Source organism: Heterodontus francisci, chromosome 2 (assembly GCF_036365525.1).
Source record: "Heterodontus francisci isolate sHetFra1 chromosome 2, sHetFra1.hap1, whole genome shotgun sequence".
Lineage (NCBI taxonomy): Eukaryota > Metazoa > Chordata > Chondrichthyes > Heterodontiformes > Heterodontidae > Heterodontus > Heterodontus francisci.
The window spans coordinates 118,893,011-118,965,099 of record NC_090372.1 but is presented as its reverse complement, the minus strand read 5'-3'; the positions used below and the strand labels follow the sequence as shown (position 1 = coordinate 118,965,099).

Here is a 72,089-nt window from a genome sequence, read left to right as displayed (position 1 = left end):
AGAGGCTAGGAATCCTGTGGCGAGTAACTCACCTCCTGACTCCCCAAAGCCTATTCACCATCTACAAGGCACAAGTCAGGAGTGTGATGGAATACTCTCCACTTGCCTGGATGGGTGCAGCTCCAACAACACTCAAGAAGCTCGACACCATCCAGGACAAAGCAGCCTGCTTGATTGTCACCCCATCCACAAACATTCACTCCCTCCACCACCAATTCACAGTGGCTGCAGTGTGTACCATCTACAAGATGCACTGCAGCAATGCACCAAGGCTCCTTCGAGAGCACCTTCCAAACCCGTGACCTCTGCCAACTAGAAGGACAAGGTCAGCAAATGCATGGGAACACCACCACCTGCAAGTTCCCCTCCAAGTCACACACCATCCTGACTTGGAACTATATTGCTGTTCCTTCACTATCGTTGGGTCAAAATCCTGGAACTCCCTTCCTAACAGCACTGTGGGTGTACCTACCTCACATGGACAGCAGCGGTTCAAGAAGGCAGCTCACCACCACCTTCTCAAGGGCAATAAATGCTGGCCTAGCCAGTGATGCTCACATCCCATGAATGAATGAAAAAAATAAAAGAGCAGAAGAAAAGATAAGGAGAACAGTTTGAGGCAATATCTTGTTACTGTTTCTCGAGCTCACTGTAGTCCTTGATTGAAGATATGGTCTTGTGATTTGTTGGGGCCCACTAATCTTCTGTAAACTTTGTTCATGAGGCAAACCCTTCTCTCTTTGAGTTTCACATGTTTTCATAAGATTCAGTTCCATGGGAAGAGAAAAAGGCAGGCAAACAGGAGAGGATATAATTATTGCTTCAGTTCCAGGAGAGGTGTTTACTCCCTGAGCATGAGGCTTTGTCTCTGGCCTCAAATCCATGGTTGGGTGTTCAAATTTATAAAACGCCCAGGGTGCTCAGCAGGTTAGTCTTGGCACTAGCTCCTTATGGAACAGTCTCTTCAATGTCCTTTTTTGGAAGTTCAAATCCAAAAGCTCCAGCCAGCTAGACATGTGACTTGAACTGGTTTGACCACTTCTGTGTATTGGAGAAACAGGGACTGGCTCCCTTTGTTTCCACATTGTCTTGTATTATGCAAATATCCTTCCAGTCAAAAATTGCAATTTTTTACGTGCCTCAGTCTTGGCAGGTGGGGTTTGCCTGACATCTCCACACCCAGGGAATGAAATGCAATTTGAAGAAAATGGCACATTTTATTACAGAGTTTGAGAGAAATGTACAATACGGAAAGAAACCATGCTTTTCTCTCATTCATTTCCATTTACTCACCAGTCTTGAAGCTCATTAAGATGGTCTGTTCTGGGGGGGCCTGGGCTGCTTTAATTCTCCCTTTTTTTCTCCAGGAGAGTTAGTAGGGGGGCAGGTCTATCCTGAACTCCCTGATTCATGCAAAGACTCTTGGCTTCAGGGAATGGCTGTTTCCCTTTCCCTCTGACTTTGGGGGAGGAGTCTCTCCTTTCTCTCCTTTCTTCTCTGGAACACTCCTACTTGCAGGTATTTGTGCAGACTTAACTGCATTTTCCGGTGACCCTTTGATTAGGTGAGGCATCACCCTCATGGTTTCTCTGTCCCCTAGAGGTCTCTCTTTGTCTCTGCAGGTTCCTGTAAATGCTGTTAGCAATTCTGGTGGGGTGCTTCTATAGTCTGCATTAACATAGGAGGATGTGGGGCATAACTTTTCACATGGGCGGCACAGTGGCGCAGTGGTTAGCACCGCAGCCTCACAGCTCCAGTGACCCGGGTTCAGTTCTGGGTACTGCCTGTGCGGACTTTGCAAGTTCTCCCTGTGACCACGTGGGTTTCCGCCGGGTGCTCCGGTTTCCTCCCACAGCCAAAGACTTGCAGGTTGATAGGTAAATTGGCCAATGTAAATTGCCCCTAGTGTAGGTAGGTGGTAGGAGAATGGTGGGGATGTGGTAGGGAATATGGGATTAATGTAGGATTAGTATAAGTGGGTGGTTGTTGGTCAGCACAGACTCGGTGGGCTGAAGGGCCTGTTTCAGTGCTGTATCTCTAAATAAAATAAAATTTGTCTAGATTGGTTGACTGGGTGGTAAGGGTTTTCATCCAGGATTATTCCTGGACTTCCTTTAACCTTCCCTCTTGGTCACTTTTTCCCCTTCTCTTTCTAAACTTTTGCCACCCTTGTGCCTGCCTGTCCCCTTTTGTTCCAGGGGACAGTTACTTACAGTTCATCAACCCTCTGCTGGAGGGTCCTCCTAACACCGATACAGGACTTAGGGGTGCAGGTTTCACTGTAGGTTGGGGTTTCCCCTCAAGCTGGCACATGTGGCAACTCCTGCAGTACTCCACCACATCTTTGTGGACTTTTGGCCAGTCAAACTGCTGTCTTATGTGGGCTTTGGTCTTTAGTATACCGGCATGTATAGTTACTGTAATCTCCTGGACCCTTCTTAATATTTCTCCCCAGTACTTCTGTGGCACCACTAACTGGTGAACTGTTATCCACTCCTTGCTCTCAGGTCTGTGAGGATAACTCCATTTCCTCATCAGTACTTCATTCTTTAAATTGTAGCTATCAGGGACTCCCTCTGCTTCACTTTCAGACTAGGCAACCTGTGCTAACTTTCGCAATACTGGGTTGGCTCACAGAGCTTCACCTAGGGAAAATCCATTTAATTCATTCCACGGGTTTCCTCACTTTCCAAAGAAACTCTTGGCCAGGCAGACCTCATGGTCATTTGCCTGCAGTGCCAATGCAGTCTCCTCTGGGGAGTTGGTTTGATCATGGCCTGATCCACTACACATTCAGGAACTCTACAGGAGACCCACGCCTGCCACCGCTCTGTCTCTCTGACCTCCTGCGATCTTTCTTTCACTACTGGGGGAGCTACCACCTTCACCCCTGCCAGATCATTACCTAGGAGCAAGTCAACCCCATCTACAGGCAAACTAGGGACAATCCGTACAGTCACTGGTCTCGAAACTAGGTCGTATTTCAGGTGCACCCGGTGTACAGGTACAGACATACACTGCCTTCCATACCATTCACCACCATTTTGACATTTTGCCAGTAAAAGGGATCTAGTGGCCCCTGTGTCCCTGAGAATCACTATAGGCTTGCTTGCCCCACTCGAGGGATATGGGGTTACTTTCCCTTCAGATATAAAACCCTGGTAACCTTCAGGAATTCTATTAACTTTTCCTGCACTTGCTGTAGTAAGCTTCCTGGGATGCACCCTTACTGCAGTCAAAGCCACAGCCCGTTCCATATTTTCCATCAGGCCCTCGTCTTGACTGAGCAGGTGTGCCCTGATTAACCCTACCAGTTTTTCATTTAGTCTCCAGCAGTCAGCTTTTAAATACCCTGCCTTGTTACTGTGGAAGCATACAGGCCTCTGGGTCTCACTGTTGCTCACAGCACCTTCTTTTTGGCTGGAGGAGGCTCCCCTGTGTCTCCTGCTCTCCATTCTCTCCCGGGACTGCTTGGGCTTCTATCACCTTCCCACACTTTGTCCTTTTCGGATTTGTGGGGGTGATCAGAAAAGATTCTCCCCTGGGAAACTGACTTATAAATGAAAGAAAATTCATCAGCCAGGCCGGCTGCTTGCCCGGGCTCCCTGAACCCGCTGCTCCTCCACGTGAGTTTTTATTGAGAATGGGAGAGAGTTTTTAAATTCCTCCAACAGGATTACTTCTCTGAGAGTCGCATAGCTGAGTTGTATTTTTAAAACCCTCAGTCACTGGTCAAAAGCCAGCTGCTTGTTTCTTTTAAACTCCAGATAAGTTTGATTGGCTTGTTCTTTGAGGATTATAAACTTTTGGCGGTAGGCTTCGGGTACTAATTCATATGCCCCAAGGATAACATTTTTAGTCGGTTCATAGTTTGATGAACTCTCATCTGGCAACGAGGAATAGAACTCATGAGCTTTTCCAGTTAGTTTGCTTTACAATAAAAGAGACCAGGTCTCAGCTTGCCATTTTAGCTGCCTTGCCAGTTTCTCGAAGGAGACGAAAAATGCTTCCACATCTTCCTCATTGAATTTTGGAATCAATTGGGTGAGTTTTAGCAATGTTGTACCCAAACCTGAATTCTGATCCTCCATATTGGCTTTCACTGGGATTACACAGTTGCCCCCAAGCTATCTCAAGCCGCCATAACTCTCTATCTTCGCATTCTTTCTGGAATTTTCTTTCTCTCTCTCTCTCTCTCTCCTCTCTCTCTCGTTCCTTCTCCTGTCTTTCTTTTTCTTCACGTTCCATTTGAAAGGCTGTTTCTTTATCCCTCTCTCTTTTCCCTCTAACTGAAGTTTCCTTTGTTCCAATTGAATCTTTGTTGCAGTACCCTGTCTGGGTCTGCTTCTAACACTGCTTCTGCTTCGTCAGATTCAAGGGAAAAATGGCTGGCTATGAGCCTTAGGAGTTCAGACTTCCTCGTCTTGCCACGTACAGTGATCCTACACTGATCAGCCATTTTTCTTAACTCCTCCATAGACAGTGCTTTAACTTATCCCAAGTTACTTCATCCTGGCTTGGAGATACTCACTTCAGTTGCAGACATGTTAGTATTCAAGCACACACCACCGCAAGAAAACCTGTATTGATTTGCTCTTTTTTTGATTGGGAACAATTTGGCTTCCCACTTCAAATTTCACTTGTTTGTCTGTGGGTAACAATCCAGACACTAGCACCCAATTTCTGTTATGACTAGGTGAGCAATGTGTCTAGGGGTCTTTGGCTGTCTTCACCTGGTCTTATTATAACAGGGTTTAATTTTAAACACATTGTGTTTTGAGCTCCCCCTTTGTGTGAATCCTTGTTCACAGTTTCCAATCATAAGGCAAAGAACTGAGCACAAAAAGGCATTCTTTGGTTTAAAGAAGAAAGAGGAAATTTACTAAAACCTTAAACTTAATCTCCAATACGGTTCATGCCTACGGATATACGATGCGCTCACGCTAGCATGCACATGCAATATAAATATGCAGATTGGAATATAAAAGCAGAAGAAAAGTTAAGTAGAACAGTTTGAGGCAATATCTTGTTACTGTTTCTCAAACTTGCTGTAGTTCTTGATTGAAGATAGTGTCTTGTGCTTCGTTGGGGCCCAGTAATCTTCTTAAAACTTTGTTCACGTGGCAAACCCTTCTCTCTTTGAGTTTCACATGTTTTCACAAGATTCAGTTCCATGGGAAGAGATGAAGGAAGGCAGACAGGAGAGGATTTCATTCTTGCTTCAGTTCCAGAACAGGTGTTTATTCCATGAGTACACAGCTTTGTCTCTGACCTCAAATACCTTGGTTGAGAGTTCAAATTCAAGAAGTTCCCAGGTCCTCAGCAGATTATATGGAACAGTCTCTTCAACATCCTTTTTTGGAAGTTCAAATCCAAAAGCTCCAGCCAGCTAGACATGTGACTAAACCTGGTTTGACCACTTCTGTGTATTGGAGAAACAGGGATTGGCTCCCTTTGTTTCCACATTGTCTTATATTATGCAAATGTCCTTCCAGTCAGAGATTGCAATGTTTTACATTTTAATGTTCATGTGGCGGAATACTGTGTGCCTCAATCTTGGCAGGTGGGGTTTGCCTGACAATGGACAGAATTCAGGTGGTCTCACTGGCTGCAAGAAATCCCATTGTGGACTCCTGGAAACTTGGGACACTAGTTTAAAATCCTGTAAATCCATTTATTTACATATAAAAGCTAAATACTGCAGATTCTGGAAATCTGAAATAAAAACAGGAAATGCTTCAAATACTCAGCAGGTCAGGCAACGTCTGTGGAGTGAGAAAAACAGAGTTAAAGTTTCAGGTCAATGTAATCATGACGAATGGTCATGAACCTGAAACAGTAACTCTGTTTCTCTCTCTACAGATGCCGCCTGACCTGCTGAGTATTTTCAGTATTTTCTGTTTTTATTTCATTTATTTATATTTTTGTGCATGTTACAGTGTATTTATGAGTGTAAGTATAATTGAGGGCTGATTCTGCAATTGGACACTCTGTAGTTTGTCCAATTTCAAGTCAGGCTGCTGGAAGCCTCACTTTGAATTCCCTACTTGAACGATAAGCTGATTTCAATAATGGTATGAGAAGACAAAACTACTCAACGCTGTTTCATATTTCTTCTGAAGTGTTCATCAAAAGCAAATTACCTATCATATTTGTACTTAGTTATAAGTAAACACATCAGTTGTCTTAGCCAGAAAATTGGGACTGTGATTAATGTACACTGTCCTTAATTGACTCATTTTAATATCAAAGTATTGTAACGACCAGGTGAGCATCTCTACCTGCTTTTATTGTAACAGGGTTTAATTTTAAACACATTGTGTTTTGAGCTCCCCTTTTTTGTGAATCCTTGTTCACAGTTTCCAATTATCAGGGAAATAACTGAGCACAAACAGGCTTTCTTTGGTTTAAAGCAGAAAAAGGAAATTTATTAAAACCTGAAAACTTAAACTCTCAAACGGTTCATGCCTACTGATATACAACGCGCTCACGCTAGCATGCACACGCGATATAAACATGTAGACAGGAATAGAAAAGAACAGAAGAAAAGATAAATAGAACAGTTTGAGGCAATATATTGTTACTGTTTCTTGAGCTTGCTGTAGTCCTTGATTGAAGATATGGTCTTGCAGTTCATTGGGGCCCAGTATTAGTCTTAAACCTTGTTCACGTAGGAAATCTTTCTCTTATTAGTTTCACGTGTTTTCACAAGATTCAGTTCCGTGGGAAGAGATGAGGCAGGTAGACAGGAGAGGAGATCTTCTCAGATCCAGGAGAGGTGTTTATTCCATGTGCACGCGGCCATAGGATCGGAATTCCTCCCGCCCCCCCCCCCCCCCCCACCCTCCGCCAACTGGACTTTACAACTGGACTTTGTGGAGTATGGGGAAGGAACCCCAACTCCCACAGACAATAGTACTGTGAATGAGAGCCAAATCTCAACGCAAAACACACAGAGGCAGGCTGCATTCAATGAGTCAATTTTCAAACATTCCAACATAATAACAGAACTGATACTGTTAAAGGACTGGAATTTGGGACATTATCATAACAGTGACACAGCATAGCTGCATCATGTTTATTAATTGGGGAGGCCGTTGTTACAACTAACTGGCCCCAGATCACAGCATTCACTCCAGTCAAGATAGGAGAGAAACTTTGTTGTGTACATCAGCTCCGGAGCCTGGGCTACCTCACCTTGGTGGAGTTCATTGTTCTCAGTCATGAAAATAACGTCAGCACTAAATGGATCTGCCTGGACCAGGTAACAGAGGAAAGAGATTAAAAGGTGCTAAGTGCTGACCATCCAGCAGGATGGCTTCAGGAGATGTGTGTATGATATTTCGATAAGCATCATCATAAAAAGGACAGGATCAATGGGTTTGGCACTGCAGTTATGTGAAGAAGGACGGGGACTAGTCATCTCAGGTTCAGGCCTACAATCAACATTGGTAATGACCAGCCATATGGATGACTGTAAGTTTTTCAGTCAAATCTGGAAGGGGTTTGTACTGTGGGAGCTGCAGTCGGAAGAAGGGTCAAAGTTGGTCATCTTGACTCAGGACCTACAATCAACACCGGGACTGACCGGCCGTGTGGGTGATTGTAAGTGTTTTCAGCCAAATCATAGTGATCTTGGTCTGAGGGATTGGGACAAAAGCATAGTGTATTGCCTGCAATTTGTAAGTTTGAGCCAAATCGTAGTGACTTGGTTTTGGGTAACTGGGAACAGTGGTCAAATTGCTGAAGGGTTCAGCTGGGAATTAGGGTGTCAATTTTAAGTTACTGCAGGAGGCTTTGTACTGAGGACAGTTTTGTTTTATTTCTGTTTCATCTAACCATAGAGGTGTCTGTATTAGGGATATTATTGGATTCAATGAAACAACAATTCATGGTTAAGCCTAACCCTGTGTCGTGTGCAATTTTGTTCTTGTAATTCCTAAAGTCCAAGAACTGTAGTAAGGGAGTACAGGAACAGAATGTCTTACAGAATTGGCGACCACGGCAGGACTTTAGTTTAAGAACATAATTAAAATTATGTACAGGATCATAGGCAAGGAACTCTCAATGGAGGATAGGGTAACACAGTATGTGTGTGGCAAGTTAAACCTTTCTCAGCCAGGGTGCTGGAAGAGATGCATTCTGACAGTCCCCAGGAGAGGGCAGCAGAGTGGACGGGTAGTTGCAAGTACAAGAAATCAAAAGGAAAAGCAATCTGGTTACCGTGTAAGCACAAACAAATTCAGGTTCTCACAGAAAGGGTTAAACAGTTAGAACAGGAGAAAAGGGAATCAGAGAACAGGTGAGTGACAGACAGGCTGTAGTGAATTGGCTAATGGAAGATCTAAGTAAGGAAAGGCAGGAGAGAAAGGCGCAGGAAGAAACATCCGGGAATACAATAGAGTACCTACAATGTCAAGTCACAGAGAGTAAAAAGGAGGGTCAGGCTCAGCGCGAGGAAAGTGCCAGGAACTTGGAAAGAACTGACAAGGCTGAGGGCAATTGAAGGATATCAAGGTGGTATATAGGGTAGCTCAGAGTCAGATACATGAAGAGGCTGATCACGGGCCAGGTAACAAGACAATTGGTAAGCTGACCCTTGCATTATCCGGCATCAGGGGCATGGCTTGTCTTATGGCACTAGAGGAAGTTGAGGTAGACTGGGATGTGAAGAAAAGGGTAGCCGATGATGGGACCCAGTATAGAGAGTGTCAGCCGGCTCCTGAGGCACCGGGACCACCGAGACCGATGTGCCCCCTGCAACAGCAAAAGTTCGGTTCCCCACCCCCGGCAAGTGGTGGTCCGGCGCTATTGCAGAGCGATTACATGCTCCCCTGTACGACCCTGCAGTTGCAGGGTATTCTGGCCGGTGTGCCGAGGCTGGGGCATGGAGGGGATGCCTCTGTCCATTTCGCTGGCATAGATCAGATAGGGGAAATTAATAACTGTGATGAGGAGGAAATGAAGAAACTGATCCTGTTCTCTCTAGATGGGAAGCTGTATCAGAGTCTGTCAACAGCTACTAAGTTGAGAGGGAGAACCAGGGACATTTTGAAGGATGAAATCTTAGTGGTGCTGGAACATAATCAGGGCAGTCTGTTCTTGCAGATTGAGCAGACCAGACAGCTAGCAGGCAAGGCACCAGAGGCGTTTGCGGATAGGTTATGGTACATATATATGAAGGCTACTGGGGGAAATCCAGCCCGAGAGCAGCTGATAGGGCCTCCTAGGAATCATTGGTTGAGGACCCTAGTAGCTAACAGCTTGCCACAGATCAGGGCAAGGGCAGAATTATGGTTTGACCCTGAGGATGAGACAATACAGAGGCAGGTGTGTTGAGGAAACTGACTCTGGCTTTTAAATCTGACCAGGGGGAGGAGAATAAACAACAGGGAAAGGTGCATGAAGTAAAGGGAAGCATAAGTGGTAGAAAGGAGTCTTCATCTTTGACCTCCTTGTCTCCAAAGACAATGGGTAAGCGCCTGGAGGTGGTTAGTGGTTTGTGAAGCAGCGCCTGGAGTGGCGATAAAGGCCAATTCTAGAGTGACAGACTCTTCCACAGGTGCTGCAGATAAAATTGGTTGTCGGGGCTGTTACACAGTTGTCTCTCCCCTTGCACTTCTGTCTTTTTTCCTGCCAACTTCTAAGTCTCTTTGACTTGCCACACTTTAGACCCGCCTTTATGGCTGCCCACCAGCTAGAAAGGAGTGGACGCAAGAAATGGGTAATGTGGACAGATCCCAGGCATGTTTTAATTGTGAGAAAACGAGACATTGGAGTAGAGAGTGTAAGTCTCCGAAAGGGGGGAAACCAGGAAGTGGGAGTCCCTCAGGGTCAAAATCACAGGCAGTCGAGGTAGACAAAGAGTGAATAGAGGACCTAGTGAAACTTCTGGTGGCCACAGTACAGCAGGTTATGGGCAAGGAACAGGGAAAGGTGCTTGGTTTGAAAGATAATGGTTAGAGGACGTTAATCGGAAGATTCACATGATATGTTTTAAAACAATGTGAACAGTAACAGAAAACCTTGTGTATGTGAGTTAGTTCAGTTTCTGTTTGCATGTTTTATTAGAGTGTCCTGTTTGATTTTGTGTGTCTGTGCTCCAGTGTTCAGTGTCTGTCACTGAGTAGATGTTAGAAGTGTTAAAATCTAATTGTGCTGTGCTCTTGTGCTGAGAGAGTGACTCATGTCTCAAATTTCTCTGAGTTTGCAAGCCACTGTCTATGTCATTTAAAAGTTGTTTAACCCCTTGTGGTCTGTTTTGTATGTGATTTTAAAACAGTTGGTTGTTTAATGTGTTTCAAGAGTTTTTTTAATGGATGTAAGTGAGAAAGAAGTTATGATAACATGGATATTGAACTGTAAAAAAAAAACTATTGTTTCACTGTTCTTGGAGATAGAGAGATATAGGGGACAAAAACAAGAAATGCTGGATTCACTCAGCAGGTCTGGCAGCATCTGTGGAAAGAGAAGCAGAGTTAACGTTTCGGGTCAGTGACCCTTCTTCGGATATAGGGGGTTCTCTCCCATGCCGTGTGAGGCTGCTGTTAGGTTTAAATTTTGTCTGAAGTGGTACTGTGAGACATCACCTTTTTCTTGAGTTTTTACTTATAGTTGCTTCAAAGGGGACCTTGAAGAAAGAAGACCTTAGAACCCAGAATTTAAGTTATTTTCTTTTGTTTCTTTGTAAAACATGAGCTATGTTAATTGATTTAAGTTGATAAAGCTTAAAATGTTTGCATGGAGAATGCAAGTGGGAAGTTTCCAGTAAGAGAATGTGTGTCTGTAATAAAGGTTTTGTGTGGAGGATGTATGTTTTAAGTTTGTTTTCTGAAACTGTGATTTTGTAGTCTTAACTTTTACTACTTTTGGGTTAAAGGGGATTTTACAATGGGAATTGTGACCTCGTTAAAGGGGGACAGTAATGGAAATAAGCATATGTTCAAAGTTATAAATTTGAGTTGGAATTTCTGATTAAAATTCCGAACAGAAATTCACACATGCGAGTTAGAGATTGGGGAAAAAAACACGCTTAAACTGTGTTTTAAGCTCAGACTGCAGGAAAAACAGGATCATTTGACAAAAGGAATTTAAAAGGTGAAATAAGACAATTTGGGGAAATGTTTTTTTTAAATAAAAGGGTTTTAATTTTGGAAAAGGGAGTTTCCTTTGTTTAAAGACAAGACCCAGTGAGCAGGGCAGTAAGAAGGAGTAATCAGACACACCGATCCAGGGTGCCCTGGACACCTCCTCACACACCGACCCTGAACTGCAAAATGCCCCAACCTGGGAAAAACAAAAAGGGGATGCAGTGATTACGGCACACCGTGTAAAGTGACATAAAAGGGAAGTGTGACCTATGGAGAGAAGGTCTCTCAGGTAGTGTAAATTTATACATAACCTAAGTCTGACCTGTGGAGGGAAGACCCCTCACAGAGCAGTGCTATTTTTCTTTCTTTTCCTTTGCTGCAGAAGCAAAGTCGAGCCAGGAACATAAGACAGGATGTACCCTGCGGCTGAGTGTGATGATAATCCTGATTGGAGCAGGACAGACGGATCGAGGGTGCATTGAGATGTCTTTCACTTACAGGTGTATGGGAGGAGCCAGGTCCACTGTAACACAGGGGGTTAAGACACAGGGCACTGACAGGATAGTTACATACTTCCATGAGGGAAGATGGCCTGGTTGGTTGGGGTCAAATTCAACCAATTATTCCAATCACACTGAGTACACATTTTTTGAAGCATCAGTGCCCTGCCCAAAATCATATATCACAACCAAAAAGGTACAGGTGACAGAGGGAAGGCGGGTGGCCTCGAATGTCAGGGAAGCATCCCTATGGGATGGTGGTGGTGGTTACATAAGGCAGACAAGGTGAACTGTGATGAACTCAGGGATTGAGAAAGATTGGGGAACAACACACACAGATGGATTACGCGGATAAAGAGGGGTGTGAAATTGTGTTGGAACAAGTGGTGGAAGGAAGAGCAAGGGGTTTTTGTGGCTAAGTGGGGGAACTCTATAATTGGCACTGATCTGAAGGGGTGTCAGGGAAGGGGCACACATGAAGTATCACCTAAATGAGTTCGATCAACTGGTATGTGGGTTTGAGTTTGAAAGTACACAGCCCATCATTTGTACTATGGAGGTGATGGCTCAGAACCATGTCCCTCCCTAGGTTGCATATGAGGGTAACGGAACCTACTGCGCCACTATACACAATGACACATGGTGCCCAGTTTACGACTCGACCTTTTGCTTTAAACCCCAGATAGAGGTACAATTTCACAGGTAAGGATTATCCCTATCTCCGTCTGTCCATACCTCAGTAAATCTAACAGTGAACGATGTTTTACCAAACCTTCACGAATACATAGCCAATTTTGGGTATGCTATCCCATCATTACCTGAGCATTTAGCAAAACTGGTAAAGGAAGTGGAGCTCTCCCAAAAGTATTATTATACTCTCGAACAGAGACACAAGAGATGATATCAGTGGAATACCTACCCCACCTTGGTATGATATTGGGGTTAATATTGATATCCCTTCCTGGATTCGAATTGCTTCACATTTTTATTTTATTTAGAGATACAGCACTGAAACAGGCCCTTCGGCCCACCAAGTCTGTGCCGACCAACAGCCACCCATTTATACTAACCCTACAGTAATCCCATATTCCCTACCACCTACCTACACTAGGGGCAATTTATAACAGCCAATTTACCCATCAACCTGCAAGTGGGAGGACACCGGAGCACCCGGTGAAAACCCACGCGGTCACAGGGAGAACTTGCAAACTCCGCACAGGCAGTACCCAGAATCGAACCTAGCTCCCTGGAGCTGTGAGGCTGCCGTGCTAACCACTGTGCCGCCCCTATGTACTAGTAATTGCACAATTGATTATGTAATAGTGGGATATTATGTAATAGTAGAAAGATTGTGTAAGAAGGGATTTGGGATGATGGATGCAAATGTATAGACTGTTTAAAAAAAAGACTGTAAAGAAATGTAAGATTTGGCTGGAACCGACAATGCACTCACCACAGCAGAAGATTCATGGGAAGTAATATCTCTAGTATAAAATAGATATTAAAGGGGGAGATGTAGGATCGGAATTCCCCCCCCACCCCAAATGGACTTTACAACTGGACTTTGTGGTGTATGGGGAAGGAACCCCAACCCCCATGGACAATAGTACTGTGAATGAGAGCCAAATCTCAACACACAGTACACAGAGGCAGGCTGCATTCAATGAGTCAATTTTCAAACATTCCAACATAAGAACAGACCTGATACTGTTAAAGGACTGGAATTTGGGACATTATCATAACAGCGACACAGCATAGCTGCATCAAGTTTATTAATTGGGGAGGCCGTTGTTACAACTAACTGGCCCCAGATCACAGCATTCACTCCAGTCAAGACAGGAGAGAAACCTTTGTCGTGTATATCAGCTCCGGAGCCTGGGCTACCTCACCTTGGTGGAGTTCATTGTTCTCAGTCATGAAAATAACATCAGCACTAAATAGATCTGTTTGGACCAGGTAACAGAGGAAAGAGATTAAAAGGTGCTAAGTGCTGATCATCCAGCAGGAAGACTTCAGGAGATGTGTGTATGATATTTCGATAAGCATCATCATAAAAAGGACAGGATCAATGGGTTTGGCACTGCAGTTATGTGAAGAAGGACGGGGACTAGTCATCTCAGGTTCAGGCCTACAATCAACATTGGTAATGACCAGCCATATGGATGACTAAGTTTTTCAGTCAGATCTGGAAGGGGTTTGTACTGTGGGAGCTGCAGTGGGAAGGGGGGTCAAAGTTGGTCATCTTGACTCAGGACCTACAATCAACACCGGGACTGACTGCCCATGTGGGTGATTGTAAGTGTTTTCAGCCATATCGTAGTGATCTTGGTCTGAGGGGTTGGGACAAAAGAAGTGTTTTTGCCCATATTTGTGTTCAACCAATTCGTAGTGATATGGGTCTGAGGGTGTGGGACAAAGCATAGCGTTTTGCCTGCACTTGTGGTTCTACCAAATCATAGTGATCTTGGTCTGAGGGTTTTGGGACAAAAGTGTAGCGTTCTTGCCTGAAATTTGTATGTTTGAGCCAAGTCTTAGTGACATGGTTTTGGGTAACTGGGAACAGTGGTCAAATTGCTGAAGGTTTCAGCTGGGAATTAGGGTGTTAATTTTAAGTTACTGTAGGAGGCTTTGTACAGAGGACTTTTTTGTTTTACTTCTGTTTCATCTAACCAGAGAGCTTTCCGTATTACGGATATTACTGGATTCTATGAAGCAACAATTCATGGTTAAGCCAAACCCTGTGTCTTGTACAAAGTTCAAGAACTGTAGTAAGGGGTTATGGGGTTCTCTGAGTTCAAATCCTTTTGATGGAAGTTCAAATTCAAAAACACCAGCCAGCTAGTCATATGACCAAAACTGGCCTGACACTTCTGTGTATTGGAAAAACAACTGCTGATCCCCATTGTTACAACATTGTCTGTTACCATGGAAATGTCTTTCCAGTCAGGGCTTGCAATTTAAGTTTTAATTTTCATGTGGTGAAATAATGTGTGCCTCAGTCTTGGCAGGTGGGGTTTGCCTGACAGTACTCAGAATCCAGAGAGCAGTTTATTCCAAGTATTGTAACTTTTAACCCTCTGATCATGCAACTCTTGGAAGGGCAGATTAAAAATGCAGATTGTAGGCAACAAGGTTTACTCATTGGAGTTACTGCGAAGCCACTGAGAACACTCTCCAAAAGCCAAAATTGTATGGGAGGCTTATAAATGTTGTGCATAAGAGGTTCATAAATGTAACCATATAACCTGTATATATAAATACATTCACACATTATATCATTTGCAATTCATTCTATTTTAATTTTTTAAGGTTTCAGGACATAAAATATTGTGTTTTATAATTAGAGTTCATAACAGGGAGTTGCAATGCAAAATTTATTCCACCAGGTGAATATCTTTGCAATGTATGCATTTTTTAAATCAGATTTCTCTTATTTTAAGAAATTCTAGTAATTCATATATCTTTATTTAATGTATTCTTTCTGTATTTAATTAATATTAGGCACATTAAAATAATTCAGTAGCGATTAAAGAATTATAGGATTTATAGAGAGTTTAACCATTTAAAGCAACAATGTAATTTTACCCAGCACAAATATCAATGGTTTTACAAAGATTTTCCTTTTGAAGCAGAGCTCGAGTTCCCCTCGGAAACTCTGCTCACCAATGGTGCTGACCGCTATGTCCTAGCTCTGTCACTGGCAGTCACAAATAGCCCAAAGCAGAGGTTAGTGCCATTCAACTACAGTAAAAGAGTTAAATTACTGGTGGTTATGAAAGGAATAAATAATTCAGGAGTTTTACATTTATATGAAATGAAATAAGTCACTCAAGGGAAGACAAGAAATAGGGCTACAGGGAATGTCTTTTCCAACTAAGTGATCATTTAAGAAAATATAGGTGCACATATCTTGCAGTATAACCTTAGCTCATGAGCTCCACATCTTAAATTCCTCCATTTTAAACATATACACATTTTACACTTATCTGGCAGCTTCAAATAGAATAATATAAAAAGGAGTGGAATGAGAAATGATCATTTGGTCCATCAAATTCTTCCTCAAACCATATAATGCAACAACTTTCTTTAATTTCCTGTCCTTTTTATAATATTTTCTTGTGAAATTAATTACACCCATATAAATGTAACAGAAGTGTATTCTGTAAAGATCTCTGCTCAAAAGAATACTTTGGGAGGCTTAGATGTAGATTGTATCTCTCTTGTCGTGTTCAAAAAATGTGGAGAAAAATTTGGTCTCTGTCAAGATTTTTAATCAAGAAACTTGAAACTACTTGCGAACAATGATAAACATTTAATTTTTCATCTTTGAATTTTTTTAAAACTACTTTCTTCGATTTTGTTTAACTATCGTATATGCTGGTGCAGCAGGAATTTCCTTGTTTTTCGCTGTTTTTCTGTCACCTGCCAAAAAGGAAAAGATATACACTGCAGTGCTGTGCGTAACTATTATATCCTGTGATATAAATAAAGTGTATTTTGTTAAACATGGTCTTGACATTTTAAAATTCTGTCATGGTATATAAGGATTTTTTAATTTTAAAAAAAGTCATTCACAATAAAACATGTCCGAGCTAACTTGCAAGTAAATGTTAATAGGTTTTAGTTATTTTATTTCAACCAGATATTCAAAGAAGGCACCAAGCTATTCAATACAAATGCAAACATCTGGGATTTGTTTAAAGAGGTGTTTGACTGGCAGTTTCATAATCAGGCAAGATGGTTTCAGTGGGCAGCGATAAAGACAAAAAAACACTTCCATTCAAGACTACTTAGATTATCACAGCAGTCACAACTATCAGTTACTTTCTACTTGACTTGCATTGTTGACATTATGACAGGCAGGCAAACCTGATCTGACCAGTTTGCAGAACTGAAGTACATACTGAGTCACTTGAGGTGGACTGTGATGAAGGGAGTCATGATGAAAGAAGTATGGTGTTGTACATGAGTAAAGTATGTAGGGAGGATTTCTGCTGCAGCACAACCATATTCAAGTTTTTCAGAGCATGATGGGCCCCCCATTTTACTTTTATTTTTAGTTATTTTTTCTTTTTTGTGTTTATTTTATTTTAGTTTGTTTGTTTCTATTGTGCCTACCCACTGTTTTTTTCATGTTCAGTTTTCAGTCCATTAACACCCTATCTGTACTAATGCTTTGTCTTATCGCACACCATTAACATATTGTTTGCCTTTGCTCCATGACCTTCTGGTCAGCTATTCTGTAACCGTGTCCTATCAACACCTTCTCTTTTGTTATCTCTTGCCCCACCCCTGCTTTACTTGCTTAAAATCTTTTACATTTCTTATATCTGCCAGTTCTGAAGAAGGGTCACTGATTTGAAACGTTAACTCTGCTTCTCTCTCCACAGATGCCGCCAGACCTGCTGAGTATTTCCAGCGTTTCTTGTTTTTATTTCAGATTTTCAGCATCCGCAGTATTTTGCTTTATCATATTCAGGTTATACTCAATCTAGAGGTAAATACCAACATGATAGAACTGAGGAGTTTTCTGAGTTTGTGCAATTACTTCTAGTATTTCACAGAGGAGTGCAGAAACTACCTAATCTGTTCAAAAGCTAATAAAACAAAAAAAAATGCTGGAGACAGGTCAGACAGCATCTGGGAAGAGAGCACAGGTTAGCTGATGTTTTGGATTCTGAGGAAGGATCCCATGCCCAAATCACCAACTAACTTGTGCTCTCTTGACAGATGCCACCTAACCTGCTGAGTATTGCCAACTATATTTTTGTTTGATTTCCAGCCCCTGCCGTAGTTTTGTTTTTTGATCAAAAGAAAGGTACACCTTGGATCTAGCTCTTTAAACAGATCAGTGCCTGAAAAGAGTGAAAAAAATCTTTGTTTAGCATGGCATGACTCCATAGGGGAAATCTATTGTTGGCACAGGTTGTATTATGAATAGAATCACCATTGTTTTTTTCCCAAAACTGCAAGAAAAACTTATAATACCAAAATGTTGAGTGAAATGGAGCAAAAATACTGTCAGAGTCTGTATTCTGGACCATTAAGCATTTTTGGAATTAGATCCATTGAAAACAAGTAATCCTGATGACCCGTCACTGTACTGTGCTTTCCCACAGATAGCACCTGGATTTTGATGATGATCCAAGCAGCAACTCAAAAAGTGATATGTGCATTCTAACCAGGCATGTAATGGCTTGGTAGAACTCCTTTCTTATTGAAAGATCAAAGAGATGAGATGAGCAAAAGGGAAAGTCATTAAGAATCCAAGAGATAACATTGAAAAGACAGGTTAGCCTGGGGTATTAAGTGAAGAAATTGGAGAAATGTTAAAGGTCACTCAAAAGCTGCCAGGTTAGGCAAAGAAAGGAATTATGATGCTAAAGAAATTGCTAAAATTGGTGATTTAAGAGAAAGCAAATCAGATTTGAGATGAACATTTCTGTGGGAGTAAAAGTGACAAGCTGACAGAGAGAAAGCAAAACACATCTCAGAGAGCTATTGTTTTCTTAAGACAAGATGCGCCTGATGTGAAATTAGTTGGAATGCAGAAAGGAGACAAAACTATAGGTAAAATATATCTATAGATTCAAGATCCTGTGTTATACCCGATTACTGCAGTCGATCCAGAATTCAATCAGGAATTACAAATAATGTAACAAGTAAAAGACAGGTTTCAGATACAAAACCATTTCTTAGTTTATGTTCCAAAAGGAAGGGGGGTGGGATGGAGGGGAGAAAGTAAATAAGTAATTTCCTTATGTCATAGGGAAGTAATATTACTGAATTTCCACTGAGTAGAGCACATGGTCAAGTCAAAGACATTTACTAAACTTCAAAGCGAACTGCATTTAGCCCCATCTGTTCCAAGACATGGAGATCCACATTCAGAGGTCTTTGGTTGGTTATAAATTTTGCTCAGCCAACTGTTCACCACAGGATCCCTTTACAGGACAGAAGCTCAACTTTTTAATCAGACATCTAGATAGGCTGGGTTGGACCTTAAGCAAATCTGCAAAAGGGAATAAGTATATTATTGTGTTTATGGGCCTTTGCACCAAATGATGAGAATGCATGACTGCATCTAAAAGTTCTGCAGAGGTTACTGTCATCTTGCTGATTAATCTTATATTCACGAGGTGGCAGTAGCTCCTGCACATAGAATCTGATTGGGGTTCTTACTTTTCATCAGAGTTAATACAGAAGATTTGGCATACCTGAAAGGTTGTTACCTCTGGTATTAATTAGGCCAACTCTAGCTGGATGAACACTGGGAGATTTCATAAAGTGACGCCTCACCTCCAATTACCTACATTAACTCCAGTCTCACAACACCTCAAATTTAAAATTTTCATCCTCTTTTTAAATCCCTTCACAGCCTCACCCTCCCCATCTCTGTAATCTTCTCCCCCACTAACTAGCAGCTATCCAAGACCTGCAGCCAGCTCTCCATTCCTGACTCCTGATTCTTGCCTATTCGCTCCATCATTGACAGCCATGCCTTAGCCATCTAGGCTTCATGTCCTGTAAATTCCTTCCCCTATCTCTGCACCTCTCCACTTCCCTCTCCTCCTTTAAAACCCTGTTAAAATCCACCTCTTTAATTACTCCTACAAATATTTCCTTCTTGGGTTAACATTCATTTTATATCGTATATCTTGGGAAATTTTTCTGTTAAAGGTATTAAATAAATTAAAGTCGTGGGAGTGGGAGTTATGAGAAGGATGGAGAGAGGCTTCAGGGTGATTTGGACAAGTTGAGTGAGTGGGCTAATGCATGGCAGATGCAGTATAATGTGGATAAATGTGAGGTTATCCACCTTGGTAGCAAAACAGGAAGGCAGGTTATTATCTGAACGGCTATAAACAGAGAGGGGAATATGCAGCGAGACCTGGGTGTTTTCGTACACCAGTCGCTGAAGGTAAGCATGCAGGTGCAACAGGCGGTAAAAAGGGCAAATGGTATGTTGGCCTTCATAGTGAGAGGATTCAAGTACAGGAGCAGGGATGTCTTGCTGCAATTATACAGGACCTTGGTGAGGCCACACCTGGAATATTGTATGCAGTTTTGGTCTCCTTATCTGAGGAAGGATGTTCTTGCTATAGAGGGTGTGCAGCGAAGGATTACCAGACTGATTCCTGGAATGGTGGGACTGATGTATGAGGATAGATTGAGTCGGTTAGGATTATATTCGCTGGAGTTCAGAAGAGTGAGGGGGGATCTCATAGAAACCTATAACATTCTAACAGGACTTGACAGGGTAGATGCAGGAAGGATGTTCCTGTTGGTGGGGGAGTCCAGAGCCAGGGCTCATAGTCTAAGGATACGGGGTAAACCTTTCAGGACTGAGATGAGAAGAAATTTCTTCACCCAGAGAGTGGTGAGCCTGTGGAATTCACTACCACAGAAAGCAGTTGAGGCCAAAACATCGTATGTTTTCAAGAAGGAGTTAGATATAGCTCTTGGGTTTAAAGGGATCAAAGGGTACGGGGCGAAAGCAGCAACAGGTGACTGAGTTGGATGATCAGCCATGCTCATAATGAATGATGGAGCAGGCTCGAAGGGCCAAATGGCCTACTCCTGCTCCTATTTCTATGTTTCTATGTTATTGATGTAGATATTTTCCTCTCCAACAAGTGCTGCTATCCCTAGGCACACCTGAGCTTGCACCTGAAATTGCAATGAATTATGCAAATGAGGTTAGTCCAGAAAATTGAATGATATTATTACTAGAGATTCCAGTGGGTCTGATAGCAATGCAAACCAAACTGACTTCAACCTAAAGGCAAAAATCACCTCCAAAGTGTACAACTTTGAGTACAGTTGACAAAACAATGCAGTGAAGAATTTCTTATCAGTCTGGGCAGGAACTTACTTTGTTAGTTGTCACCATTGGTTCATCAATTAACCTATGACAGAAAAGAAAAAAAAGTGATACAAGTGGGTTCGTATTAATCAGTTAAAAGTTTTATCATCCAAAAGCGTGTCAGGTTTTAGAAGAAACAAATTAGATAGGTATATTAATCATACTGTCTCTGTTATAAATAGAGCAACTTGACATGTTAGCAGTAATGCTTATTTCCAACCTACCCACATTATCTAATGAATCAGCAACTCTGATGCCGAGCCCGCCATCTGGATCCTGCTATAGGAAATATTGAGTGCGCTGCAAACTGAATCGCATAGTGTCCAAATGAAGCTACATTATGCTCAACCACAAAGCCATTATTCACTGATACCTGGGAAAGGATACCAAGACCTCCCACAGGAAATGCAACAGTGCCATCAGTATTACATCAAACAGATGCTGTAACTAAACAGATATCCACCAGGTAGGTGGATATCTAGTAGGTAAGAACTCGTTGGGTTTCTATCCTTGCAAAAGTTTGTTATGCAATATGCTTATTTTGACACCATCATAAAATGATAATAATTCTCAGTTTGATATAGGGTTGATTCATCAGAGAAACCACCCCCATCCTTTCATTAGTGCAATAACAGTGCCGAACCTGTTTGCCGCCTCCATCTATATTCGGCTAACGTGCAGAAATTGGAAGTCACTGACTTTCACCTTGCAGCTAATGATTGTAAGATAATTCAAATCTGACACCATAGATGGTTGCAACTAATCCATTTACAGTGTGACAACAAGTCTTAACACTGGTCCTACCATACACAATGTTTGAACAACAGCACACACGAAAAGAGAAAAACACCCTGTTCTTTCCTCCACATGACCATCAGATGTATCATGGAGCAAGCCATTGAAATGTTGAAGATGTGCCAGATGGGTCTGGATGTGCCCTTCAGTACTCACCAGTGATGGTTCCCAGGTCCACAGTACTGTTGGTCTGCTGCATCCCACATTACATTGCACAGCAGAGGATTTCAGTTGGAGGTGGATGAAGCATCTCATCACTCAACTTCAGATGAGGAGCACATAGAGGAGCAGCAGGATGAAGATGGGGCACCATTGCCACACTCGTGGTGTACTTTGATGCTGCGTTGCCCGAATAGCACGAAGTGTCAGCTAATATTGACTCACACAGGAAAATATAACAACTGAAATCCTCTGGCTCACTCACTGCACCAGCACCAACACACTCCTCGATGTTGCACTAAACAGTCCTTCAACCATGAATCCACCCAGTGAGTTTGTCAGGTATTGACATTTATCATGAAATGAGTGAAAGGGTGAGTTGGACCTCAGGATTTAATAGTGGGCATGGTGTGGAAGTCATGCAAGTTATTAACTTTTATCTACCATTATTAAAAAAAGGAAATGTAACAAATTGTCATACCCATGCACATACCCTCGGTGAGTCACCAATTTCTTCAACTTACACTTCCTATCACTTCTATTTGCTGCTTCCTCTGTGGTTTTAACAGAGGTAGAGGCAGGCTTCTCAGATCCCTGCCCTGACTACTGAGATGCTCTTGGCTGATGTCCTCAGTATTTTGGAGCTCCTGAGGGCCTCACCAAAGACTGCTCCTCCAGGCCAAGTGCAGGGATAGGCCTGGCAATGAGGAGGAGGGGCAGCATATTGGCTACTAGCTGAGAGTGGAGCAATGTGTAAGAAGTGGGAGAGCTTTTAGTGAAGTTCCCCTCTTCCATGTCCCCTTTCACCATCATCCCTCTCCTGGACCAGCACCACATCATTCCCAACAATCTGCTCCAGACAAGATTGGTGAAGATTAATAACGTGTTGTAAGGCCACAGATAAGGTTCTCTCATCCTATTTAAGACACAGACAAGTTGGCATCCAAAGTCTGCACACCTGTGGTCATGGTCTGCATGGACCCATTTGAAAGCAGTGCTTGAAGCTCCATAGAGTTAGTCTCTCTCTCTCCATGGCTGACATTCACACAACTCAGTATGTCATCAATCTACTGGTGATCAACATGATCTCCTCCATTCTCTCCTTTATTGTGGAGAGTGTGCGTGACACATCTGTCGATACCTGGCTAAGTTGCTGATGCACCCGGAGCACTCTCCTCATTGATAGTCCCCTGGATTTAGCATCTGTGTTCAACAGAGCAGGAATTGGAGGGCATTGTGCCCACCAACACAGACTCCCCACAGCTGTCCCTGCCATTACTGTCTATTCATGCTCACTTATGAGTTGTGAGTTACCAGGTGAGACCCAACTGTCGAAGTGGAAAGTGGAACCACCATAGTTCAGGTATTTCTGTTGCTGCATGGCTGTACATCCTGTGACAATGCACCATTAGAGGGAATAAAGTCCTTTTGAGGAATTGTTCTCACGCATGTTCTGCAATACCTGCTGTACACAGGAAAGACCTGTGAATGAAGTATTCACCAGAGGGGTGCAGTGCATTTAGTAAGGGTGACTATGAGACAGATGCATCAGACTACATAAGGACTGGGGCAGTTACAACAGAGGATGGATTAATGGGGAAGTAATAAAGTGCATAGAAAGGAAGTCTGGGTGCTGCTGAAAGTTGAATGGATGTGAGCAATGCTGTGATGGAGAACACTTGGCAAGACAAAGTGAAAGGTGGGATCTTAATCTAGAAGGATCAGCAAAAGTACTCACTTTTCCTGACCTGGTTAGGTTATTAAATAGCTTCCTGCACTGCATCCAAGACAGGGGCACAATGCAGCTGCTGCTCACCTCCTCAGCTCGCTCCAACTACACCTTCTTGGTGAGAGCCACAGGGCTCTTCCTTCTATTTAAAATATGCCCCTCCTGCTCCTGACTGCACCCAGCAGTCATTCCAGTGATACATCATTGAATCTGGGGCCTGCCCTTGCTCTCCCAGCACCATCCATTCCAAACACCTCCAGTTTCCATTTGTGTACTGTCCCTGTAAATACAGCTCAGATCACGTCATGCAGGTGTTCATCACATCCACTGAACAGCTTGAAGACGAGAACCTGGACGCTCAAAATTATTGCTTGAATTCAACTGTGATCATAGATCACGACCCACTGACATGACTTGTGGGTTTCGTGCAAACAGTTTCATTCCCCTATGCTCTGAAGTCACCTTCATTGAGACTACTATCTTGTAGAAAGCTCATAAAACAAGCTTGACAGGATTGTCTGCAGCTACCTGCTTCTTATCTCACTTGTTCTATCTTGTTACAGTTCTGGATTACTCCCAGTGCCATGAGCTAGCGAGAGTAGATCTAGAAAGACAAGAAGAATCAATGCGTGGCTTGAAGTATGGTGCAGAAGGGAGGGCTTCAGATTCTTGGGGCAGAAGTCAATTATTCAAAAGGGACTGGTTGCACCTCAACAGGACTGGGACCATGTCTTCGCAGCAGGTTTACTGGTTTGGTTGGGAGGGGTTAAACTAAATTAGCAGAGGGATTGGCACCAACATATAGAAGTAGAAAAGAGGAATAAGGTGCATAACCTGAGAGTGTTGGAAGGTGCTAGAGAAGGAAGTAGTTCCATATTAGATAGGAGCAGATTGGGAAGGTTTACAAGGAATGCAAAGACAGGATTACACTGCATGTATGAATAAGGTTGTTGAGCTACAAGCACTACAGCAGTATGGGACAATGATGTGGTGGCAATAGTGGAAACTAAAAATAGTGAGGACTGGGCACTTAATATACAAGGATATAAAGTGTTCAGAAAAGATAAAGAAAAAGGGAGATGGAGTGGCAGTACAGATTAGAAAGACATTGTAGTGTTGGAAAGAGGGGATGTCCTTGAGGGGGCAAGGACAGAATCAGTTTGGTTAGAGTTGAAAAGCAAAAAGGGTATGATCATGCTACTAAGGATATTCTATAGGCCTCCAAAGGGTGAGAGAAAGATAGAGGTGCAAATCTGCAAGGAAATCACAGAGATGTGCAAGAACTATAGAGTAGTGATATTGGAAGACTTTCATCACCCAAATATCGATTGGGATAATTTTAGAGTTAAAGGAAAGGAGGGGAAAGAATTTCTGGATTTTGTTCAGGAGAACTTCCTTGATCAGTATGTTCTCGGCCCAACTAGAAAGGAGGCATTGCTGGGAAATGAGGTCAGCCAAGTGGACCAAGTGTCTGTGGGGGAGCAGTTGGGTAAGAATGATTTTCATACCATAAGGTTTAGACACATAATGCAGAAATGCATGGAACAATATAAGGTAGAATAGTTAGATTGGAAGAGGGCTAATTTCAATGCGATTACAAGGGATCTAGCGAGGGTATAACGGAACCAAAGACTGACAGGCAAAGCTGTAACAGAACCATCTTTAAAGAAGAGATGCTTCAGGTACAGGCGAGGTACATTCCAACATGGGTGGAAGGTAGAGGAAACAAAAACCGTGCTCCTTGGATAACGAGGGAGATAGAGATTACGATGAATCAAAAAAGAGGGTATATGATGCATGCCAGGTAAATTCTTCAAGTGAGAACCAGGCCAAAAACAATACGTTGAGAGGAGAAATGAAAAGGGAAATAAGACTGGCAAAGAGAGAATATAAGCATACAGTGGCGGTCAACATAAAAGTGAACCCAAAAAGCTTCTACCTGTATGTAAATATTAAACGGGTAGAAAGAGGTGGAGAGGGTACTGTTAGGGACAATATGCTTAGTGGCTCAGGGCAAGGCTAGACTACTTAATGTCAAAGGCCGATCTTGCTTGACTACCGTTCTGATGAAAGGTCACAGACCTGAAACATTAACTCTGCTTCTCACTCCACAGATGCTGCCAGACCTGCTGAGTATTTCCAGCACTTCCTGTTTTTATTTCATGCTTGACTAATCTAATTGAACTTTTTCAAAAAGTAACAGAGAAGGTTGATGAATGGATTGCGGTGGATGTTGTTTAGGAAAGCATTTGATAAAGTACCACATAAAAGGCTGATTTCAAAAAATTGAGGCTTATAGAATAGAAGGGTTAGTGGCCATTTGGATAAAAAAAATTGGCTCAAAAACAGAAAACAGCGAGTCATGGTAAATGGTTGTTTTTCAGACTGGAGGATGGTAGACAGTGGTATTCCCCAAGGGTCAGTGCTCGGACTGTTCGTTTTTTTATATATAAATGACTGGATCTTGTAATATGGAGTAGAATTTCAAAATCTGATAATGATACCAAATTTGGAGAAGTTGCAAACAGTGAGTATGATACGATCCACCTGCAACAGGACATAGATAGGCTAGCAGAATGGGAAGAAAAGTAGCAGATGAAATTTAATACAGAAAAGTGTGAGGTGATGTAATTTGGCAGAAGGGATAGGATGAGGCAATATTGACTCTGTCACGCAGTTCTAAAGGGTGTACAGGAACAGAGGGTGTGCAGGTACATAAATCTCTGAAGGTGGTAGGACATATTGAGAGAGTGGTTAGAAAAGCATATGGGATCTTGGGCTTCATAAATTGAGGCATAGAGTACCTAAAGCAGGGAAGTTATACCGAACCTTTATAAAGCCCTGATTAGGCCCCATATAGAGTATTGTGTCTAGTTCTGGTCACCACACTTTAGGAAAGATGTGAGGGTCCTTAACAGGATGCAGAGGAAATTTAAAAGAATGGTTACAGGGATGGCAGGTATTAGTTACAAAGTTAGATTGGAAGAGCTGGGGTTCTTCTCCCTGGAGCAAAGGAGATTGAGGAGAGATTGATAGAAGTGTACAAGATTATGACCGGTTTAGGTAAGTTAGACAAGGAAAAACTGTTCCCATTAACAGATGGTACAAGGACTAGGGGACACAGATTGAAGGTTTTAGGCAAGAGGTGCAGGGAGAATATGAAGAAGAACTGTTTTAAGCAGTGAATAATAATGACCTGGAAATTGCTGCCCACGAGGGTGGTGGAAGTGCAGACAATCAATGATTTCGAAAAGAAATTGGATGGGCACTTGAAGGAAACAAACATGCATGGCTACAGGGATTGAGCAGGGGAGTGGAACTGACTGCATTGCTCCACGGAGAGCCAGTGTGGACTCGATGGACTGAATGGCCTCCTTCCATGCCGTAAATGACTCTACGACTTTGGTATGTGTTGGTCTCCCTTATCAATGTCCAAATGTTCTCGCAGACTAGTTTCTCATTTTTGAAATAGCTGTAAAGAGGTTTATGAAGCATCCTTTTTTTAGCTTTATACCTCTGACTGAATGGATCTTCCTAATTCAAACGTTTCTATCTTTTTAGCTGTTTGTGTTAATGCTTAATCTAATTTATATGAGCCTGAGCTGATTCTATGTATTGAATGCCTAACCCCAAATTGGTTGGTGTATATGTAAAAAACATCAAATCTAAATCCGTTTTATATGCTAGAAAAATATCATGTAAAGGACGTCATTTTGCACAGCGTAGTCATGTTATGGGAGGAAAGGGAGCTCGTTAGACTGCTCAATTTTTAAGGTGAATTTGAGCGCGAAATGGAGCCTTTCCTCAATGTGCTAGTTGAGAAACAGATGAAGCTAGCCGTTTCACGCTGCTACTTTGCAGTACCAACACGAGTAGTATTTCCAGATGCTGCTGTCAAACCAAAAAGATATTCTGCCTACCACACAAATGAGTAATACGGTATATGAATTTCAGAGCCGGTGTGATGCCAGGTATGTAGGCTGTACATCCCAACAACTGGTTGATCGTATCAAACAGCACATCCCTTCGGCTGTTCATAATAGGCAGAGTATTAACCACATTTAACCAGCCTATGCTTGCAAAACTCAGAATGTAATGTCTAATATTAGATGTGATTCCATGATTGGACAGCATTTGCTGAACAATCCCAAGTATGCTAAGAATTACACTATCAAGCACTTTAAGTTTATCAATCAGACTCGCAATCTGGCTCACTTATGCTTGCTAGAAGCTACATATATTCATACACAAGGCAAAAGGAACATGTCCAGGCATTGCGCATTTTTAATTAAACAAAAGCATGGCGGACAATAGTTCCCTGGTGTATTCTCAATGGCAATGCTTCGACCAATCAGAGTCAACGTGCTGACAAATCAACACCCCCATTTTTCACCCAGTATAAATTGTTGGTCCTTTTGAAATTTGGCATTCTTGCGTCTGTACTGATGAGTGTAAGACGAAAAGCTGCGATAGCATGTCTCTTTTTTTCAGCAATACTCAAGAAACCAAATTATTTTGATTTCTGTCACAACCAGTGTAACAGAATGCCTCACAATTGCCGATCACTTGGCTGCAGAAATACCATCGGATACGACCTGAACAAAATCCTGACTTTGAGCTGGTTACAGAATGAGGGCACAATTGTAAAGAAATCAAACAGCAGGTAGCTAACTTGGCTCATTAAGAGACACTTAAGGCCAATTAAAGGAGGCAGACTAGGATTTTCCAGTCAGCCTCCAGGTTCCCAGACAATCGGGGGCTGTTTAGGTGCCTGGAGGGAGCTTTATGGTGGCAGACTGGAGGGACTAGATGTCCTCCCTTTCTGCCTGGGTGCTGCAGCAGCCACAGGCCTCCCTGTAGAAGGGTTCCCATCCCTCCACATAGTGGTGGCCAGGCTGCAAAGCACATTTTATATTTTACATTTGAAAGTGTTGGAGAGAGGCTGCCTTCAATCTGACTTGCTTACTTAACTGCCATTAAACCTGCTGCTCCTGTCATGCTGGAAGGCCTCTGATTGGCTCTTCAGCTTCGAGAGCCGCTCCCACCATCCTTAATTGGATGAGAGCCCACTCTCTGGCCATTAATTGGCCACCCCGGTGAAAATTGGGGATTGTGACTGTTTCTCCCTCGGGGGCGGGATTGGGACCTGGAAACAGTCCCAACCTCTGTTTCCCACCCCCCGGAGGGAAACTCCTGCCCATAGATATATGTGGTAAAGGAAGTATGGCATAGTCCTGCATCTGCCTCCAACCTGCATACCTTAGGAAACGCTACAATTAAAAAAGGAATTTTGTTAAATGCATTATACAGCACATTTATTTACATAGTTTCCCATCTATAATAAATCACAGGCAATATTACTGCCAGATGAAAAATATGTATAAAATGTAGCTGAATGAAAAGTTACCCATTTGTCATTGCCATCAACTTCATGAAGCTCGTTCAAAAAAGCCAGTAAAACAGTCTTATCGAGGAAACTAAGGGATATGGGATACAGCAACTTACAACAACAACATGTATAACAACTTTAACGTGATAAAACATCCCAGAGCGCTTCACAGGAGCTTTATAAAACAAAATTAGACACTGAGCTATCTAAGGAGACATAGAACCATAGACCCATAGAAAAATTACAGCACAGAAGGAGACCATTCAGCCCATCAGTCTATGCCGGCCGAATAAACTATCCTCCCAAACTAATCCCACCTTTCAGTACCTGGTCCATAGCCCCGCAGGTTACAGCACTTCAGGTACATGTCCAGGTACCTTTTAAAAGAAATGAGGGTTTCTGCCTCTACCACCATTCCTGACACTGAACACCAGACACCCACCATCCTTTGGGTGAAAAAGCTTCCCCTCATGTCCCCTTTAATTCTTCTACCAATCACCTTAAACCTGTACCCCCTGGTAACTCACCTAACTGCCAGGGGAAACAGGTCCTTCCTGTCTAGTCTATCTAGGCCTCTCATAATTTTGTACACCTCAGCCTCCTCAGTTCCAAGGAAAACAGCCCTAGCCTATCCAATCTTTCCTCAAAGCTGCAATCTTCAAGCCCTGGCAAGATTCTTATAAATTTCCTCTGTACTCTCTTCAGCGCAATTATGTCCTTGCTGTAATGTGGTGACCAGAACTGCACGCAATACTCCAGCTGTGGCCTAACCAGTGCTCTATACAGTTCCAGCATCACATCCTTGCTTTTGTACTCAATACCTCATCCAATTAAGGAAAGCAATCCGTATGCCTTCTTCGCCACTCTATCCACCTGTCCTGCCACTTTCAGGGACCTATGGTCATGCACTCCAAGGTCTCTCACTTCTTCTACACCTCTTAATATTCTCCCATTTATTATGTATTCCCTCGCTATATTTGCCCTCTCCAAATGCAATACCTGACACTTCTCTGGATTGAATTACATTTGCCACTTTTCAGCCCATTCAACCAAAACATTGATATCATTCTGGAGTTCACAGCTTTCCTCCTCACTATTAATTACAGGGTTAATTTTTGTGGCATCAGCAAAGTTCCGCCACCCACATTTAAGTCCAAATCATTAATATATACCACAAACAGCAAGGGGCCTAACAGTGAGCCCTGTGGATCAGCACTGGAAACAGCTTTCTATTCACAGAAACATCTGTCAACTACTACCCTTTGTTTCATGTCACTGAGCCAATTCTGGATCCAACCTGCCACCTTCCCCTGTATCCCATGGGCTTTCATTTTACTGATCAGTCTGCCATGCGGGACCTTGTCACTAAAATCCATGTAAACCACATTCACTGCACTACCCTCATCAATCCTCCTTGTTACTTCCTCAAAAAAATCAATTAAGTTAGTAAGACATGACCTTCCCCTAACAAATCCATGCTGACTATCCCTGATTAATCCATGACTTTCTAAGTGATAGTTTGTCCTATCCCTCAGAATAGATTCTAACAATTTACCCACCACCGAGGTCAGATTGACTGGCCTATAATTACCTGGCTTATCCCTCGCACCCTTTTTAAACAATGGTACAACGTTCATAGACCTCCAATCATCTTTTACCTCACTTGTATCTAGTGAGGATTTAAAGATGATCCTCAGCGCATCCGCTATTTCCTCCCTGACTTCCCTTAACAACCTGGGATGCAATCCATCCGGCCCTGGCGATTTATCCACTTGCAAGGATGTCAGACCCTCAAGCACTTCCTCTCTCATTATGCTCATCGTATCTAATATTTCACACTCCTCCTCTTTAACTACAATGTCTGCATCAACCATCTCCTTTGTGAAGACAGAGACAAAAAACTCCCTGCCCACATCTTGTCCATCCACGCATAAGTTCCCCTGTGCATCTCTGATGGGCCTTACCCTTTCCTTAGTTATCCTCTTGCTCTTAATGTACTGATAAAACATCTTCGGGGTTTCCTTGATTTTACCTGCCAATAATTTTTCATGTCCTCTCTTTGCTTTTCTAATTTCCTTTTTTAATTCACCCCTGAACTTTTGGTACTCCTCTAGGCTTTCTAAAGTATTAAGATATTTGTGATAGTCATAAGCTTTTTTTTTTGCTTTAATTTACCCTGTAAGCTTTTAGATTACCAGGGAGCTCAAGCTTTGGCAGTACCACCCTTAATCTTAGTGGGAACATGCCTACACTGTGCTTGTAGTATCTCGCTCTTGAATGCCTCCCATTGGTTTGTCACTGATTTTCCTTCAAGTAGCTGTATCCAGTTCACTTTCGCCAGGTCACCTCTCAGTTTTGTAAAATTTGCCTTCCCCCAATTTAAAACCTTTGCTTCTGTTTTATCTTTGTCCTTTTCCATGATTATGTTAAAACTTATTGCATTATAGTCACTATCTCCAAAATGGTCACCCACTGTTACTTCATCCACTTGCCCAGCTTCATTACCGAAGACTAAATCTAGAATTGCACCCCCTCTTGTTGGGCTTGTTACATGCTGGCTAAAAAAGTTCTCTTGTATGCAATTTAAAAATGTTGTCCCCTCTGCTACCTTCACACTGTTTGTATCCCAGTTGATATTGGGGTAGTTGAAATCCCCAATTATTATTGCCCTAAAGTTTTTGCACTCAGAAATCTGCCTACATATTTGTTCTTCAATCTTCCTCTCACTATTTGGGGGTCTATAGTACACTCTCAGTAGTGTAGCTGCCCCCTTTTTATTTCTGAGCTCCACCCATATGGCCTTGTTTGATGATTCATTTAGCATATCATCCCTCCCCAAAACTGTTATTGATCCCTTAACTAGTAATGCTACACCACCCCCTTCTTTATCTGCCTCTCTATCATGCCTGAAAACTCTATATCCAGAGACGTTAAGCTGCCATTCTTGCCCCTCTTTGAACCGTTTCCGTTATAGCAACGATATTGTGTTGCCATGTGTCCATCTGTGCCCTTAACTCATCGGCTTTATTTACTCTACTCCTTGCATTTAAATCAATACCCTATAACACTGCCAAATTCCTATGTTGCATACTTTTTAACCTTTGCTTCTTCTGCCTTTCAGAATCACTCGCTAATTTTGCTAATTTTCTGCGTCCCGTTCCCTGCCCTGAAATTGTCCTAAGACTGCGCTCAGATTCCCATCCCCCTGCCAATCCAGTTTAAACCATCCTCAACAGCACCAGCAAACCTCCCTGCAAGAATATTTGTCCCTGTCCTGTTCAGGTGCAGATCATCAGGCTTGTACAGATCTCACCTTCCCCAGAACTGGTCCCAATGCCCTGGAAATCTGAAGCCCTCCCTCCTGCACCATCTTTCCAGCCACACATTCATCTGGTGTATTTTCTTATTACTATTTCCCTTTTACTCACTAGGACTTGGCCTTGGGAGTAATCCGGAGATTATTACCCTTGAGGTCCTGCTTACTAAACTTCTTCCTAACTCCCTAACCACAGCCTGCAGGACCCTATCCCTCTTATTTGCTATATCATTGGTACCAATGTGGACCACTACCACCGGCTGTGCACCCTCTTCTTCCAGAATGTTCTGTAGCCTCTCGGTGATATTCATGACCCTTGCTCCAGGGAGGCAACATACCATCCCGGAATCACGTCTACGACCACAAAAACGCCTATCTGTTCCCCTATAGAATCCCCTATCACTATTGCTCTCTTGTCCTTTTTCCTAACTCTCTGCACAGCTGAGTCACCCATGGTGTTCCGATCATGACTCTCACTGCACTCTACAGAGGAACCCTCCTTCCCATCAGTACTCAGAACTGAATACGGTTTAGAAAGTGGGATACCCTCCAGGGACTCCTGCACTACCTGCCCTGACCTTCTTGTCTGTCTGACAACTATCCAGTCCCTCTCTGACTGTGCTCCCTGAAGCACCAGGTTGACTACCTCCTGAAACATGCTATCCATGAAGTCCTCTGACTCGTGGATGTGCCACAGTCACTCCAGCCGCCGCTCAAGTTCCGAAACCCAAAGCTCAAGCTTCTGCAGCCAGATACACTTCCCAGAGATGTGTTTGTCAAAGACACATGGTGCGCCCACGACTTCCCACAGACCACAGGAGACACATTCCACTTAGCTGAGCTGCCCTGACATTACTTAGCTTTACAATCAATTATTGCTAGTGCAATAAATGTAATAACCTACCAGTTACATTACAGCAGATGGCCAAAACTTGGTCAAAGATGTAGGCTTTAAGGGGCACCTTAAAGGAAGGAAGAGAGGTAGAGAGGCCGAGAGGTTTAGGGATAGAATTCCAGAGCTTAGGGTCTAGGCAGCTGAAGGCACGGCCACCAATGCTGGAGCAATTAAAATCAATGATCCTCAAGAGGCCAGAAGTGATAGGGCAGGAAAGTAGAATTGTTGATGTGAAAGTTCTCCCATGATCTTATTGAATGGAAGAGCAGCCTCAAGGGCCATATGGCCTACTCCTGCTCCTACTTACTTATGTCTAACACACATCATGTTATCCCACAGATAAAGTGATTATAACGCCTATAAGCTGCACATTTTCTCTTTCCAGACATTAGCCACTGTGAATGTATTCCCTACCTGAACCTTTTTAAACCCTAAATTCCAAACCCTCACATGTGAGACAAATAAGAATGTGACAAGCGTTGATCCTCACTTAACTGATCAGATATTTACAGAAATACAATCCTGATTTTAATTCTCCCAACCCGCTGTGTGCCCAGTGAAATGGGGCATGTGGACGGTTAAAATGCTGGCAGTCACCTAATCTTCACTGGCCTCATCTCCGCACCAGTTTAGTCGACATATTCTGGCCTTGCACCAGGAAAGCAAGGGCCTCATTAAAAATTCTAAACTATGGCTTTGATGATGTCATTCAGATCCCAATTATATTTCAACTGCTGGTGGCTGTGTTGGACACCTGGTGCTGCCCTCACCAGGAGCACCGGCTGCAAAGCAGCAACAAGACCGGAAGGGTCAATAACCAGGGGGCATAGATTTAAGGTAAGAGGCTGGAGATTTAGAGGGGATTTGAGGGAAAAAAATTTCTCCCAGAGGGTGGTTGGAATCTGGAATACACTGCTTGAGGGGGTGGTAGAGGCAGGAACCCTCACAATATTTAAGAAGTATTTAGATGAGCACTTGAATCGCCATAGCATACAAGGCTACGGGTCAAGTGCTGGAAAATGGGATTGGAATAGGTAGGTGCTTGATGGCCGGCACAGACACGAGGGGCCGAAGGGCCCGTTTCTGTGCTGTATAACTCTATGACTCTGAGTGTCGAAAAGTTAAATAAATTTACGCTTGAAACATTTCTTTGTGAACCAGGAGGAGCAGGCACAAGGAGACCTAATGTCCCAGACTTTCCTCTTCCAACCACTCTCACCTATTCCCTCACCATCACTGCCCTGACTGCCAGGAACCACTGTTGTGGGAATCGGGCTGTGGCCATGTGCCCTTGGCCGACATCCGCCAGCCAGCCTGACATCACTGACACTGGGTTCAGGAACAGCGAGGCTTGATATATTTAAATGAGGCCTGAAAGTTAAAATAGCCCAGGCCTCCTGATATGATCAAGGTTCCAATCTTGAATCTGAGGCCCCAATATTGACAGGGGCAGGTTTTCAAAACAGGCGCAGGGTGTGTGTTTTGGACAGAAAATTCAAAAATATTGTGTACTTTTTGACAGGATTCCCACCCAGAAGTCAGCCTGATTGACAGGTTTGGCTTCTAGTCAGGCAGGGAGCACTCCAGAGCAGACACAGCCCTTACTAGGGAGCTGGCAGCTACTAGTGGGAGAATAGCATGGGGTGGGGGTGGGACAGTCTGATTCCTGATCAGTGAGGGGAGGCTATTGTCTTTGCAGAGGAGGAGAGGCGTCTGATCCCAGGGAAGAGGATTGGCTTGGGGTTCGGGGTCATCCTGGGGGAAACACTCCTGTTCCTCCTGGCCCACAAGCAGTGCTGAAATGGCAGTTACTTTTCCCCAAAGCAGTCCTCACCTCCCTTGAGTTACCAGGTTTCCCAATGTCTGGAAAACCTGGCTGGCCAGGGATAAACTTGTAATGCATGTTAAATGTGAGGTTCCCAGCCTCATTATAATATTTAAATCGCCATCCCACCTCTTGGGGGTATCTTGGCTGCCTCCTGTCCTGGCTCCATTCGACGCTGAATTGGGTGAGTTTGGGTCAGGTCCAAAATTTTCAATTTTTTTTACACCTCACCTGACCCCAACCCACCAGTTTTCTAGTGGTTAAAATTCACCCCTGAGTATTAGCAGATATGGCATGTTGGGTTCATTCTAATGAGATCCAAGATATAAACAATTATTACAGGAGACTTTTCCACTTTTTCATTTATCACTATTGAATAATTTGAGGTATAGTATAAAATGAGTCTGAAATGCACAATATTGTCCTTGATCACTGACCATTACAACTCTGGTTTGTCCCACCTTGTGCACCGACGTCATTGAAAGGGATTGTTCACACCATTACCAGACAAGCTGTCAGAGGTGTTTTCATACACAAAGCATTGGGATAAATCTCACTAATTACAATGTGGAATTCCGTACAAGAGTTCCCGATAATCTTCATAAAGTTCCCTAAGTTGCATGTGATTTTTGACCTGTCCAATTTCTACTTACAGGTCACATCAGTTTATAACAGAGAATAGCCCAAGCTCACTTTCCCTCTCAATAAGGTTAACCGAAGTCCACATTACCTTTATTTTTCTGTTTGACTGGGGCTAAATAAATTAATTATCTTTCACATACTGTATTTTATCAAAGGACTGACTTGAACTCCTTAGCGGCTCTGGTGGTAAATTCACAAACCTGTGTGAAAGTAAACCATACAAAATGAGAAGGCCCCAAATTCAATTTTTGGTCAGTGCTGAATTAGTTCAGCTCAGCTGGGGTGGAAATAGTGGGGTGCTACAACTAGCTTTAATGTTAGGCCTCAAGAATCAGAAAGGAAGGATGTCAGGGTTCCCACCCCTTATTGTGATCTAGTGATTACGGTTGCAAAGTGTGTGTTTGGGGACAAGAAGTAAGGGCAAGATAAGGCTCATTCTGAAGCTTCGTGTAATTGATAAGTCTGCTGACATTTGTGTCTAAGTTTACATATCAAGAATGGTTATTTGGGTAAGGTCCCAGAGGGCATCTGGATCCCTACCTTAGCATGAGATAAGGTCTTCAGAGAACAAGAAATAAAGGTGCTGCAGAAAAAGGCAATCTTTTCTTATGGTCTTGCGAAAGCACTTTAACAAAGCATAGTGGGCTGGATCTTGTTGTTCCACTGGCTGGAGGTTCCATGGCAGGGTGGGCCTGAACATGGGTCCAGTTGAAGCCCGGCCCAGATCTTGAAGCCATGAGGGCCTGGCCTGATCCTCCCGGTGGTGGCGAGGCTTCGTGGCGGCCCCACCACTCCCCCACCGCTCCACTGTTGAGATCCCGTCATCCAATTAAAATATTCAAATGAATAATATGGATGAATTAACATAGGCCTGCCTGCAATCTTGAGAGCTCGCCGCTATCTTCGGTGGGGCGGCGGCACTCCCACACCTTAAAATCCCCATCCGGGGAAAGGCGGCATGACACTGGTGGGGAAGGGGAAGGAGGTAAGATTTTCAGTGTAGTGGGTGTGGGTAACGGGGTCAAATGCATGCAATGGATGTAGGGGAAGGTGGGAAGGGTTGAAATTCAAACTTTGTGCACTTTATGGGGGGAAGGTCAGATGTAAAAGTAAGTGTTTTTGTGGGGGAAAGGGCAAATAGTTACTGTAGTTGTTATTGGGAGAGTGGGAAAAGGGCATAAGAAATTTATTCATTTAATTTTGAGGGTTATGTGTTTAAAAACTGCCCTTTAAAAATGGTGCTAGTGCCTGCGCACAGGCAGCTGATGCCATTGCCAGGGACAAACAGCCCATCCCCTCCATGAGATTGGGGTGGTGGACAGGCTGCCCCCATCCAGCCCAGTATCTAGGCAGCATCAATCAGGTAGAGTAGGAATAAAGGTTCCCATTGGCCCCAATGAAAGGATAGAATTTTTTCAAATTTGGAGTCATTTTTGGAAATGTGTGGGCTGGAATTTTCCACTGGGTGGGAGGCCCGACCCACCGGCCGAAAAGTCGGTGGCGAGCCTGTCTCTGCTGGGCCTGGGAAACCTTGCCACGATTTTCTACTCTCCAGGCCCGTAATTGGTCTTGGGCAAGACTTCCATCTCTTTCAGAAAGGAAGTCCCGCCTAATGGAGCTGCTGGCGAATCAACAGGCCAGCAGCTCTTAGTCCCAGCAGCATCAGCTCTTAGCCCCAGCAGCATCACTGGGAGTGGTGGCCACTGCCGGGACTACACGCGGCCATCAAAAGCAAGAGAAAGGCTGACCCTGGGACTCAGTTACGTTTTTGGGGCCTCACCGGGGACAATCGCCCGCGTCCCGGCGAAGCAATGGAGGGGCGGGGGGAGGGTTGTGTGTTGGGGGCAGTTGGGGCATTGGGGACGGCGCTCCATGGGGCACAGGGTGCCCGATTAGGAGGGCCGTCCCCAGCCGGCATGAAGGCCTTTTGGTTTTACCAGGTACGGTTCTTAGGGGCCTTTGCCATTGGGCCGCTGTGGGTAAAATACCAGCGGCGGAGGCCCTTAAGTGGCAGTTAATTGGCCGCTTAAGGGCCTTGATTAGCTTGGGGTGGGCGGGCCTTTTCTTGCCGCCATCGCCCTGCGTAAAATTGCAGCGGAGGTGGGGCGACGGCGGGAATGGCCTCCCATACGCCCCCCACCCTTCACCTCCCACTCAATTTTTTGGCCCCCACCTCCCTGCCCCAGCCCACTCATTGTGGGGGGCGGGCATAAAATTCGATCTGTGAATTCAGAAAAAACAATCTAAAATTAGTTTTTACAATATCTTAAAGCAGTATCATTAGATATAAACTTTTCTGTGCTCTGGCAAAATATATTACAAATAATTTTTTAAAAAGCAGGAAAGATCTAAATATTAACAGAAATCCACTTAGCAGGAGAATAAATGAAAAGTGATATTTTGTTCTCCAAATTGGTAGTTTGTAAGCATCATTTGTACAGTTCAGTTTAATCAGTTATTCAAACTCTATTTAAAACTGTTCTGATGAGCAGGAACTCTCACTTTTCCTGTCATGTTTTATTTTTCCCAAATAAACATGCCCTGTTGGCAAAGCTGCACATTACTTAACAGGAAAAAATTCTTGAACAAAAATTTACCGTTACCTCCTTGGCACTGAAGTACGCATTCTTCCATAGTTTCAAAGTTATTTCCATTACCCCTGCAGCCACCATATGCAAATTTCTCACACATCTGAGTCTCCATGTTGTAATAATAACGAGGGAACAAGGCCTTACAGGGTCCCACGACTTTTGGCAGTAAGCAGACATTTTGGCTGTCTAGAAAAATACAAATTGTTGCATGTAATTTCTGTAAAATTGCATGAAGACTGAGTTAGTAAATAGAAGTCCTGGTGCCTAGAAACATGAAGCACATCAGCTCACACTATCCTAGGTGCTAAAACTAACAGTAATGCACGAGCCTTCTTGTTTATGACTGTTTAAAGCTGCATTTACTCTGGAAAAAGCCTCTCCAATAAAGGTCATGTAATATCCACTGTATCATAAAGTATTTGCAGGGTGGAAAAGAGAAAAGAAAGATATGGGAGAAATTATTCCAAGAGGAATGTGGGGAAAAGCAGTGAAAACTTTAAGTGTGATATAAGCTACAAATAATAAACAGGAAGTCTTCTCCAAGTGCGAACTTATTCCAATAAAATTCGTCTGAATTGTGCCTTTAAAACTGATCCGCAAGATTTTTAAGGCACAGTGTTGATGGAATCTACTGTGAATTCAAGTAAGGATGTTGTTAATTGACTTTCTTTTTCATTTAACATTCTTCCAAAATGCTGAGTAAATCTAACGGATGTAAATTACAAAAGTGTCTGATGTTGAAATTCACAGTGACTGCCAGTCTCTGATGTCACATTACTGATAATCCCTAATTCTATGAGACCATAGTAGGGTCACATGAGTTTCATAAGTTATAAATAAGCACTCATGGGAAGGGTAATTTCGTAGTAATGTTACAGAACTAGTAATCCAGAGGCCCGGCTAATGCTCCAGAGACACAAATGCAAATCCCACCATGGCATCTGGTGGAATTTAAATTCAATTAATTAATCAATCCGGAATAAAAAGCTAGTCTCAGTAATGGTCACTATAAAATCACTGGATTGTTGTAAAAACTCATCTAGTTTACTAATGTCCTCTCGGGAAGGAAATCTGACATCCTTACTTGGTCTGGTCTACATGTAACTCCAGACCCAAAGCAAAGTGGTTGACTCTGAACTGCCCTCTGTAATGGCCTAGCAAGTCTCTCAGTTGTATAAAAATCGATACAGAAAAGTCAAAAAAGAATAAAACCAGATGGACAACCCAGCATCAATCCAGACACCAGAAACAAAATGTACTGTGGGTGGGGCACTTCACTGTCCATTACCAAGAGTGGTTCAGTAGCATCACTACTGAGTGAGATGGCCAAGTTCTGAAGGATATGTCTGCTAGACTGGGCATGCGGCAGGTGGTGTGAGAGCCAAGAGGGAAAAATATACTTGAGCTCGTCCTCACCAATTTACCTGTCATAGATGCAACTGTCCACGGCAGCATTGGTAGGAATAACCACCGAACAGTCGTTGTGGAGACAAAGTTTCATCTTCACACTGAGAATACTCTCCATCGTGTTGTGTAGGACTACTACCATGCTAAATGGGATAGACTCAGAACAGATCAAGCAGTTTAAATTTGGGCATCAATAAGGTGCTGTGGGCCATCAGCAGCAGCAGAATTGTATTTAACTACAATCTGTAATCTCATGGTTTGGCGTATCCCCCACTCTACCACTACCATCAAACCAGGAGATCACCACTGGTTCAATGAGGAGTGCAGGAGAGCATGCCAGGACCAGCACCAGACATACCTAAACATGAGTTGCTAACCTGGTTAATCTACAACACAGGACTGCATGCATGCTAAACAGTGGAAGTAACATGTGATACAGCAAAGCAATTCCACATCCAACAGATCAGATCAAAACTTCTGCAGTCCTGCCACATCCAGTTGTGAATGGCGGTGACGCTTAATCAAGTAATGAGAGGAGGAGGCTGTACATACATTCCCACCCTCACTGATGGTGGAGCTCAGCACGTAAGTGCAAAAGACAAGGCTGAATCATTCGCAACCAGCTTCAGCCAGAAATGCCATGTGGATGATTCATCTTGGCCTCCTTCTGAGGTCCCCACCGTCACAGTCTTCAGCTAATTTGATTTACTCCGCAGGATATCAATGCTCAGAAGGCATTGGATACAGCAAAGGTTATGTGCGCTGACAATGTACCAGCTGTAGAACTGAAGATATGCATTCCAGAACTAGCTGCGTACCAAGCCTAGCTGTTCCACCACAGCTACAACACTGGCATATACCCACAATGTAGAAAGTTGCCCAGGAATGTCCCATCCACAAAATGCAGGACAAATCCAATCCAGCCAATTACAGCCCCATCAGTCTACTCTCAATCATCAATGTGATGGAAGGTGTCATTGACAGTGTTAACAAGCAGCACTTATTCAGCAATACCCTGCTCACTGATAATTTGGGTTCTGCCAGGGGCACTCAGCTCCAGATGTCATTGTAGCCTTGATCCAAACATAGACAAAAGAGCTGAATTCAAGAGATGAGGTGACAGTCACTGTCCATGACATCAAAGCAGTATTTGATTGAGTGTGGCATCAAGAAGCCCTAGCAAAATTGAAGTCAATGGGAATCAGGGAGAAAATCTCCACTGGTTGAAGACATTCCCATCCAGGAGAAAGCAACCCGCTTGGGAGTCCGTGAACCTACTTAAAAGTCTATTGCACGGGACTGCCCTGTGCAACACCCTCCACCCCAGGTCCCCGATATAAAGGGGGAGGACTCCTGCGTAGAGAGACCTCCATCGGGGTTTCCCCTCGCCGCCAGATGGCAACGCGGACCGCCAGGACGTGCCCAGCCAGCTGACGAGGGCGCGAAAGTGGAGAGTGTGCAGGAGCAGCCCGTACAGGAAACCCCTCCGCGCCGATTGGAATGGCACGGAGGGCATTTCCGAGAGGCGGCTTGGGTTGTGCGGGACCGGCTCCCGAGGAGGATTTCGGGGCCTGGGTCCAATGAGCAGTTCCGGCCGAGTGGGGGACAGCTCAGCCGGGAGTGCTCCGCTCTCCCGAGCCCCCTCGCCACGCAGTGAGGGGCATCACAGGGGCTTCGGCTACTCCTCCGCCCGCCGGTCCATCCCCGGAGTCGGCCGCCCTGACAGCCGAGGTGCTCTCGGCACCTGGAGTGGAGGGGTGTGGGCCAGGAGGAGGATTTCCTCGTTGGTCTGCTCCTGGGCCTGGCCAAGGTGGCAATTCACAGGTCCAGGCTGCGGGCCGTCGGGGGGTCCGTCCTCCCTGATTGCCTGCCCCTCTTCCGCGGTTACGTTCGTGCCCGGGTGTCCCTGGAGAAGGAGCATGTGGTGTCCGCCAGTACCCTTGAGGCCTTTCACAACCGGTGGGCACTGCAGGGACTGGAGTGCATCGTCGACACCGAGAATGGCATTTTAATCTGAGTTTTTTGTTTATTTATCTGTTTTCAATAAAGTTATTTAAAAAAATATAAATATGTATATAAAGGGGGCCTGAGGAATAAAGGCCCCCTCAACATGAAATATATAAAAGGGGCCTGGAGTATAAAGGCCAAAAAAAAAGCAACCCGCTTGATTGGCACTCCATCCATCACCTTAAACATTCATTCCCTCCACCACTGGTGCACAGTGGCAGCAGCGTGTACCATCTATGACATATACTGCTGAAACTCTTGGAACCTCCTTCCTAACACTATTGTGGGTGCACAGACACCACATGGACTGCAGTGGTTCAAGAAGACTGCTCTCCAGCACCATTCAACACCATTTAGGGATGGGCAGCAAATCCTGGCCTTAGCAGCAATACTCACATCCCGAGAACATATGTAAAAAAAACTCCACACTTTGTGTAGTTTTCATTTCTGCTGCTTTACCAGCAAAGCCGACGGTGAATTCTAGCCCCCGAGCAGGGGCTGTGATAAACTTGACTACCCCGCGAAGAAACTTCTCAATTTGGGTCCTGGCTTTCTCCTTCAAAAGCACAGCGCAATTATTCTTCAGTAACGTTACAATTGTTATTATTGCTTTTTTTTAAAAATGAACAAAATAAACTCAACTTTACGTACTGGGCTATTTTGAACCTTTTACCTGCCATGCCAAACTGTTGAGCCAGCAGAAAAATGCCGCAGATCATGGTGAAAAGCTGCAACTTCATGATTTTGACAGAGAGACTGAATTGTGTTAGTTTCGCTGTCGATTTCTCGCTGTGACTCGTGACTTCAGGTTACACTGGATCAGCGGAATCAAGTGGACTCTTCACAGTCTCTGACTTGATGCTCGAACCTGGTACATTTATAGAGCGGGTTTTCCGGCCACTGCAGTCAGTGGCTCAAAGATGCTCCAATGTGACTCCAACTGGAAAACCAATGACGTCAACTTCAACTATGCCATCATTTTCTGAAACCAGTATAAAGTGCAATCAATGGTCCATATAATTTCCACAATGTCTGCTATCCCAATGCATGTTTTATATCATCCACAATGATATTTCCATTATTTTTGCCAAAATCGTATTTTGTTCTGTACCGTCATCTCACCTGCGTTATGTGTGGCTGGGTTTTTCAGTGCAGAGTTTATGCACTTTTTGAATAACACTGTCTTACAGCTCAACAACCGTACAAGTCAAAATCAGAAAGTGCTGACATGTGGAGACAAGTGGTTGCATCGGTTATGTGAATTAAGCTGTAGTAATACACACTCCATTGATTGTATTGGAACAAAAATATAAAGACATAAAACATTAAAGCGAAAATTTCCATTGGTCATGGTGATTTAAAATTGATATTTGTATTTTTTTAATGTGGGAAACGACATTTGACAAGTGTAAACACGAGAAACTGGTGTTGGGCGGTGCAAAGTGAACGGTATTGGATCAGCCGCCGTTATACACAGCACCCGATATTCAGTTCCATTGCAATCAATGGAATTGAACATTAAGCGTTGCGTAAAGGGGGCGGCCGGTCTGATATCGCCTCTCTTGTACCACCACCCAAGACAAATTTCTACCCCAATGAAACTGAGGTGCTCATTGTGTTAATGGCTGCAGATTTCACGTAACAAGCATTGTATCATTGTCAAAGATGAGCGATGCATTTAATATTAGAGCTGGGTCATTTAGGAGTAAAATAAGGAAGGACTTTTTCACACAAAGAGTAGTGGAAATATTGAACACTGTCCTTCAAAAGCTTGTGAGTACCAGGCCTAATCAAATGCTCAAGACTGAGATTGATAGATTTTTCTTAGGCACGGCTATCAAGGAGTATGTAACAAAGGCGAGTAAGTGGAGTTGAGATACAGATCAGCTGTGATCTAAATGAAAAAATGTTGGTACAGGTTCATGGGCTTGAATGGTCCATTCATGGTATGTAATGAAGGAATCTGGGAATGTTTGTATTGGAGGAAAGAGGGTGTGAGTATATCTTATTGGAGTTTACCAGATTCTAAAAAAGAAAAGATAAAATGAACAAATTGATTCTACCCACTATGGGCTGAATTTTATTCTCCCCCCACCAGTCAAGGTAATACAATGGAGTGACGGGAGCAGGCTCTGAGACACCAGCAACAGTGTCAGCTGCCTCTGCGCAGGCGCTGGTGCTATTTTTAGAGGACAGCCAGCCCTGCCACTAAATTTAAATTTTTTAAAGCTGTACCCCCACCCCCCCAGTGCAAAAAAAATCACCCCTTCCCCCAACCCAATAAAACTTACATGCAACAGTTGCCCTCCCCCTCCCCAAAACACTTACCTGGAAGATTTGACCTTTCCCGAACCCCTCACACTATTAATGCTGCTAGCACCCCATCCCCCCACCCTACCCCACTATACTAAAAATCCTAAGTAGCCCCCCCCCCCTTCCCTACCTCGGTGGCGCCAGCTTTCCCTGGACGGGAAAGTAGAGGTGCATGAGTGTTGGCTGTCACTCGGAAGATCCCAGGCAGCTGGTAAGATTGCTGACAATTTCATTTAAATATATTCATTTTATTAATTTCCATATTCAAAGTGGGCCCCGTCATCCAGAGGCAGAGGTCCATCCGGAGCCTCACTGTCACTGGAAAGTTCGGGCTCGGCACTCGCGGCGTCAGGCTCTGTGTCAGACCGCTGCCGGTATGATCTATCAGCACCAACCCCCTCTTTGGTTAACTTTGGCTCCCAAGGCCAGTTTGAACTGGTCGCAGATGCTCATCAGTCTGCAAACGGACAACGGATCCGAGCAGAAGACGGTGACATCATCCATGTACATGGAGGCTTTAACCTGAGTGCCTCCGCTGCCTGGGATTGTCACCCCGCTTATGCCCGCATCCTTCCTAATGGATTCAGCAAAAAGTTTGATAGGGCAAATAAACGAGACCGGGGAGAGAGGACAGCCCTGTCTGACTCCAGATTGGATCGGGAAACTTTCTGATTCTCACCCATTGATTGAGACTGCATTACTGATGTTTGTGTAGAGCAGTTTGATCCAGTTGCAGATTCCCTCCCCAAACCCCATTTTGGAGAGCACGTCCATCATGTAGGTGTGTGATATCCTGTCAAAAGCCTTCTCCTGGTCCAAGCTGATGAGGCAGGTATCCACCCTCCTGTCCCGTACATAGGCGATCATATCCCTGAGTAGCGCGAGACTATCAGAGATCTTCCTGCCGGGTACAGTACAGGTCTGGCCGGGGTGAATCACCAACTCCAGAGCAGACTTAACCCAACTGGCAATGACTTTGGACAGGATATTGTACTCAACATTAAGCAGTGAGATGGCCTGCCAATTTTTGCTTTCTGCCCTCTCCCCCTTCCACTCATAAATGAGGGTGATGATGCTTTTCCTCATTGATTCTGACAACCAGAAACATACCCTCATACTCTTACTGCAGGTCTGGGCCAATTCCATCCCACAGAGCCAAACAGATCTGTTTGATAGAATGACCTTTTCATATACTGTAAATGCTACATATATAACTTTCATTTTATCAGCTGAGGACTGTTCTGATACCTTTTCAGGATATGATGGCCTTGCTGAATATTTATGATTGATTTTACCTGTAAGTTTTCCTTCAGTCAGATTTTTCAAATTAATGTAGTGATTAATATTGAAGTCAAAGACGTTAACTGGACAATTCCATCTTTGATATAATTCAAACATGCAAATGAGTAGAGCAACATTTTGGAAGATCCAAATACAATTCTGTATTTACTTCCCTTACCCCGTGCAGTTTTTAAAATGTAATAAAAAAAATTATTTCAGTGTTCATCAAGCTGAGGGATGCTAGTTTTGCTTTCAGGCACATTTGGGTAGATTATGATCCTTATTGTAAGAGTTTGGTGAGGCAGAAACCCTTATCATAAAATCAGGCCCAAGCTGTTCATGGTTTTCCTTCGAATAAATCTCATATAACTCAGCAATGAAAAGGCAAAACTAGGTCCCAATGACAGCATCAAAAGTCTCAAATCAGATCAAGTATAGCTGGATGCAAAATAAAGCTTCCTCTGCCTTGCCTCAACAATATGCTTCAGTTCTGATCCAAGATGCATACCCTACTACACTAGTGTGGCAGTTTATCATTTCTCACACCAGTTATCCTTTACAACAGTGTGAATGATATTGCCACTTAGTGCTGAATTGGTGACCATTTTGTGCTGTAGAAACCCATGTCCACTATGGGCTTGGTGGAGATTGCTCCACCATATGGCCAGGAGACAAAGGAGAAAGAGTGGATTAACACACATGCCTATGATGCCCTTTCACAAGGACAGAAACAAATATGGAGCCCCGTAACCTTTTGGGCACTGCTGTAAGTGAACAGTTTAGGTGAAAATCTAAAAGTAGAGTGCGTATGTTGTGCATGTGGTTCACTCACATCAATAGGTACTTTCAAAAGAACACATGCTTCCTGGTTCTTGGAACAACTTTTGCCACCAATCTTTTCTGGTGCCCAGTCTCATGAAAACTGCTGTCTGGCTACAGTGATGTATTAGTGAATTAAAAGTGTGCAAAACTTAGTTGTTCTTTGGTGGGACACAATTTTCTGCTATCTCTCCTTAAAGGAAACATGTTATGTTAATGCAAGTGTGCTGGCCATTAACAGGGTAAGCTGAGCGTGTAGATAAACTGACTAAACTCTGGGAAGGAGAGCAGCAAACCACAATTTCTAAATATAGAAGTTGTTATTTCTGAGATTTGATTTATTTCAAATTTTGTTATAAATGTTGGGAGGTGTTGTGCAGAGGATGCAAATGGGCTCAGAATTATTCTTGATCTGGCTCTGCAAGGGAAATATTTATTCTATCTGAGTAGCTCTTATAGAGAGCTGGCACAGACATGACAGGCCAAATGGCCTCCTTCTGTGCTGTAACCATTCTTTGATTCCATGATTCTATGATTCAATCTGGGCTGGTTTTGAACTTGAGTCTCACAAGTGCAAGGAAGCTAGAAATAAAGAACAACCTTGTATTTGTATAGCTTCTTTCATGACCTCAAGACCTCCTTAAATACATTATAGCCAAAGAAGTACATTTGAAGTCAATGTTGTAATTTAGGCAGAGGAAAATACCTAATCTACTGAAATGCCCACTGCAGACACATGGACTGAATCCCATTAATTGATTAACAGAAAATAGCACTGTAGAGTAAATGTTTAATTGGTGTGTTCCAGGCACAAGCCAGCATCATATAATCATAGAATGATGCAACACCTAAGGAGATTACTTAGTCTATCGTGTTTATGCTGACTCTCTGGCAGAGCTATTGAACTGGTCCCACTCCGCTGCTCTTTCCCCATATCCCTGTAGTTTATTCTGTTCCACTATTTATCCAGTTCCCTTTTGAAAGTAACTATTGAATCTGTTTCCACCACCCCTTCAGGCAGTACATTCCAGATCACAACTCACTGTGCAAAAAAATGTTTCTTCATCTCACCTCTGGTTCTTCTGCCACTGGAAATAACTTCTCCTTATTTATTCTATCAAACCATTCATGATTTTGAACACTTCTATTAAATCTTTGCTTAACCTTCTCTGCCCTAAGGATAACAACTCCAGCTTCTTCAGTCTCTCCACATAACTGAAGTGCCTCATCTTTCTATTCTGGTAAATCTTCTCTGCACCTTCTAACAGGCCTTGATATCCTTCCTAAAGTGTGATCCCCTGATTTGAACACAATGCTGCAGCTGAGGTCTAACCAGTGATTTATAAAGCTTTAGCATAACTTGCATGCTGTTGTACTCTAAAACCAAGGGCCACATATGCTTTTAGAGTATCCTTTGCAAATTGCCTGCCGCTTTAAAAAACTTGTGTGTAATCACTCCACGTCTCTCTATTCCTGTACCCCCTTTAAAATTGACCATTTAGATTATGATGCCTTTCTTCATTCTTCCTACCAAATTGTGACACTTCACAGCTTTCTGCCATGTGTCTGCCCAATTCATCTGTCTGTCTATGTCCTCTTGAAGTCTGTTAGAATCCTCGTTTTTCTTTTTGTATTCATTCATGGGATGTGGGTGTCGCTGGCTAGGTCAGCATTTATTGCCCATCCCTAATTGCCCTTGAGAAGGTGGTGGTGAGCTGCCATCTTGAACAGCTGCAGTCTATGTGGTGTAGTAACCCACACCACTGTGGGTTCCAAGATTTTGACCCTGTGACGGTAATGGGATAGCAATATATTCCCAAGTCAGGATGGTGTGTGGCTTGGAGGGGAATCTGCAGGTGGTGGTGTTCCCATGTGTCTGCTGCCCTTCATCCTTTAGCTGGTGGAGGTTGCAGGTTTGAAAGGTGCTGTTGAAGGAGCCTTGGCAAGTTGTTGCAGTGCATCTTGCAGGTGGTACATGCTGCTGCTACTGTGTGCCCATGGTGCAGGGAGTGAATGTTTCAGGTGGTGGATGGTGTGCTGATCAAGTGGGTTGCTTTATCTTGGATGGTGTCGAGCATCTTGAGTGTTGTTGGAGCTGCACTCATCCAGGCAAGTGGAGAGTATTCCATCACACTCCTGACTTGAGCCTTGTAGATGCTGGACAGGCTTTGCGGGGTCAGGAGATGAGTTACTCGCTGCAGAATTCTCAACCTCTCACCAGTTCTTGTAGCCACAGTATTAACATGGATGGTCCAGTTAGGTTTCTGGTCAATGGTGACCCCAGGATATTGATAGTGGGGGATTCAATGATGGTAATGCCATTGAATGTGATGGGGAGATGGTTAGAATCTCTCTTGTTGGAGATGCCTGGCACTTGTACGGTGTGTATGTTACTTACTATTTATCAGCCCAAGCCTGAATGTTGTCCAGGTCTTGCAGCTTGTGGGCACAGACTGCTTCAGTGTCTGATGAGTTGTGAGTGGTACTGATCACTGTGCAATGATCAGCAAACATTCTCACTGCTGCCCTTATGTTGGAGGGATGGTCATTGGTGAAGCAGTTAAAGATGGTTGGGCCTAGGACACTACCCTGAGGTACTGTTGCAGCAATGTCCTGGGGTTGAGACGATTGGCCTCCAACAATCACAACCATCTTCTTTTGTGCTGGCTCTGACTCCAACTGGTGGAGATCTTTCCCCTTGTTTCCCATTGACTTCAATTTTGTTAAGGCTCCTTGATGCCACATTTGGTCAAATATTGCTTTGATGTCAAGGGCAGTCACTCTCATCTCACCTTTAGAAATAAGCTCTTTTGTCCATGTTTGGACCAAGGTTATAATTAGGTCTGAAGCCGAGTGGCCCTGGCGAAACCCAAAGTAAGCATTGGTGAGTAAATTATTGGTGAGTAAGGGTCCCTTAATAAGGACACCGTCCATAACTTAAATAAAAGCAAAATACTGCACATGCTGGAAATCTGAAATAAAAACAAAAAGTGCTGGAAATAGTCAGCAGGTCAGGCAGCATCTGTGGAGAGAGAAACAGAGTTAATGTTTCAGGTCTGTGACCTTGCATCAGAACTGGCAAAAGTTAGAAAAGGATTAGGTTTTAAGCAAGTAATGGTGGGGATGAGGGTGCGGGTTGTTGGGGAAAAGAACAAAATGGAAAGTGTGTGATAGGACAGAGGGCAGGAGAGATTAAATAACAAAGATATCATGGGATAAAGGCAAAGAGAGTGTTAATGTTTGTGGTGAAAGACAAAGCATCAGTCCAGAGAGAGTGTTAATGGCAGAGTAATGAGCAGCTCTGTCCAAAGCACCAGATGAAAAACAGGCACCTGGTTAAAAAATAAAGTAAAATAATTTGAAAAATATATAAAAATAGGCCAGTCGTGCTCTGAAATTGTTGAACTCAATGTTGAGCCCACAAGGCTGTAGAGTGCCTAATTGAAAGATGAGGTGCTGCTCCTCGAGCTAGTGTTGATGTTCACTGGAACACAGCAACAAATGAAACCCGACCCGAGCCTGACAGAACCACATCTGACCCCGAGCCCCACCTGGCCAGAGTTCTTCCATATTTTCCGGCACCCAGCCAGACCCGACCTGACCACCAGTTAACCTACCTTCTGTTTTTCACTTTGTTGCTTATCTGCACAAGCTTAAAATAATTCTAACAAAACCACCTTTAAAGCCCAAAAAGTAAATTAACAGTGGAGCCACTTACCTGAGGTTGTGATAGAGCATGTCCGACTCAGCCCGACCCGACCTGAGCCCAAATACCGGACCCGGAAGTGCGACCCGACCCGAACCCAACACATGTCGTCAGGTCCCGTTGGGTTCGGGTCGGGTAGCCGGCCTTCAGCGCAGCAGCCCAAGGACAGAAATGTGGGCATAGAGCAGGACAGTGTGTTGAAATGGCAAGCAACAGGAAGGTCGGGATCATGCTTTCAGACTGAGCGGAGGTGTTCCACAAAGCGGTCACCCAATCTGCGTTACGTCTCCCCAATGTAGAGGCGACCGCATTATTTTGTTTTATTTTTTAACCAAGTGCCTGTTTTTCATGTGGTGTTTTTGGACAGAGCTGTTCATTACTGTGCCATTAATACTCTCTCTGGACTAATTCTTTGTCTTTCACCACAAGCATTAGCACTCTGTTTGTCTTTGTCCCATGACATCTTTGTTATTTAACTGCTCCTGCCCTCTGCCCGATCACACACCTGTTGTTGGTTCTCTCACCACATGTGCAGGCCCAGTCTGGCAGATATGTGCTTCAGGACTCAACCAGCTTGGTCAGTAATGGTGCTCCGAGTCACTCTTGGTGATGGACATTGAAGTTCCCCATCCAGAGTACATCTGTGCCCTTGCCACCCTCAGTGCTTGTTCTGAGTGGTATTCAACATGGAGTAGTACTGATTCATCACCTGAAAGAGGGCGGTATATAGTAATCAGCAGGAGGTTTCCATGCCTAAGGGAGAGAATAGATTTTCTGGACAGTTTTATCCAGAATACAGTCACACTTCAGAGAAAACACAGGTTCAGGAAAGTGAGAGTGTGACTGTGAGAAAACTGGGTCACAGGCATTTAGGAGAGATTGAGAAGGAACTCCTGCAAGATGTATGATGTACTCACTACCTGTGAGGAAAAGGAAAAAGACTGCAGGGAGGACAGTCACAACACAGACCAAGGAACCATGGCTCAGAAGGCTGTCCACAGCAGGGGAACAGCAGAATATAAATGTGCTAGTAATAGGGAACGTTATAATTAATGGGTAGATAGCATCCTCTGCAGCCAAGAAGAAAAATCCCAAAGGGTTTGTTGCCTACCCAGTGCCAGGGTAAGGGATATCTCACCGTGGCTGGAGAGGAACATGGAAGGGGAGAGGGTAAATCCAGTTGTCCATGTTGGAATAAATGACATAGATAGGAAAAGAGAGGAAATCCTGCTGAAAGAATATCAGGTGTTAGGCTCTAATTTAAAAAGCAGGACTGCGTGAGTACTAATCTCTGGATTATTGCCTGAGCCACATGCAAATTGCAAACAGAACAAGAGAATTAACATGTGGATAAAGGGCTGGTGTGAAAAAGAGGGGTTCCTTTTCGTGGGACACTGACACCAGCTGTGGGACAGGAAGGAGCTGTACCGATGGGAAAGGTTCACCTGAACCGGGATGGGACTTGTGTCCTAGTACAAAGGGTAAATAGGGAGGTGGCAAAGGTTTTAAACTAGTAAGATGGGGGAGGGATCTACAAGAAATGTAAGCAGTCTAAATGTAAACAAAACAGGCAAGGAGACGAAAGGGCGGCACAGTGGCGCAGTGGTTAGCACCGCAGCCTCACAGCTCCAGCGACCTGGGTTCAGTTCTGGATACTGCCTGTGCGGAGTTTGCAAGTTCTCCCTGTGGCTGCGTGGGTTTCTGCCGGGTGCTCCGGTTTCCTCCCACCTCCAAAAGACTTGCAGGTTAATAGGTAAATTGGCCATTGTAAATTGCCCCTAGTGTAGGTAGGTGGTAGGAGAATGGTGGGGATGTGGTAGAGAATATGGGATTAATGTAGGATTAGTATAAATGGGTGGTTGTTGGTCGGCACAGACTCGGTGGGCCGAAGGGCCTGTTTCAGTGCTGTATCTATAAATAAAATAAAAATAAATAAATAAAAATAAAACAAGGGAGGACACTGATGGCAAGGAAATAAACAAGAGTCTAAAAAGATTGTTAAAGTTAAAGTGAGAGGAACTCCGATTAAAAATGAGTTAAAATGTCAGTAATAATACAGGGGAGCTAGAGGCAATCATGCGTTGGGAGGACGCAGACATAGTAGAGATTACTGAGACATGGCTACAGAAAATTCAGGACTGGGAATTAAACATGCAGGGTATAGCATATTTAGAAATGATAGAGGGTGAAAAGAGGGAGGTGGAGTATCTGTACTTATCACATGATGGTAATAGAAAAAAGGAAGGTAGCTATCAGTAAGACAAAAATAAAATCCATATGGATAGAGACAAAAGATAATAAAGGATCAAACAGACCAATAGGTGTAGTCTACAGACCGTCAAAGGGATGTGGAGAAAGATATATACAGACAAATTAGGGAATTGAGTAAAAAACATAGAATAATAATCGTGGGAGGGTTTCAACTACCCCGATATTAGTTGGACAGAAGAGGTAGGTAAAGAGGATAAGGGAATGGAGTTTCCACAATGTGTACAGGACTCCTTTCTAACCCAATATATAAAAAGCCAAACAAGGAAAGATTCACTATTGGATCGAGTCATGGGGAATGAACCAGAGCATGTAAGAAAAGTAAAAGTAGGGGAGCAACAAAGAAATAATGACCATAATATAATACACTTTAAGATGATAATAAAGAAGGACATTTGGGCAACAATATTGTCAAATAATGATGTAGAATAACAATGTGAAACATTTAAAATGGTGTACAAAAGATTGCAGGAAAAATGGATTCCGCTAAAAGGAACAAGCTAAAAACTAGTGAGACTCCATGGATGAACAAAGACATAAGTGAACAACTGAAGGTTAGGAAAGATACATGCATACTACATAGACAGCAGAGGATTGCATGATAAGAGAGAATACAAAGCGATTAGGAAATAAGTAAAATAAAATTAGGAAGGCAAAGAGGGACAATGAAAATAAATGATCAAGAACATAAAACAAAATGGTAAAATATTTGACAGGAACACCAAATAAAAGGAATACTGGGATGGGAATAGGACCATGAAGGAATAGATAGGATAATACCACAGTGAACAAAAGAGAGATGGCAGAAATATTAGATAATTATTTTCCTTTCGCATTACCAGAGAGATAGAACAGGTAGACATGACATTATTGATGAGACGAGTATTGAGATAGATGCATTAAAAATTTTTTAAAAGGATGTACTGAATGAACAAATGAAACTCTAAAAGAGGATAAAGCCCCTGGTCTGGATGGATTGCCTCCATGCATTTTAAAAGAATTTTGGGAAGAGAAGCATTGCTACATATAATTAACAATGTGTCAGTAAAAGATGTCGAGTCTGAAGACTGGCAGATAGCTAATGTAATTCCTATATTGAATGAGGGGGTCAGAACATATGAAGAGAATTATACAAGAGTCAGTTTACCATCAGGAGTAGGAAAAATAATGGAATCCCTACCAGAGGAGAAAATAGAAGAACAGCTAGAAAAGAAAATACAGTGGCGCAGTGGTTAGCACCGCAGCCTCACAGTTCCAGGGACCCGGGTTCGATTCGTGGTACTGTCTGTGTGGAGTTTGCAAGTTCTCCCTGTGTCTGCGTGGGTTTTCTCCGGGTGCTCCGGTTTCCTCCCACAAGCCAAAAGACTTGCAGATTGATAGGTAAATTGGCCATTATAAATTGTCACTAGTATAGGTAGGTGGTATGGAAATATAGGAACAGGTGGGGATGTTTGGTAGGAATATGGGATTAGTGTAGGATTAGTATAAATGGGTGGTTGATGTTCGGCACAGACTCGGTGGGCCGAAGGGCCTGTTTCAGTGCTGTATTTCTAATATAATATAATATAATAATGCATAGTCAGAATGGATTTCAAAAGCGAAAATCTTGCTTGACCAAACTTACTGAATTTTTGAGGAGATAACAGACAAAGTAGACAATTGTGATACAGTAGATGTAAATTGTCTGGATTTTCAAAAGGCCTCCGACAAGGTGCCCCATAATAGACTGTCATACCATTCCCCCACCTGCCAAGAATGAGGCACATTAATTTTTTCATGAACATTTATTTTAAACTGTTCCTGGAGTCAAGAAAGGACTTGTTAAACAGATCAGCCGTGGCTGGAAAAGATATTTGCATATTGACAGATGGTGATTGGAAGGACAAAGCAGCCATTCCCTGACACATTCAATCCACAATGGACCTTGATCACCAGGTATTGTGCACAAGAGGAGCATTCCAGAGACTGCTGGGGTGATACAATCCAAGACGTGGTCAGACCAGTTAGTCACAAGACCAACCTGCTTGGTTACCTGGGGGTTTTCTGAATTGTACAAACAGTTTGAACTCAGAAAGTCTGTTTGCTCCTGGACTGAGAAGATCTCTCCTGTCTGCTCCCATCTCTTTCTCACAAGCCTCTGAATCCACTGAAGACACATGAACCCCAAGAGAGAAACGTCTCCTACAGCAAACAAGGTTTAAGAAAAATACTGGGCCCTAACGAAAAGCAAGAACTATCTACAATCAAGGACTCTACAGTGAGCTCGAAGAACCGTAACAATAACTCCTCAGATATTGCCACAAACTTTTCCACTTTATTTCTTCTGCTCTTTTCTGTCTCTATTTGCATGTGTGTATCGCGTATTCATGCTAGCGTGGGCGTGTCGTGTATCCATAGGCGTAAACTGAATTAGAGTTTAAGTTTAGGTTTAATAACTTTCAACTTTTCTTCTTTAAACTAAAGAAAGCCTGTTTGTGCTGGTTTCTTTGCCTTATAACTGGAAAGCGGTGAACAAGGATTCACCAAGGTGAAGCTGAAAACAGTGTGTTTAAAATTAAACCCTGTTACAGTAAGACCAGGTGAAAGCTGAAAGGGAACCCTAGACCTCTTTCTCACCTGGTTGTAACAAGACTAATGAATAAGGTCAGGGAATGCAGAGTCAGAGGACAATTGGCAGCATGGTTTGCAAGCTGGCTTCAAGCCAGAAACAGGAGAATAAAGGATTCAGAGTGACAGAAGGTGGGAAATGGTTTTCCACAAGGGTCAGTGCTGGGACCACTGCTGTTCACAATTTACATTAATGATTTGGACTTTGGAATCAAAAACACAAATACTAAATTTGCAATTGACAACAGATTGGAGGATAGTCAACACTGAGGGGGATTGCACCAAATTACAGGAGGACATTAATAAATTTGTTGAATGTGAAAATAATTGGCGAATGAATTTCAATACAGGTAAATGTGAGGTAATACATTTTAGTAGGAAGAATAAAGAGGCCACTTATTTCTTTGTAAGGTGCAAGCCTTGGTGGGGTAGAGGAACAAAAAGATCTCAGAGTACAAATAGAACAATGACTAAAACTTGCACCACAGCTTAGCAAGGCCATAAAAAAAACAAGCACGAGGCTTCATTTCTAGAGGGATAGAATTGAAGATAGAGAAGTTATGCTAAACCTATATCGAACCTTGGTTAGACCTCTATTCATTGTTCCACTTGTTGTCCAAACACAGGCAAAACCAAGAGGCAGGTGCAGCCCATAAGAAGCCCCAGGTCGTGAGCAGCAGTAGCCCCAAATACAAACTCAGTAGTACAGATCGCTGCGCATCTACAGGTCCCACATGACATACCTGCAGATGTCTGAGCATCAGTGTCAGAGGTGACTGCAGATGTCGAGAGAGGTCAAGACACATCTCTGTGCCCTGCTCAACGATAACCTGCAGCTGATGAGCTTCATTGGACATCCTATAACAGTGGCCCTCAAAATGACAGAGGCTCTTAACTTTTACACCTTTGCATCCACTGGTGACCTATGTGGGTCACACAGTCAGCAGTGTACCACTGCATCAGGGATGCCCTGTACTAGAGGGCTGGTGACTTCAGGACGGACCCTGAGTGCCAGGCCCAGAGGGCCATTGGCTTTGGCTCCATCGCGGGATTCCCACAAGTGCAAGTGGTCATAGACTGCACCCATGTGGCTATCAAGGCTCCCGCCGGGCGACCAGCTGCATAAGTAAACCGAAAGGGCCTCCACTCGCTCAACGTACAGTTAGTATGTGACCACCGTAAGTGCTTTATGAAAATCTGTGCCCACTTTCCAGCCAGCTGCCATGACATCTTCATCCTGTGCCAGTTCCAGCTGCCCTTGCTGTTCAATGAACTGATTCAGATGATGTGGTGGCTCGTGATGCCAGTGAGACACCCCACCACTGCTACAGAAGAGAGATACAACGCCAGTCACAGAGCTACAAGAGCCACTATTGAGCAGGCAATCAGCATGCTGAAAATGTGCTTCTGATGCCTGGATAGATCGGATGGTAACCTGCAGTACGATCCAGAAAGGATAACCTGTATAGTTGCCATTTGCTGTGCTCCGCACAACTACGCACTCAACAGGCGGGAGGCCTTGCAGGATGAGGACAGACATGAGCAGGACTGCTTCTCGGACAATGTGGATACAGAGGACTTACAGCAGAAAAGGCACATAGGAGGACAGAGGGCATCCAGGCGCTGCATGCAGGGCGAGCAACAAGCGAGGGATACACGGCAGCGCCTTATTGATCAAAGATTCTCCACGCCATAGAAGCCACCATGTGCTCTACAAGCCACACAGCACCCTTGCTCACCTGTTGTGCAGCAGTCTGCATCTGCAACATCTTTGTCTCCACCATTACTGGCAGCAGCATACTGAGCCATTGTCCATGTTATTGCATCCGTGGAGACACACATAAGTAATACTGATATGGCAATGATGTTATTCCATACATTGGCAGTTCTGAAAAGCCAATGATGTAATGGGAGGAGACACAATTGGTACATGCTGGCACACTTCATTCACACAGTAAAAATAACACACGTTAGTGAAGAACATTTAGTGAATTAACTTTATACAGTGTAGTGCCACCCGTGCAGACCCATTGGTGTCACAGTGTTTTTTTGGTCTTCACTATTGAGGTGCAAGTAACACCCCAACTACTGAGGATACAAGTAACATCCGAGTATTAGCTGTAAGTCAGGAAATGGAAAGGAGGGAGGAACTCAAGAAAATTACAATCACCAGGGAAGTGGTACTGAGCAAATTGCTGGTGCTGCAGGCTGACAAATCCCCAGGTCCTGATGGACTTCATCCTAGAGTGTTAAAAGAAGTGGCCAGTGAGATAGTTGATGCGTTAGTTTTAATTTTCCAAAATTCCCTAGATCCGGGTAGGTTCCTTTAGATTGGAAAATAGTGAATGTAACTCCTTTATTCAAAAAGGGAGGGAGACAGAAAGCAGGAAACTACAGGCTGGTTAGCTTAACATCTGTCTTAGGGAAAATGTTTGAAGATATTATTGAAGATGTTATAGCAGGACATTTAGAAAAATTCAAGATAATCAGGCAGAGTCAACATGGATTTGTGAAAGGAAAATCATGTTTAACCAATTTATTGGAGTTTTTTGGGAGAGTTACATGTGTTGTGGATAAAGGGGAACCATTGGATGTATTGTACTTAGATTTCCAGAAGGCATTTGATAAGATGCCACATCAAAGGTTATTGCAGAAAATAAAAGCTCATGATGCAGGGGGTAACATATTGGCATAGATAGAAGATTGGCTAGCTAACAGGAAACAGAGAGTAGGCATATATGGGTCATTTTCTGGTTGGCAAGATGTAATGAGTGGTGTGCCACAGGAATCTGTGCTGGGGCCTCAACGTTTTACAATTTATATTGTTATGATCCTGTAGTTTTGTTTTTCGGGATGAATGCGGTATGCCTTGAAGGCTGGAAAGGGAGCAGTACTGCTTTAAGGCAGCAAGCTCTAAAAACTGAGTCAAAGAATGCATTCTCGTTGCCCCGGGATACAGCCATTCGGAGACTGTGAGTCGAAGAGTGCATTCTCGTTGCCCGGATTATCCAGAGATACATTGTTACAATTTAAAACTGGCTTGTAGTGGAAACAGACTGTTCTAACTCAGAGACACAGGCAGACAGTTGGACCAGCAGGAATGGAATAGAGATCTCTGATCATTTAAACTGAATGAAGGGAGGTTAGACTGTGTCAATCTTCTATCTCTCAAAAATTCTAAAGCCAAATTGATTCATTAAAAAGTATTTGCAAGTTGTTAATTGTTGAAGTCCATCGCTGGAGAAAGAAAGCATCACTTACTGCTGAATTCGACTACGGACTGCTCTACTGTTGAAGAACCTTTTCTTTTTTCCCCATCGAACGGCTTTGAGGACTTCAAGCAACCTTGGGTTATTCCACATTGGAAGATTTTACTTCGGCGGGAGCGTAATATGTAAGGACTCTAATTTTTCTATTTTAAATGTTGTTATCTTAGTAGTGTTTAAGAATTTAGTTTTTCTCATTAAACAGTTAATTTGTTGATTTAAAGACACCTGGTTTGGTTAGCCTCATTCAGAGGTTAATAGGTATAATTTGGCTTGGTCTTTTTTTCATTTGAAAAGTTTAAAATGATATGTCAGGCGATCTGTGGAGGGATGGGATTGAATTAACAGTGCATTTCTCCCATCACAATCAGAATTGTATATTTTGATTGGAGGCTTTGACTGGAGCAGTCGGTCGTAACAATATAATTTCTTAGTTGAAGGGACCGAAGGTATGGTTGCTAAATTTGCTTATTACACAAAGATAGGTGGGAAAGTAACTTGTGAAGAGGGCAAAGACCTGGCAAGTGGAGTATAATGTGGGAGAGTGTGAAATTTCCACTTTGGCAAGAAGAATAAAACAGAAGCATATTATCTAAATGATGAGAGATTGCAAAGCTCTGAGATGCAGAGGGATCTGGGTGTCCTAGTGCACGAATTGCAAAAGGTTATAATGCAGATACAGTACGTAATTAGGAAAGCTAATAGAATGTTATCGTTTATCGTGAGGGGAATTGATTACAGAAGTAGGGAGGTTATGCTTCAGCTACACAGGGCAATAGTGAGACCACATCTGGAGTACTGTGTGCAGTACTGGTCTCCTTAATTAAGAAAGGTGTTACGACCAGGTGACAAAGGTGTCTAGGAGTCCTGCTCAGCTTTCACCTGGACTTACTGCAACAGGGTTTAATTTTAAACACATCGTGTTTTTAGCTCCCTCTTGGTGAATCCTTGTTCACCGCTTTCCAATTATAAGGCAAAGAAACCAGCACAAACAGGCTTTCTGCAGTTTAAAGAAGAAATGCTGAAAGTTTTTGAAACTTAAACTTAAACTCTAATTCGGTTAACGCCTGCGGATACATGATGCGCCCATGCGAGCATGCACATGCGATACACACATGCAGATAGAGACAGAAAGAGAACAGAAGAAATAAAGTGGAAAGGTTTGAGGCAATATCTGTGCAGTTATTGTTACGGTTCTTCGAGCTCACTGTAGAGTCGTTAATTGTAGGTGGCTCTTGCTTTTCATTGGGGCCCAGTATCCTTCTTAAACCTTGTTCACTGTAGGAGACTTGGGGTTAATTTGTCTTCAGTGGATTCAGAGGCTTGTGAGAAAGAGATGGGAGCAGACAGGAGAGAGATCTTCTCAGTCCAGGAGCAAACAGACACTCTCAGTTGAAACTGTTTGTACAAATTCAAAAAACTCAGGTTACCCAGCAAGTTCGTCATATGACTAGCTGGTCATTTGTGTATTCAGCCATCTTAGCAGTCAACCTGGAATGCGAGCTCCCCCACCTTCAAGGTCTGGTGATCAAAAGTCCATTGTGGGTTGAATGTGTCAAGGAATGGCTGCTTTGTCCTTCCAAACACTGTTAATATGCAAATATCTTTTCCAGCCACGGCTGATCTGTTTAACAAGTCCTTTCTTCACTCCAGTAACAGTTTAAAATCAATGTTCATGACAAAATTAATGTGCCTCATTCTTGGCAGGTGGGGGCCTAGCATGACAAAAGGATGTAAATGTGTTGGAGGCAGTACAGTGAAGGTTTACTTGACTAATACCTGGAATGGGCGGGCTGTCTTATGAGGAAAGATTGGACAGGCTAGGCTTGTATCTGCTAGAATTTAGAAGAGTAAGAGGCAACACGATTGAAACAGAAAGATCCTGAGGAGTCTTGACAGGGTGGATGTGGAAAGGATGTTTCCCCTTATGGGAGAGTCTAGAACTAGGGGTCACTGTTTAAAAATAAAGGGTTGCCCATTTAAGACAGAGATGACGAGAAATTTTTCTCTCAGAGGATCATGAGTCTTCGGAATTCTCTTCCTCACAAGGCGGTGGAAGCAGATTCTTTGAATATTTTTAAGGCAGAGGTAGATAGATTCTTGATAAGCAAGGGGTGGAAGGTTATTTGGGGTACGTGGAAATGTGGAGTAATCAGTTCGACCCTGCACTTATTGAATGGCGGAGCAGGCTCAAAAGGCCAAGTCGCCTACTCCTGCTCCTAATTTGTATGTTTGCATGAAATGTTTGTGAGTGCTCTTTCGCGGTGCCTCCTCTGCGCTAGCAGCCTGACTGGAGGAAAGCTGCTGATCTGATTGCCCTTTGGCTGTGGATGATTTTGGCGGTCGTCCTCTGTGCACATGAGACCTAGAGGGCCCCAGCTAGCTGGGTGAATCCTGCGTCAGCGCAGAACTCTCCTCAGACATTGTGGCTGCTGGATCTTTACTCACCACTGGAGGGGCAGTGAGGCCAGCGTCCACATTGGAATCACCTTGAGGAGGGACTCCAGATATGGCGTGGAGGCTCGCCTCCTCCATCTCAAGGCTCATTTGAGCCCCTCCGTCATCCCGGGAAGGACCAGGGGAGGACAGTCTCCATGCCCCTGGTCCTTCTCTTGCCTTGCCACTGCTTTGTGGATCTCATTGCCTCAGTGAGGGTTTGCAGGTCAGTGTGTATTAACGGAATCTGGCTCACATTAATGGAATCTGGCCGCCGACTCAATAGATGGATCCATGTGCTCAATTACCTGGGACATGGCAGCTGTCATGGCCTGGATGGACTCCCCCATCGTCTGTTCAAGGCTGCGCATGGCCTGTGGCAGTTCCACCTGATGTTGCCATGACTGCAGCAGCAGCTCCAGCATGCCCTGTGCTGTCGACAACAGAGGGTCATCAGTAGCCTAGGGCTCAGCATGGGCCTGGCCACTCACAGCCCTCCAGCTGTCAGGGACCTCGGCTGTCTCAGCCTCAGTCAGCTGCTCGGGTGTGTGTGCAGTGCTCTCACCAGCTTGTGAACCAGACTCTATGGCCGATCGCATTCCCACCGAGGTGACTGCATCTGCGCTGGTGGAAGGTGTGAGAGTGTCATGGGACTCTGCTCCCTCTGAGGATGCATTACCCTCATCAATCCTCCTTGTTACTTCCTCAAAAAATTCAATCAAGTTAGTAATTCACGACCTTCCCTTAACAAATCCATGCTGACCATCTCTGACAAATCTGTGTCTTTCTAAATAACAGTTTATCCTATCGCTCAGAATAGATTCTAATAATCTACCCACCATAGAGGTCAGACTGACCGGTCTATAATTATTTGGCCTTTCCCTCGCACCCTTTTAAACAATGGTGCAACGTTCACAGACCTCCAATTCTCTGGCACCTCTCCTGTATCTAGTGAGGATTTGAAGATGATCCTCAGAGGATCCATTATTTTCTCCCTGGCTTCCTTTAACACCCAGGGATACTATCCACCTGGCCCTGGAGGTTTATCCACTTTGAAGGATGTCAGATCCTCTTGTACTCCCTCTCTCGTTATGCTTATCGTATCTAATATTTCACACTCCTCTTTTACTACCAGGTCTACATCATCCCTCTGCTTTGTGAAGACAGAAGCAAAAACTCATTAAGAATCCTGCCCACATCTACATCCATGTATAAGTTCCTCTGTACATCTCTGATAGGCCTTACCCTTTCCTTCGTTATCCTCTTGCTCTTAATGTACTGATAAAAGTTCTTTGGGTTTTCCTTGATTTTACCTGCCAATAATTTTTCATGTCCTCTCTTTGCTTTCCTAATTTCCTTTTATACTTCACCCCTGCACTTTCTATACTCCTCTAGGCTTTCTAAAGTATTAACTTTTTTGTGACTGTCATAAGCTTTCTTTTTATGTTTAATCTTATCTTGTATGCTTCTAGATAACCAGGGGGCTCTAGATTTGGCCATACCACCCTTAATCTTTGTGGGGACAGGTCTACACTGTGTCTGTAGAATCTCGCTTTTGAATGCCTCCCATTGGATTGCCACTTCAAGTAGCTGTATCCAGTCCACTTTCGCCAGATCACTTCTCAGTTTTGTAAAATTTGCCTTCCCCCAATTTAGAACTTTTAATCCTGTTTTATCTTTGTCCTTTTCCGTGATTATGCTAAAACTAATTATGGTCACCATCTTCAAAATGGCCACCCACTGCTACATCACCCACTTGCCCAACTTCATTACCAAGGACTAAATCTTGAATTGCGCCCCCTCTCGTTGGGCTTGTTATGTGCTGGCTAAAAAAGTTCTCTTGAATGCCGTTCAAGAATTTTGTCCCCTCTGTGCCCTTCACACTGTTTGTATACTAGTTAGTATTAGGGTAGTTGAAATCCCCAACTATTATTGCCCAATGGTTTTTGCACTCAGAAATTTGCCTACATATTTGTTCTTCTATCTCCCTCTCACTATTTGGGGGCTTATAGTACACTCCTAATATTGTGGCTGCCCCATTTTTTATTTCTGAGCTCATCCTGTATGGCCTCATTGGAAAGAAATAATCAAATTAATGTTTAAACAAATATTTTGTGTCTGTCTTCATCATAAAAACAGCAAAAAACAGAAATAACGGGAACTTCTTTTTATTCATTCATGGGATGTGGGCATCGCTGGTTAGGCAGGATTTATTGCCCATCCCTAATTGCCCTTGAGAAGGTGAGCTGCCTTCTTGAACCGCTGCAGTCCATGTGAAGTAGGGACACCCACTGTGCTGTTAGAAAGGGAGTTCCAGGATTTTGACCCAGCGACAGTGAAGAAACGGTGATATAGATCCAAGTCAGGATGGTGTGTGATTTGGAGGGGAACTTGCAGGTAGTGGCGTTCCCATGCATTTGCTGCCCTTGTCCTTCTAGTTGGTAGAGGTCGTCAGTTTGGACGGTGAAGTCTAAGGAGCCTTGGTGCATTGCTGCAGTGCATCTTGTAGATGGTACATACTGCTGCCATTGTGCACGATGGTGAAGGGAGTGAATGTTTGTGGATGGGTTGCCAATCAAACGGGCTGCTTTGTCCTGGATAGTGTCGAGCTTCTTGAGTGCTGTTGGAGCTGCACCCATCCAGGCAAGTGGAGAGTATTCCATCACACTCCTGACTTGTGCCTTGCAGATGGTGGACAGGCTTTGGGGAGTCAGCAGGTGAGTTACTCGCTGCAGGATTCCTAGCCTCTGACCTGCTCTTGTACAGTACACAGTATTTATATGCTACTCCAGTTCAGTTTTTGGTCAATGGTAACCCCCAGGATGTTGATAGTGGGGGATTCAGCGATTGTAATAGGAGATGGTTAGATTCTCTCTTGTTGGAGATGGTCATTGCCTGGTACTTGTGTGGTGCGAATGTTACTTGCCACTTATCAGCCCAAGCCTGGATATTGTCCAGGTCTTGCTGCATTTCTACATGGACTGCTTTAGTATCTGAGGAGTCATGAATGGTGCTGAACATTGTGCAATCATCAGCGAACATCCCCACTTCTGACCTTATGATTGAAGGAAGGTCAATGATGCAGCTGAAGATGGTTGGGCCTAGGACACTACCCTGAGGAACTCCTGCAGTGATGTCCTGGAGCTGAGCCTCCAGCAACCACAACCATCTTCCTGTGTGCTAGGTAACTAATGATCTAATGACAATGAGGAACATATAGTAATTAATATTAGTAAAGAAAAAACACTAGAGAAATTAACGTGACTAAAAGCTGTTGAATTCAGAGAACCTAATGGCCTATGTCATTGGGTTCTAAAAAAGAAGACTGCAGAGATAGTGGATGCACTGGTTGTGATCTACCAAAACTATCTGGATTCTGCAATTGTTCCAGTGAATTGGAAGGTAGCAAATGTAACACTGCTATTTAAGAAAAGAGGGAGAAAGAAAACATGGAACAACAGGACTGTTAGCCTGACATCAGTCATCAGGAAAATATTATGAACAAAAGTTTGTTTGTTTTTAAGAGAACTATAACGGCCTGGGATGGATGAGTTAACAGTTAAGGACCAGTTGAAAATGGAGATAGAGCAGCTTTTTAGTGAGAGCTACTTCTGATAAATAAAAAATATCGTGAGCCACTAAAACATTATATATTAAAAAAATATGGATAGATAAATGCAAACTAAATATGTAGCTATTATAATTTCATAATCATATTATATTTAATTTAGAGGAAAACTGATCTTAAATTTATTTCAATGTGATTCTTGACACTGCAAGGAAGCCTGCTCAAGAGATCTCTGTACGTGCTGGTTTCCAGAAGCCCAGAAGCGGCTTCATTGAGTGGTTGGTGCCCATTTAGCAATGTCATCTTCCCTGGAAACTACCTCCCTTGACAGTCTCACATTGGAAATTGTTGGACCGACTGGGCTCGTAAGTACTCAGGGTTAAAGCCAGTAGCTTTTCTTCCATCTGCAGTCCAGCTCAAACTGATGCAATAGAAAGACCTAGACAGGAGGCTAGGGACCAAATTCTGCATCCAACACCCACCCGATTTAAACTGGCTGTGTTCCTCGACTCAGTTCTGTGAACAACACCTGCAATAAAACAAACACAAAATACTGTGGATAATGGAAATCTGAAATAAAAGGAGAAAATATTAGCGAGGATAGTATTAGTGCAAAAGGCTTAAAGGGGGCAGAATTCTTAAAGTGCATTCAGGACAGCTTTTTGAGCCAGCACATAGAGAGTCCTACAAGAGGAGGAGCGGTACTGGATCTAACCTAGTAAATGAAGCCGGACAAGTGGTAGAAGTGTCAATGGGGGCGCATTTCAGGGATAGTGACCATAACTCTGTAAGATTTAAGGTAGTTATGGAAAAGGACATAGAGGGACCGGAAATAAGAGTACTGAATTGGGAGAAGGCCAATTTCAATATGATAAAACAGGTTCTGACCAAAGTGGGCTGGGAGCAGCTACTTGTAGCAAAGTCTACATCAGACCAGTGGGAGTCATTCAGAAAGGAAATAGTAAGAGTTCAGGTCCAACGTGTTCCCGTAAAGGTGAAGAGTAGGATCAATAAGTCCAGGGAACCCTGGATATCAAGGAGTATAGAGGATTGGATCAGGAAAAAAAGGAGGCTTTTGGCAGATTCAGAGCGCTGAAAACAGCAGAGGCCCTAGAGGAGTGTAGAAAGTGTAGGGGGGTACTTTAAAAAGCAATTAGAAGAGCGAAGAGTGAAGAGGGGGCATGAAAAAACACTGGCGGGCAAGATAAAGGAAAATCCCAAGCCGTTTTATGAGTATATTAAGGGCAAGAGGATAACCAGGGAAAGAGTAGGGCCCATTAGGGACCAAAGTGGCAATCTATGTGTGGAGCCGGAGGACATAGGTGAGGTTTTAAATGATTACTTTTCACCTGTGTTCACTATGGAGAAGGACAATGTAGGTGTAGAGATCAGGGAGGGGGATTGTGATATACTTGAACAAATTAGCATTGAAAGGGAGGAAGTATTAGCTGTTTTAGCGGGCTTAAAGGTGGATAAATCCCCAGGCCCAGATGAGATGTATCCCAGGCTGTTATGTGAGGCAAATGGGGAGATAGCAGGGGCTCTGACACAAATTTTCAAATCCTCTCTGGCCACAGGAGAGGTACCAGAGGACTGGAGGACAGCGAATGTGGTACCATTGTTCAAGAAGGGTAGCAGGGATAAACCAGGTAATTATAGGCCAGTGAGTCTAACATCAGTGGGAGGGAAACTATTGGAAAAGTTCTGAGAGACAGGATTGATCTCCACTTGGAGAGGCAGGGATTAATCAGGGATAGTCAGCATGGCTTTGTCAGGGGGAGATCGTGTCTAAAAACTTGATTGAATTTTTTGAGGTGATGACTAGTTGTGTAGATGAGGGTAAGGCAGTTGATGTTGTCTACATGGACTTCAGTAAAGCTTTTGATAAGGTCCTGCATGGGAGATTGGTTAAGAAGGTAACAGCCCATGGGATCCAGGGCAATTTGGCAAATTGGATCCAAAATTGGCTTCGTGGCAGGAGACAGAGGGGGATAGTCGAGGGTTGTTTTTGCAATTGGAAGCCTGTGACCAGTGGTGTACCACAGGGATCGGTGCTGGGACCCTTACTGTTTGTAGTGTGCATTAATGATTTAGACGTGAATATAGGAAGTATGATCAGTAAGTTCGCAGATGACACGAAAATTGTTGGTGTCGTAAATAGTGAGGAGGAAAGCCTTAGATTACAGGATGATATAGTTGGGCTGGTAAGATGGGCAGAGCAGTGGCAAATGTAATTTAATCCTGAGAAGTGTGAGGTGATGCATTTTGGGAGGACTAACAAGGCAAGGGAATATACAATGGATGGTAGGACCCTAGGAAGTACAGAGGGTCAGAGGGACCTTGGTATACTTGTCCATAGATCACTGAAGGCAGCAGCACAGGTGGATAAAGTGGTTAGGAAGGCATATGGGATAATTGCCTTTATTAGCTGAGGCATAGAATATAGAAGCAGGGAGGTTATGATGGACCTGTATAAAATGCTAGTTAGGCCACAGCTGGAATACTGTGTACAGTTCTGGTCACCACATTATAGGAGGGATGTGATTGCACTGGAGGGGGTGCAGAGGAGATTCACCAGGATGTTGCCTGGGCTAGAGTACTTCAGCTATGAAGAGAGACTGGATAGGCTCGGGTTGTTTTCCTTGGAGCAGAGAAAGCTGAGGGGAGACCTGATTGAGGTATTATGAGGGGCATTGATAGAATAGATAGGAAGAAACGTTTTCCCTTCGCAGAGGGGTCAATAACCAGGGTTCATAGATTTAAGGTAAGGGGCAGGAGGTTTAGAGAGGATTTGAGGAAAGATTTTTTCACCCAGAGGGTGGTTGGAATCTGGAACACACTGCCTGAAGAGGTGGTGGAGGCAGGAACCCTCACAACATTTAAGAAGTATTTAGATGAGCACTTGAAACACCATAGCATACAAGGCTACGGGCCAAGTGCTGGAAAATGGGATTAGATTAGATAGATGCTTGATGGTTGGCACAGACATGATGGGCTGAAGGTCCTGTTTCTGTGCTGTACAACTCTATGACTCTATGACTATAAAATGCAGGAAATAATCAGCAGGTCAGGCAACATTTGTGGAGCGAGAGTTAACAATTCAAGCGCATTGAGCTGCCAGAGCCTGCGGCCTGGAACTCGGAGTGGGAGAAGGAGGAAGAAGGAAGAGAGGCAATATCGTCCAACACTCACAGCAACCTACAATCCACCTACATTACTGGGTTAGGGAAACATTCACCAACATAACTGCAGTAAAACATCCCACGAGGAAAAGGGAGAGCAGTGGCTGTGCCTGGCCTGATATCCCCCCCAAGGCTGTCACTAAAACCCCCCATTCCTCCCGGTCCCAGCTTCCTGCACCTTGAGCCAGCCCTGTCCAGGTGTGGCACAGTCCAAGGGGAGTCTATGTAGAACCAGGGAGTGGGGGAGGAAATGGCTCCTCCCTCCCCTCCCCCAGGTCCCTTTATAACTGAGCTAAGTTTCCTTTAAAGTTTTGGGGTTTAATGTTACAGTTTACTAATCCTTAGTTCCTGAAAAAGAGCTAGAAAGCTGGCGGCCGTTAACCCGGGCCTGTCACCAGCAGAAGACCCACAGCAGCCACCCTGCTCGGTGTAAACATGGGAACAGTAGCTTCTTATTGAGGGTATTTGAGGCCTACACCAAGTGTTTATGAAGCCTCCCCGACCACCTGCCAGCTCCATTCCTCTCCTGCACTCGTCAGTTTCTCACCTATTGCAGATCTGACACAACTGCCTACATCCACCTCCAGCATCCACACTGTGCATGCTCCAGTCACAGTCCCGCTGTTCACACACATGACCCCCAATGGACCAATGGATTCTTCAAAGCTTTAGGTGAGCTACTCAAAGATGGTCAGCAAGCTACCAGTAGCTCCCGATCAACCCCGGAGATAGAGCAACTTCATAAAGAGTTACCATTAAAGAGGATGCTGGTAGGAGCTGCTGTTTGTGATTTCAGAACACGAGCATGAAACTGCTTGTATTTTCCTGTTTCTGTTTTGTGAGGCTGCAGTTGTTCTTTAGCAATCTGAATAAAGATCAAGAATGTGACAAATTAGTTAACATTTCAAGCAAATCCAATATACGATATATTTTAATACTTTAATCGCTTCAGACCTGTTAAATGATAACATTGAGTGCCAAAATGTGGAAACAAAACATAAAGTCAGGATAAAAACCACCACTACTGTCTCTTAACACATCAAATATTACCCATACCTACAATTTTATGTCTAATAAGTACACTTCCATAATGAACACCCACAGAGCACAGTGATTCAGCTGTTCCTGATTCAAATTAGGACGAGTCTTAAAATTCAACAGACTCATGAAGGAATCCATAATATGCAGCATGTCTTTAATTATATCTCTAATCTACTGGATAATCACAAATTAACAGTAATAAGAGGTAAAGCATGATCTGTTGGAATATGTCACATTGTATTAAAAATAAGAAACAGTGAAACAGAAAATGCTAATCATGAATATTTTATGAAAGTTAGTCATGTTGCAGGTAATTACTGCTGATTAAAAAACCATAAAGATTTAAAGCTCTGGTGGGTTAAATTAATGTTTACAGCACAAGCAGTTTTGTGAAGCCTCAGATGCCAGCAACAAAGTCTGCGTGTGAAGTTAGAGATCACTGGGGGCGGGGGTGAATATTGCTCCTCCTAATTTGCAGCGCAAGTAAATTTAGGATACTGGAAATAGAAAATAAAAATTGAAAATTTTGGAAATGCACAGCACATCAATTAGCATCTGAGGCTGCAGCTTATACTCTGTTAGGCTGAGATGTAAAGTGTGGAGCACAGCCAGCAAGGCCCATGTTATATTACCTGGCTGTGAACAGCAATCTCAGCGGCAGGAGACAGCTCTCTGTATGTATACTATAGATACTGTGTTTAAATTATACAATCACTCCATTTACTGTTCACCACTTATAATTTGACATTGAATTATTTCAGGTATCTAAATGAGCAGATGATCTGAAGGATTACATTGAATCACAATCTGCAGAAGATCCTTTGGTAAAGGGAATCCCCGAGGACAAGAATCCCTTCAAGGAGAAGGGTGGCTGTGTGATCTCATAAACCAGACAAGACTCAGATATTCTCAGGGCATCAGGGTATTTTCTACAGCTTAGAGACCATTAGTACAATGAAACCCTATAGATGCGAAACATGGAAGGTGGAAAAATGGAGTCATCATCTCAGTTGACATAACATTTTCAATTTGTTGTTCAATTTAAAAAGGATTGTTGCACATGGTGCAAAAAAAATGAAATTCTGGCAAATTCTACCAAGGATGGTAAATTACCATTTGATAAATTGCTGATTTGTGGAAGCTCACCCTATAAGAAATCATCATTTAATATTATATTCTGTGCAAGGCATTTATTTTCAAATTGCAGTATAAAAGTATACATATCCTGATAACTGATAAGTGTAAAACCTGAACCTGTGTATAGAAATTTATCAATTAATTCAACTATATTATTTCCTACTTCCGATACCATATTGAAAATAAACTCAAGTAATAAATTTGTTACAGTTTATATTCCTGAAAACTTGTTTGGATGCATCAATTTAATCAACAATTTCAGCACTAATGGTACCTAATCATTGGAATGTATAAATCACAAGAACACAAAAACAGAAGAACGCAAGAAATAGGAATAGCAGTAAACCGTATCGCCCATCGAGCATGCTCTGTCATTCAAAATGACCATGGCTGATCTTAGGATTCAATTCTACTTCCCGCCCGCTCGCCATACCGCTTGATTCTCTGAGAGACTAGAACTCTGCCTATCCCAGCCTTAAATGTATTCAACGATGGAGCATCCACAATCCTCTGGGGTAGAGAATTCCAAAGATTCACAACTCTTTGACTGAAGTAATTTCACCTCATCTCAGTCCTAAATGATTGGCCCCTTACCCTGAAACTGTGCCCCCATCTTTTAGATTCCCTGACCAGCAGGAACAATCTCTCAGTGTCTACCCTATCCAGCCCCTTTAGAATCTTACATGTTTCAATGAGATCACCTCTCGCTCTTCTAAACTCCAGAGAATATAGGCCCAATTTACTTAGTCCCTCATCATAGGACAAGCCCCTCATCCCAGGGACCAATCTAGTGAAACTTCATGGCACTGCCTCCAATGCAAGTACATCCTTTCTGAAATGTGGAGACCAAAACTGCACACAGTGGGCTCAAATATGCGGTGCGCACTCTAAAAGCGACATGTATCCCGCACGGATGCGCCATCCCTGAGCCCCCATGGTATTATGTCCCTGGCAACGGCATCCGGCACCACTGCGCAGGCACCGGCACCATTTTTAAAGGGCATTAAGCCCTTCAGTTGCATTTTAGAATGTAAAGGTCCCGATCTCCGGGATATAACTATGAAATGTCATTTCAAATATAAGTCACTTCTCCCATCCCCCCAATGGGTAAATTATGCATCAATCGCACTCTTTCCCCATAATAAACCTTTAATAGTATTCCGAACTTTCCCCCCCAAAATTTGTTTCCTTTGACTCTCAACCCCTTCCCACTATCCCATTCACCAGTAAAGATTATTTACCTCACCCCTCCTGCCGTCCTGCCCTGAAAGTTCTATTCCTCCTCCCCTCCCCACCAGGTTCACACCTGGAACTCCATACAGAATTCCGAAGGCGCGCGGATTACGAATGGCAGATGTAAAATTGGCGTGGGATGGCTGCCGCCTGCAGGTAAGTTCATTTACATCTCTTTATTGTCAATTTGAATATTAAGATGAAAGGCCCGCCGCCAGGTGGCAGAGGGGCCGCACTGAGGTCCCCCCACCGCTGGTAATATGCAGCGGGCCCTTCTCGACATCGCGGGTCTAGGCGGTCCTCTCCCCGCTGCATTTTGCCAGCCCCGTATTCCATATGTGGTTTCACCAAAACGCTGTACAATTGTAGCAGTATTTCCTTAATCTTGTACTCCAATCCCCTTGCAATAAAGGCCAACATGCCATTTGCCTTCCTAATTGCTTGTTGTAACTGCTTGTTAACTTTCTGCATTTCTTGTTCAAGCACACCCAAGTTTCTTTGAACGACGACACGTAGAAGTTGCACACCTTTTAAAAAATATTCTATTTTTTTACTCTTATGACCAAAGTGCATAACTTCACATTTCCCTACATTATACTCCATCTGCCATATTGTTGCCTATCCACTTAACCTGTCTATGTCCCTTTGCAGCTTCTCTGTGTCCTCCCCATAGCTTACCTCTCCACCTACCTTTGTATCATCAGCTAACATAGAAATATTAATCTCTGTCTCTTCATCTAGGTCATTAATGTAGATTGTAAATAGCTAAGGTCCCAGCACTGATCCTTGCGGGACTCCACTATTTGCTACCTGACAACTTGAAAATGCCCTGTTTATGCCCACTCCTTGATTTCTGTCTGTTAACCAATCATCTATCCATGCTTATATATTACCCCCAACTCCATGAACCTTTATCTTGCCAATTAACCTTTTATTTGGCACCTTATCAAATGCCTTTTGGGAATCCAGGTATACTACATCTACTGGTTCTCCTTTATCTACCCTACTAGTTACATCCTCAAAAAACTTCAATAAATTTGACAAACAGGATTTTCCTGTAGTAAAACCATGTTGACTTGTTCTAATAATACTGTGCTTTTTTAAAGTGCATTGTTAAGACTTGATGTTAGGCTAACTGGCCTTTAGTTCCCCGTTTTCTCTCTCCTTCCATTCTTGAAAAGCGGTGTAACATTTGCTAACTTCCAATATGATGGGACCGTTTCCGAATCTAAGGAATTTTGGAATGTCATCGCTAGCGATTCCGTTATATCTGCAGTCATCTCTTTTAGAACCCAAGGATGTAGGTCATCTGGTCCTGGAGGTTTGGCAGATTTTAGTCCCTTAAGTTTCTCCAATTCTTTTTCCCTGCTGATATGAATTTCCTTAATTTCATCACTCTTTTTAGCCCCTAGGTTACTGTCTATTTCTGGTATGAAACATGTGTCTTCGATTGTGAAGACAGACACAAAATATTTGTTCAGTGCTTCTGCCATTTCCTTATTCTCCATGATAATTTCTCCTGTCTCTGTTTCTGAGGGACCAACGTTTATTTTAGCCACTCTTTTCCTTTTGATATGTCTATAAAAGCTCTTACAATCTGTTTTTATGTTACTGGCTAGTTTACTCTCATTCTATTTATTGCCTTGGTTTCTAATACACTCCCGATCCTCAGACTTACTACTCTTTTTTGCAATATTGTAAGCCTTTTCTTTTAATCTAATACTATTCTTAACTTCCTGACTGAGCCACAGATGGATCTTTCTGACAGTTTTTGCTTTTCAAAGACATGTATTTTTGTTGAACGATTCGAATTGTTTCTTTAAAGGTTTCCCACTGTTCATTTACCACATGCCTTTTAGTCTAGTTACCCTATTTGCCTTAGCCAGTTCTCTCCTCATGCCTATGTAATTGGCTTTGCTTAAGTTTGAGATTCTTGTATGTGATTGGAGCATGTTACTTTCAAACTAAACATGGAGTTCAATGGTATTATGATCACTGTTTCCCAGTGGATCTTTTACCAT

The 72,089-nt window shown here is 43.4% G+C and overlaps 1 protein-coding gene and 1 pseudogene across 1 annotated transcript; one reads left to right on the top strand and one right to left on the bottom strand.

The window, feature by feature from the left end:
- Positions 1-15,938: 15,938 nt before the first annotated feature.
- Positions 15,939-41,959, bottom strand: LOC137379946 (tauPI-stichotoxin-Hcr2d-like). The gene is made up of 4 exons (XM_068051357.1): positions 41,885-41,959; positions 37,810-37,983; positions 20,466-20,499; positions 15,939-16,012 (listed from the first exon to the last, which is right to left on the bottom strand). Exons 1-3 carry the CDS (start codon positions 41,949-41,951, stop codon positions 20,495-20,497), a joined length of 246 nt encoding a protein of 81 aa, XP_067907458.1. The 5' UTR covers positions 41,952-41,959; the 3' UTR covers positions 15,939-16,012; positions 20,466-20,494.
- Positions 41,960-63,450: 21,491 nt separating this feature from the next.
- LOC137379932 (guanine nucleotide-binding protein G(T) subunit gamma-T1-like) lies at positions 63,451-68,681 on the top strand (annotated as a pseudogene).
- The last annotated feature ends 3,408 nt before the right edge of the window (positions 68,682-72,089 follow it).

Coding starts and splice junctions, on each gene's coding strand:
- LOC137379946 (XM_068051357.1), bottom strand. CDS start 41,951: ATGAAGTTGCAGCTTTTCACCATGATCTGCGGCATTTTTCTGCTGGCT. Junction 37,984..41,884: donor TCAACAGTTTGGCATGGCAG/GTAAAAGGTTCA, acceptor GTATTTTTCTAG/ACAGCCAAAATGTCTGCTTA.